General features: G+C 37.4%; 1 protein-coding gene and 1 long non-coding RNA gene across 2 annotated transcripts; both read right to left on the bottom strand.

Moving 5' to 3' along the window:
• Window positions 1-13,160: 13,160 nt before the first annotated feature.
• LOC148049623 (uncharacterized) lies at window positions 13,161-48,977 on the bottom strand. Its single transcript, XR_015697245.1, has 3 exons — window positions 48,905-48,977; window positions 47,527-47,665; window positions 13,161-13,219 (listed from the first exon to the last, which is right to left on the bottom strand). It is a non-coding gene; the product is annotated as an uncharacterized LOC148049623 (long non-coding RNA).
• A 12,181-nt stretch (window positions 48,978-61,158) lies between these two features.
• On the bottom strand, window positions 61,159-62,855 carry SMIM38 (small integral membrane protein 38). Its single transcript, XM_087721719.1, has one exon. The coding sequence runs from the start codon at window positions 62,258-62,260 to the stop codon at window positions 62,129-62,131; it is 132 nt and encodes a 43-aa protein (XP_087577845.1). The 5' UTR covers window positions 62,261-62,855; the 3' UTR covers window positions 61,159-62,128.
• Window positions 62,856-72,089: the final 9,234 nt, after the last annotated feature.

Raw genomic sequence — 72,089 nt, 5'->3', positions numbered from 1 at the left:
CAAGAGCGTTGTTAAGTGAGTTTCACCACATTTTACAAGTTGGCCACACCCACCCAGTCACATGACTGCCAAGCCACTCCCACTTGGTCACATGGCTGACAAGCCACTCCCACGCAGTCACATGGCCAGCAAGCCACTCCCACGCAGTCACATGGCCAGCAAGTCACTCCCACAAAGCAGGCCACACCTACAGAAGAGGTTCTAAAACATTTTGAAACCCACCACTGATCCAAATATATTATTAAAATTCCAGATTGCCTAACCCTTGTCTACAGCATTCACACATTATAGTAGCTCCACATAGACCTTTTACTCATCATAGCTAGAAGATATGCTATAGTGATAAGTGACTCACTGCTACTTTCCACTAACATGCACCTTAAGGACAATCCTAGCCCAAGGTGTGGAGAAGATCTTGATGACTGCATCTCTCAGAAAGACATCTTCCACTTCCAGGAGCATTTTGAAAAGTGATGAACACTCCAAAAGAGTTTGAAGAACTAAAAAGAATAACTACATATAAAAATGTACATCTGAGGGTAAAATATTTTAGAAGTAGATATTTTTAAAAAGGTAGACATGCATCTCTAGAAAGAATATATTATACATATACATTTTGAGGATGTCTGTGCACATTATACATCTTTCTAAAATAAACTCAGATATTTTTAGATTGGAACAAACTTCTGAATTAATTTGTTTCACAGAGTGAAACTGATCAAGAAGTTCTTCCCAGGTCCTCCAACAGCTTTAAATATTTCCATCAGGTTAAAGAGCTAATTTAAAAAATGAATTATCAAAAGAAATGCATTTTGAAACTGAAGGACTGAACCCTCTGATCTAGCTGTGCAAAGATCAGAAGGAGCTGTGAGGACAGCAAATATTTTAAAATCCACAAATAGAAGATATTAGGGTTCATCCTGAATGTTTTTCACTGATTTGTGGAGAATGTTCTAATTTGGACACAAGCCGAGACATGTGAGACAGCAAAAAGCTACATCATTTCCTAGCTACAAAAAAAAAAAAAAACCCAAGACGCTGGATGGTTGGAGTTATATAATGACAAAAAGTAGGTATAATTAGGTGAGGCTCTCCCTGAGGTTTCTTTCCCTCTGTTTAGATAGGCAATACCAACTTCCAGATTCCTTTGGGTTTTATTCTGGCGGCAATGAGGGAGGACCTTGGCTATGTTGTTTCAGTGTTAGCTTCTTAAGCCTGTTATGATATTCCGCTTGGTACAATATTTGCACAATTTGCCTATTAACACCAGTTCATCATTACACTATTTCCCAGTTATGCTGTTTCAAACAGCAGAAGTAGCTTTCTTCACATTTCACACAGTGCTGTTCAGCTCTTTAGACAGAGTACACAAAGCTAGCAGAGCACCGCACAGGAGGGATCCCACCCACGTTAGCCTGAAATGGCCAATACATGCTGTTCTGATCTGACCTTAGCTCCTCACACCTCCTAATCTGAGAGAGCAGGAGGCCAAGCATGGTAGGCAGACATCACCATAGCCCTGACGTTTTTTTCTACCTCAGGAAATGCATGATGCAAGATTTTATGGTGAATGGAAATAAGAGGCAAAATAAGGATAGGGTTGGCAAAACAAAGCAGCCTCAGATGAGGAATAGGGCTGGCAAAGTACTCTAGTTTGTTCACCTGCATACTAGAATGTTTTAAACCTTGGACATTTTCTAGCTACTTTATAATTTTTAATAATGGTAGGAAAGATTTCATTGTCTCCAAGCTTTGCCTGCTCAACTGTCACTCTTCCATTCACCTCTCATCTAGACGTATGGGCCTTTTTACTTAATTAACACTTTCTGCTATTTTCATTTGGTGCAAAAGTGGTTTCAGCTAGGCCCGTGGTGGCGAAACTATGGCATACGGAGCCCTCCCTGTAGGCACGCAAGCCATTGCCAGCCGCTCTTCGGGTTTCCAGCTGGTCTTCATGAGCGCTGGAGTGCTGGAAAACAGCATTAAAAAGGCCCCCAAACCATCCCCAAAATAGATTGTTTTGGGGCCATTTTCAGGCTGATTTTGCCCCCCAAAACAACCAGAAAATGGCCAGAAAAACAGCCCAAAACAGTCAAAAAGCAGGCATGCATGCAAAGGCCAGCTGGTCTTTGGTTTTCCTGTGCCTCAGCACAAGTGCATAATCGCAAATCAGTGGTAGGTTCCGGATCCCGTTCCAAATGGTACAGTTGGAACGGGCCTGGCAGTGCCACATGGATGCACGCAGTACACGCATGCATCTTAGCACCTCCACGATGCTCCATCTGCTCCGCGGAGTGGAGTGCAGGTGCTGTACACACCATGTGCATGCGCGTAAGCCTTAAAAGACAGATAAGGAGCTCAGGCAGGCGTGTGAGCCCTCCAGAGCACTGTACCAGAACGGTATCCAGTGCTCCGGGCAGGCTCCAATATGCCCCTACTGGGACGTACTACCTGCAACCCACCACTGACGCACATTCCGGTTCAGTGCCAGAAAGGTTCACCATCACTGAGCGAGGCAATGGGCTTGTAACTTTCCCACAGATAATAAATTCCCATTCAAAATGCACAAAGTCTCCAGAAGTACTAATAGCACACATCCAGACCCTGAAGGAACATGGAAGCCTGAATGCAGTGGGTTTTCATTTTTGTTTTATTTTTAATCCATGGCTCAGAGCCCTTCAGTTTTAGCACAGTATTCTTCAGAAGTATTTCAATCCTTATTCTTCATCACTACATCCTGAGAAGTCTAAATTTAAACATAAACTCAATTCTCAAGATGCCTTTTATATTTTCCATAGTATCATTGTTTTCATTCTGTGGCATTAAACGCAGGGCCCAAAATTAGCAAATTATCTTGCTGCAGAGCTAAGAGAAATGTGACTGTACAATAGGAAGGCTCTGAAACTTGCACGGGGTTATTTGTATTTGACCTTATTACTTGATTTAGCTATAGCTATGTGATTGTGTATACAAGAACAAGAGAACAACAGTTTGGCAAGGCCTGAACTTCAAGAAAATGCCACGCTCACTAAATCACACTGTAAAGGGCACTCAAGTGCTTCAATCTATCATTATAATTTTCATGGCTTTGTACTGTGAAAACTTATATTCATCTTGGACCTAATTAGTTTGGTTTTCCATGTTTCCTCCTAATAAGGTAAAGGTTAAGATTACCCTCACTAGTTGTTGCTGACTCTAGGGGACAGTGCTCATCTCCATTTCAAAGCCAAAGAGCCAGCGCTGTCTGCAGACGTATCTGTGGTCATGTGGCCGGCATGACTAAATGCTGAAGGTGCACGGAATGCTGTTACCTTCATACCAAAGGTGGTCCTTATTTTTCTACTTGCATTTTTTACATGCTTTCGAACTGCTACGCTGGCAGAAGCTGGGACAAGTAACGGGAGCTCACTCCCTTACACGGCACTAGGGATTCGAACTGCTGAACTGCCAACTTTTCTGATCAACAAGCTCAGCTTCTCACCTCTTAATGGGGAGTGTAAAAAATTCATAGATTATTTTTCACTTCTTTTATTTATTGCACAAATTTATATGGTCAACCAACTTACACACAGGTGATTCTGAGTGATTTACAACATTAAAAAATCCACAAAATAAAAAAAAACCTATAAAATCCTACCACTACTACCCATGGCAGCAGCAATACAATCAAATCAACCTCTTGAGCAGCTCCCTCATCATTCATGGTGCACAAACCCACATCTTCAAAGCCTTTCAGAAAAGCCACAAGGTGGGGGCCAGTCATACCAGTGGAGGAATGTTGTTCCATAAAGAAGAGGCCACCACCAAGAAAGCCTTTTTTTGTGGTCCCAACAAATGTAAATCCCTAATGGATGTGCCCTGCAACATACCCTGCCTTCCCATCCTGGTGAACCAAGCAGATGTAATGGAGGGCAAATAGCATGACACAGAATCATGTAGGGTCATACTGCTTGCCTTTCACTTTTAAGTATCCATTTGTTTACTGATTTATCCATATACTTCCATCCGATTTTTGTGGTTCTCAGGTTGTAATACAATGAAGTAAAGCTAGAGTCAATATCAAAGTACATCAAGATCAGACTGAAGGTAGGACAAGAAGCATTGGATCAGTGATGGGATTCAGCCAGTTCGCACCTATTCGGGAGAACCGATTCTTAGCTTTCTAAGAGGTTCAGAGAACCAGTTGTTGGAAGAAATCTTCTTTTGGTTTTTTTTCTGCTTTACAGGGCTAATCCTGTAAGGAAGGCAGGAAGGAAACATTCTGGTGTTGTTTCTAGCTTAATCTTTATTGCCTTGCTTACAGAAACTGCCTCTCTGGTTAACCCTTATTACATTGTAACAGCTAAGGCAAAGTGCCCATCGACCTGAGTAATGTTGAGTTGGCCATGCCCACACGGTCACATGACCACTAAGCCCTGCCTACCCACCTGGTCATTAGGACAGAGAACCGGTTGTTAAATTATTTGAATCCCACCACTGCATTGGATGGAAATTAATCAAAGAGATAACCAACCTAGAACTAAGAAGAAATTTCCTGACAGTTAGAACTATTAATCAGTGGAATGACTTGCCTCCAGAAGTTGTGGGTGCTCTGACCCTGGAGATTTTTTAAGAAGAGATTGGGCAACCCCTTCATCATTCAATGATACATCATTTAGCTCAAAAATATAAGGTGTCTGCTAACAACTGGAGGCTAACAGTATAGAGTTTTGATGGAAAAAAACAATGAGACAGTTTTCTATATAATATATGCTGTATTTGCTATTATACACAAGCCATCTTGGAAACAAATAAGCAACCAACTCCTAAGGAACAATTTGTACTAACTCTACTCCCAAAGAATTGCTGACTTTTGCCACATTTACATTTCAAACTGCATAATCTTCTTCTTTTTTTTCTGTCTCAATCTCTGCTTGCTGGGAGAATGCTATTTTCTCCAACCACCAAATAGGAGGCTCTGTTCATCTAAAGAGATATCTAAACGTTTGAGAAAGAGTTTCCAACCCTTTAATCTAACCAGTAAGCCATATATCTGTTTAGGAAGCAAGATAGTGAGCCTCTGCAAGAATATTAGTTTATGAAATGCTGTCACATTCTCATCCTTGCAAGAGTGCTCAAATCTTTAATCGGACAACATTCTAACAACATTGTTAGATCCATGCAATCCATGCAATCCAGCAGCAAATCATATTGAGTGAATCAGTGGAATATAATCTTTGATATCAATATGCAGAATTGTTAATGTGCTGGTGGTAATAAATTAGACACCATATTATGAACAAAGTCATACTAAGCTTTCACACATTAGTACACCATTGCTGGGCCCTAGGAAGGAGAAGAAAAACAGATATCATTCCCCTTCTGCTTATAAGCTTATACTAAGCTTTCACACATTAGTACACCATTGCTGGGACCTAGGAAGGAGAAGAAAAACAGATATCATTCCCCTTCTGCTTATAAGGATCCAAAGCCACCTAGTAGCTGCTACTGGAAAATAGATTTGATGAACTGATCAAACATGGCAATTCTCCTGGCTTTCATACCAAATTGTTCCTCCATTCACATATGCACTGCAAGTTCTGGCAATCTGTCTTCCTTAGCAGTTCCCATTTAAACACACAGAAATGCCCCTCGTCCTTCAAAGTTCTCAGACGTTCTTCAACCTTTGATGACTACAGAAGAAAGGAGTGCAGGGAAGCCTTCATCTGTTGGTATGAACTTTGGTTTATGTGCTTTGGAACAGTTCCCTAGTCATGAATCCCTAATCGCCCAGCTAACATTTATTTTCAAGCATCAAAAAGAATTTCAATCAACTGAGCAAATGTACATCAAGTTTGGTATTTGCCTATTGTGACTGCAATAAGATTTATTAATGCCCAGCATGTGTTCACATTCTCATCCAAAACTGAAAGAAAATCAAGTTACATATGTCTCACCCTGAAAAACAAAAGTGTGTATTTGGCAAATGTCTTCTGAAATCTGCTCCTTGCCAGAGTTTGTCTGTTTTGCTTCTGTCATTTCTTTTTTGTTTTCTTTGTTAGTCCTTTAACTGTCCCCAAATTTTCCCATCTGTTAACTTTACATTATCATATGATTTCCCATTTACTTTGCCAGAAGAAGAAAAAAATGTATACCATCAGGGATGTTTGCTCCCATTTCCTGGTAATTTATTAAAACAACATTTGCTACATTAAGAAAAAAGTCTCATGCTAATAAGTTGCTTCTGCTACATTTATTGCTAAGTGCGTAGAATGATAATTTTATATGGGAGGGACAAATGAATGGTGTTTATTAACTATGATCATTAAATGAGCAGCCAGAATGAATCTAGAGATTCTTAGCCTAGCTACATATTTTCCTATGAAACTTTCTTGCTGCTGAAAACTTTCTTAAAATTTGCAATAGAACACCTCTTTTTCGGCACTTCAGAAAATAAGATTATCAGCATCCCCTTTGATGCCTTTCAATATTCTTAAAAAATAAACATCATTTACAATTGCAGTCCAGTGCTTTCTTTGCAACTCTTTCCACCTGGCTGGAAAACTTCCAAAGTATGTTGACTGTCCCCTGGTAAATTGGTAGTTTGAGACTGCCTTGAGTAATTTTATCTCTTTCATTATGGCAGCCATTTTATGAGTGTGCCCATATCACACTCTCAAGATTCAAACTATGTCCACAGTACAAAAAAGCTAAGGCGTAATAGAAAATAATGTTTTTTAATCTTGATATTGGCATGGCAAGTGCCATCGTTGCACAGACACTCAAGGCCATCTCTGGGAAGACCACACTGGTGAACCAAATTTTCATCAATGTACCAAGTAGCTGCCATTTTTATCAAAAGTTGTTTCATTACCGAACTCCACTGTGATCAGATAACTGGAAGCTGCTTGGTCCTCATATCTCCCCATTTTGGTTATTTCTACCAGGAATAAAAGTTGGGTCTATTAAATGGTCTGTGCTGATTGGTTAATTATAGGATAGTTGACCCCATCCTTCATCTTCTTGTTTGTTTCTACAAGAGGTAAAGTGTTGATAAATAAATCATCTTGGTAGGACAGTGGACAGTAAAGCACAGTTGAGGTGGAACTGGAAGAAAGTGAAAGAAGACCTGTATTTAGTTTTTTGTAGAAGTAAATTTGAAGAGAGATAAAGACACAGAAAGTACCAGATTCTTATTCCAGCTAACAGTTTTGCTTTAAAAAGCAATGGGGAATCAAATGTTCTTCTTTCAGTGAAAATCTGTTTGTGTGTGGTTGTTCTTCTTAGGATGCCATATACTCAAATATCTCTAGTTCTTAGGACACAAAGTGGTATTCTCTGGGATAGAATTTGAAGGTTTCTTCCAAAAGAAAAAGAAAATCTAGCAGAATATAAAATAACAATGAGGGTTAAAAGTTTTGTTTGGAAACCTGAGGGTCCCATTCCTATACTTTACTGCTCAGTCCTACTTATAAATATTCAAATCTTCTGTGTGCTGGTGCTTATGTAGATAAAAGTCATTTGTGTAAGAAGAAAATATCAGCAGTCTTGAGGAAAACAATTTTTTTGCTAGCAACAAACAAAAACTTTAGAAGCAACAATTTTGGGGTAGGGCAAATGGACTAACAGAAAATGCTGTCTGTTAATGAATGGATGAATGGAAGGAAGGAAGGAAAAAAGGAAGAAAGGAAGGAAGAAATGAAATAATGATAGAGGTAGGTAGGTAGGTAGGTAGGTAGGTAGGTAGGTAGGTAGGTAGGTAGATAGATAGATAGATAGATAGATAGATAGATAGATAGATAGATAGATAGATAGATAGATAATAGAGAAAGAGAGAAAGAAAGGCAGAATAGAATCTTGTCCTTGTTCAGATAATAGTATAAATTGTAAATTTTAGCATTTCAATAGACCAGACAATTTCAAGTTGCAGCAAACTGACAATCTGTCCCTTCCCTGATTCTTATTGTAGAAGTTAAGGGTTAGATCATGCCAGCCTAATGAATAAATGATAATAAAGTAATGGGCAGCCATGAATGCAATGAGATCAGTGTGACAATCACCCACAGGGAAGTTAAGAGCTTCACATTAATGGTACCCAGAGAGTCATTAAGGCAGTTGAGTGGATTGATTACCTTTTGTTATTCTCTCATGGCTCTGGAACTCTTTTGTGTTGCAAAGATGGAGGAGGAGAAGACTACAGGGCCAAACAGGTGGCTGGGAATGAATAATCTTTGACTACAGAAAAAGTAAAAAGAAACTAAAAGCTGGAAAAAAGCTGTTGCATGTTAAACTGTGCATTTGGTAAGCAGCCACATATGGTTGCAGACTGAAGGGGAAAAAAGAGGCCAATCAATTCATATATTCTGGCTTTTGTGTAACCCCTCCCTAAATCCCAAATAGCATCATACACAGTTCAGACATACGAGAGTAGCTATGTAGAAAACCAAGCGAACTGTTTAATAGCATTTCCAGCTCAGTACCTCTGAGTGTGTTGGACTACAATTCCCATTCTCTTGATCACCATAAGAATACTGTGCAAGGAAGGATGAAGTTATATTCCATTTCTTTCAGAGTGCAGGTTTATTTAATTTTTAGATTATTTATTTTAAAACTAGTGATCCACCCAGAATAAGATACATAATTTACAACTTTCAGCCTCTAAAATTGACAACTAAAAATAAGAAATCAAATTATATCCCCCAACCATATTGAAAAATAATGACAAGCACAAATTAAATTCACATTTAAATTTATTTAAATATAAATAAATAAATAAATATTTAAATAAATAAATATTTAAATTTATTTAAATATAAATAAATGTATGTATTTTAATAAAGTGTATCTCTGCAAGAGAAACATTAACTTGAGCAAATATTTTTGTCCAGCTGCAACAAACTGTACACATTAACGGTGCTAATATGAACTAAAATTAAATATTTTTCGGAAGGAAGACAGGCAGGCAGGAAGGAAAGGAACAGCTCTGATTAGAGATTCAGTGATCATTTGTTACTGTGCCAGCTGCAGATGTTTCAAGACCTTGAGTAATATGTCTTCAATGGACCCTTTTCTGAGCAAGCTACTTCTTGTTCACTGCTGCTTTTGACCTCTTTGGAGATAATCCATACCATTAGTGCTGTAGCCTATAGAAAAGCACAACTTTCTACTTCTCAATGTCACATTAACCAGCCCTGATTTGTGAGCATCTCTGCTTCATAAAAGAACCAGCACATGAAATAGAAAACATATGCCAACATACATCCGGAAGTGTTATCCCAAGATTCATGGCACATGTTTTCCATATGTTTGAAGATACTGAAACATCACAATATTTCTTTCAAGCATGTGGGCAAATTCTACACCTTCCTTCCTTTCCTTCTTCCTTCTTTCCTTCCTTCTCTCTCTTTTATTTTTGAAATGCACATCTACAAATTTTTCAGATTGGGATTTTCAGATAATTTGTTTTTTGGTTTCTTGCAATATCCTCAGTGTTTTAGTACACTAACAGGATAATGACTCTTCCAAAGGAGAGGCCCAGTCATAACTATGGGCTAAAGCGAGCCCCCACTGACCATAATATAATCATTGAGTCCTTACTATTGTGATAAGTTTCAGTGTTTGCTGTCAGTGATTGATTCACTGCAGAAGCAGCAATAATTTGCTTTCTTTCATGTCAAAAAAGATTCTGTTTTATTGTTGGAAGGGATGGTTGGCTCATCCAAGCTCTTGGGGTTCCACTAAAACATTATAATGTCAGAGTTTCCTAAAACGATCTTAATAAGCTACTAGCAAAAATTTGGAATGTTACAAGGATACCAACATGCTAGCACTTTATTACTGTTTTTTTGTTTGTTTACCAGTGATGCAGTGATGTCTTTAGGCTTGAAACCGAGGGGTCAGGAAAATGCAATAATTTGTATGCACAGCTTGGTTTATAGTTCTACATGATTAACACTTAGCCAAGAGTAAGTATTGATTACTCATCTCTGTGAACTCCACAGCCTTGTAAATTCTGCTTTATGGTGTCTGCATATAGATAAAATAGCCCTGATCACTTTTAATGCGGAATAAGAATAGAATAGAGTAGAGTAGAGTAGAGTAGAGTAGAGTAGAGTAGAGTAGAGCAGAGCAACATAGAGTAGAGTAGAGTAGAATAGAATAGAATAGAATAGAATAGAATAGAATAGAATAGAATAGAATAGAATTCTTTATTGTCCAAGTGTGGTTGGACACACAAGGAATTTGTCTTTGGTGCTCTCAATGTACGTAAAGAAAAATAAAAAAACATTCATTAAGAATGTTTAAATCAGGATATGTTTTGAACAGTGGTGGGTTTCAAAAAATTTGGGAACCTCTTCTGTAGGTGTGGCCTGCTTTCCGGGTCCACTAGTAGAACCTCTTCTAACCAGTTCGGTAGTTTTGACAAACCGGTTCTACCGAATAGGTGCGAACTGGTAGGAACCCACCTCTGGTTTGGAAGTGCCAAATGAGCATGAAGAGTTTTATTTCTGAGCTGGCATTCCCAGGACTAGGTTGTAACTTTCTTGTTGAAATCAGTGGAACCTAAATATGCAATCTTGCTCTGAATTTTATCTAACCCACTAGTTTTATTAGAGCACTTTTCTGTTTCTCAATTGCAACTCCATTTTAAGAGTTTAAAAGCAATAGGATCCAGTGAAATATAGAATGAAGGGGGCAAAAAAGATTTTCCATTTATAATTGCAGCTTTCTTCTAAAATGCCTTTCCCCCCCCCCCATCACCCTGAAAAACAAAAACCATCAAAACAGGCAAACAGGAGGAGCCTCAAGTTTCAGCTCTTTCCTGCCTTGCTCAATTTGTCTGTCCTGAGCTCCTATTGTTGCACTGAAAAATAAAAGTCATTGTTCTCGATTATTTCAAAAAGTCAACAAGTATGCTCCAAGCAACATCTGTGTTTTCTGATTGTATTGGAGTGTTTGGTCTTACTTACTTACAGAAAGAACAAGAAGGAAAAAGGCAGAAAATACCAAACCCTTTCCCTTAGCATTCATGAGATCTCTCACCCTTTGTGTATATAACTCTCTGAAAGGAAAAAAAAACACTTTCTTTATAGATAGATATAAAAACAGATTGTGGGACAGATGATTGTATTGTTTAATCAAATTTCCATTTGAAAACTCTTTTCCTTTCTTTAGATTTGGCTCAGTCCCTTGGACACGGGCGCAGGAAGGCACGTGGGCACATAAAATAGAAATCTCTCCATATTATTAACTCTCTTAAGCTTAGCAATTGGTAAATGGAAAAGAAAACCAGGGAACAAAAGTACTGGATATAAATTAAGCCCCTGCTTGTTAAAAGTTCAAACTGAATTTTCTTTATTTTTCTACAGCTGTCAGATAAGCAGAGGGGAACCACCAATGCATGTTTAATGTGTTTTTTAAAAAAACACCTCACAATGTTCAGTAATACAACCTCCTTTGGAGATATTAGTTCAGGCCAGTGAACCCAGAGCAAGCCAAATGTGGAAATGTGGAATTGGGCCAGTGACCCCCACCAGTGCCTGTCATATCTGCTGAAAGCAAACTTGTCAAATATAGCTGGGGCAAAAAAAAAAATCCCCACCAAGAGTATCCTTAAAGTAGTGGGTTCCGAAGAGCAAAAATGATGCACAATGTATTCTTTTTTTTTTTTGCAAGTTAAGTGATGTTCCTTGTTCTCTTATGAACCAAGGCTGCACAGAGCAGATAATATGACAAACACATTCCAGATGTCACATTATAAAGATTAGGTTTACTAGCCTATGAGGTATTGTAAATTATTACATTATTTTACACTGGTTAGGGTTTTTAAATGTGCTATGGATCTTCAAGAGGTATTATGAGTAAAGGTAAAGGTTCCCCTTGCACCAGTGGTGGGTTTCAAAAATTGTTCGAACCTACTCTGTGGGTGTGGCATCCTTTGTGGGAGTGGCTTGCCACCCATATGACCGGATGGCATTGGCTTGCCGCCCATGTGACCGGATATGAAGATGCCGACGACACTTGTCAGAACCACCTTAAATTACTTCACACACAGCACTGGCATGCATAAGAATATGATGTAAAGTTGTTTTTTAAAAGGCATCTTTGGTTTGCGTTAAAACAACTTCAACACACGTAATGTTCTGATTGCACCACAAATGCAGTAGTCATCCTTACCTTTCACAGAGGCACTGAGTTTTATAAATATGAGCATGATAGTGTAGAATAATCATATCCAAGGACCAGTGGTGGGTTTCAAAAAATTTTGGAACCTCTTCTGTAGGTGTGGCCTGCTTTCTGGGTCCACTGGTGGAACCTCTTCTAACCGGTTCGGTAGATTTGACGAACTGGTTCTACCGAATAGGTGCGAACTGGTAGGAACCCACCTCTGCCTTGCACGTATGTGCTAGTCATTCCCGACTCTAGGGGACGGTGCTCATCTCTGTTTCAAAGCTGAAGAGCCAGCACTGTCCAAAGACATCTCCGTGGTCATGTGTCGGACATAACTAAATGCCGAAGGCACACGGAACACTGTTACCTTCCGACCGAGGTAGTTCCTATTTTTTCTACTTGCATTTTTACATGCTTTCGAATTGCTAGGTTGGCAGAAGCTGGGACAAGTAACAGGAGTTAACTCCGTTACATGGTGCTAGGGATTCGAACTGTTGAACTGTGACCTTTCTGATCGACAAGCTCAGCGTCTTAACCACTGAGCCACCGTGTCCCGATATTGCATGTATTATGCATAGTAGATCTTAATGGCATAGAATTCTAAGACTTTTCATATGTGCAATATAGTCATGCCAAAACTGGCTTTTCACTAGTTCTACCGTTTGGTTCCTCTGCTTTTGATTCTTGCCATAAAATTAATAACTGTGAAGTAAAAAACTTGCACAGTAGTGTAAAAAAAGTATTAGGATTCATTTGAAGGTATCAGTTCTTTTTAATATGCAGCCTTGAAATGATCAAGTATGTACTCATGATCCAATACATTCCGACACAGCTATATGAAAAGTTATTTGCATAGCCAAGGATCCTCATTGTTGAAATAATTTTTAATTCCACAATCCATAATTTGGTGGGGATGGTTCTCTTAGTTACTATCCATCTAAAGCACATGGAGATCCACTCATAAAATTATTTTACCATTATCTGTTCTGCACTTATATGACAGTGTTAGCCAAACCTACAACTACATATATAAAATAAGAAATTCTACGTTCTTTACATAGTGTGATATCTGTTGAGAAAGAGAGAGAGGGAGGGAGAGGGAGAGGGAGAGAGAGAGAGAAAGCGAGAGAGAGAGAACGAAAATTAATTCATTGGCCTTAAGATCATATCAAAATAATAAAAATATACAGGATACCTATCCTAAAACATTTTGGGGTAGATTGCAGGGACGACACCGAAATATAATTTTATCATGTTTTATCTATGTCTCAAATTATTGTATTCTATTCTGATTTCATTTTTTATTCCAATTTCATTTAAAATCATATTTTATTCCAATTTCATTTAAAATCATATTTTATTCCAATTTCATATTAAATTGCTTTTATCAAATTTTAGTAATAATTTCTGGAACTTTGCACTTTGATATGGCACAAGGGCTAATCAATAAAGACTCACATAAATAAAAATTACAGGATACCTATACTAAAACATCTGTCTATCTGTCTAGAGCAGGGCTGTCAAACTTGCAGCCCTTGGGCCAGATGCATCACAGGGTGGCCACGCCCATGCCCACACCCACACCCAGTTTAGTGAAGAAAAGAAAGTCCCGATACGTCATGTGATGCTGCCATGATGACGCAAGTTTGACATCCCAGATCTAGAAATAAGGGATTATATAATTATTTATGATTAGCCCTGACATATTTTAATTGATAAAGCAATACATTTGACTTATTGCTATTTAATAGATTTATATCTTGCTTTTCATGCTGCAACTCTAGGTAGTACATAATGACTCTCACCTCCAATTTTTCTCCACCACAAAAGCTATGTGAGCTAGTTTGGGCTGAGGAAGAGTAAGTAATCATGGCCAACTACAGGTAGTGCTCAACATATGACCACAATTGAGCCCAAAATTTCAGTTGCTAAGCAAGACAGTTATTACATGAGTCAAACTCCATTTTATGACCTTTTGCCATTGTTATTAAGTGAATCACTACAGTTGTTAACTGAATCATCTGGTCAATAAGTCAATCAGGCTTTCCCAATTGACTTTGCTTGTCAAAAACTTTCCTAGGAAAGTTGCAAATGACATTCCTAGGACTTCGGGTGCTGCAACCATCGTAAATACATGGTGGTTGGCAAGCACACAAAGCTGATTGAGAATGTTGCTATGGTCATAAGTCACTTTATTCAGTGCTTGCGTAACTTTGAACAGTCATGAAATGAATGGTTGTAAGTCAAAAACTACTTGTAGTTTTCATAGGTCGTAGTACAGTGATGGCTAACCTTTTTCCCATCACGTGCCAAAAGTGAGGGGAGCACAGTGGGGGTCATGCATGGTCATCCTCACACCCATAATACTATGTGAAGGCTCCAGAGGGCGAAAAACAGCCCTATGGGCAAACCAGAAGTCACTTTCCAAACTTCTGATTTGCCCATAGGGCCGTTTTTCGCCCTCCAGAGACTTCAGGATGCTTTTCTGAAGTCTCCAGAGGACAAAAATGGCCAAAAATGAAGGCTGAAGTCAGCTGGCCAGCACACGCATGCATGTTGGAGCTGACAGGGCAACACCTTGCGTACCCTAACAAATAGCTCCATGTGCCACCTGTGGCACACGTGCCATACATTTCCCATCACGATCATAGTATATAATCCGAATTTCCTTCAGGTTTCACTCACAAGCTATCAGGTGTTTGAACTTATTCCCTAGGTTTTGTGGCTATAACTTGCTACATGTTCTGTTGCTCTCTTGACCTCCATGTGTTTCATGCGGAAACTTGAAAATGGGCAGATGCAAAGGAAGGCATATCAAGGAGGCAGTTAGGCTGCTGAGAATGCTCCATACCAGGGACCTGTCCAAATTATAATATATTTATTTCACTACACCTCAGATTAAATTGGGTTGTCTTTTTCCAGAAATGCTACCTGGTGTTTTTTTAATCATGATGAGTCACTTGAGTGATATACTCTATTTATTTCAAATAGCTACATATGAAGGTAATCTTTGAAGCTTTTGGTAGCCACATTTTATTAAAGCTGAAAAGTTAAAATTAATATACACAGATATATAAAACATTTATTATTATTTTACAGGAAAACATGATAGTAACAAACGTAGCAGGAAAACAATGATAATGTAATTGTGTTCTGCTTCCCCAGTTTCCCGACTTTCATATCTCGTTGTTCCTATCAAATCAAACAGGTATCTTTCAAGTGCATAATCCTTAAATAAGCAATAGATTGTCAAAATTTAAAAAATATAATCAAACAAAATTGAGCAAATCTCAGGAAAAAAGAAGCAATTTTTCATGTTAAGGGAGTTTTTTTTTCCATACAGAAAGTTGCACTTTCGCAGTCTGCCTTTCTAGACTTTATTGGAAAAGATAGTGATTTAAATTGTATTCACTCAATGTACACAACAGTGTCGGGAACAATAAGGATGCTTTCAATCATCCAGTTTCTGTAAACTGCAATGTGCTGCTTGTAGCTGTGAACTGGGGTTTTTCTTCCCTTTCTCTTTTTACCCCTTGATCCATGTCAGCTTTTAGCCAAAATAAGCCAATTGAGATTATTTGACTCCTTTCCTTCCCCTGCTGTGAAGACAACCCTTCAAATTTTGTGTGTCATATTCTTGTGGCAGGGCAATGGTCGCAAATAGCTGTCTGAACAGAGACAAGGATTGTCAACATTTCACCCCACTGCATATAATAGAGGGTTAGGACTGATGCTTTACTTTTCAGTGAAAAAAAGTGCTTATCTGGGCCAAATGTCAATAAACCTCATTTCATACTCTTCCCTATTTTGATCCTTTCAGATCCTAGAGATTAATCAGAGCCTGACCACCCAACCAGGTGTTCACCATCTTATTGCTCTAATTAAGCAATCCAAGCAAATTTCCATGTGTATGGAATATAACTAGCCCTAGCCATGTACCTTCATTTTACCCTTTCGGGGAGGGGGCTTCACCATTGAATCATTGAATTTCCCTGTATTTTTCGTGTGACAGGTCCTAATTATGCAAGGATATATTATAATTAAAAGCATTACAAACATGGCTGTTTGCAAAAATCTAAACAAACTCTCAGTATGGTCTTTACAGTTCATTGGCCAGGGCTAATACAGTTACAGATGACACTGTTTTTAGCACTAATGTAACATCACTCTTCTACGCAATTATTGTAATTTGGAGGGGGGGAACTCCTGAACTGCATTTGTCAAATCCAGCTGCATTTGGAAGACTTTTTGAGTCATTAAATCATCAAACATTTTACCCAGTGCTCAGCCTTTCAATTGTTTTATTCTTATATGTTTCAAATATTTTGGTGGTATTTATTCCCTTCTTCTAAGGCCTAATCTTCAAAGTTGGAGTGTCAGGAATGTGGACCTGTACCAATAGTGCTACAGGAACAATTTATCTGTGCCAACCAAGACAAAGTCAACCAGCAGTGATTCCTGCCAATACACATGTAAGCTACTTTCCAGGCATTGTATCAGGGAAACTGGGAACCTAATTTCAGTTCTTTAACCTGCTTCTGCCATGCTTGAAGTAGCCTTCTGTGAAAGTTATATAAAGAGATACGCATCATACCACACTTCAAGGAAAAGCAACTCCTTGCTGATGGAAGAGGACCAATATTTCATGCTGCACTGGCTTCAGAGGCAGTTGTAGGATGCTTGGAATTATTGTTGCCAAAATTCTCAGGGAAAGTATTTGTTTTCCTCAACCTAGTAAAGGGTTTTATTGAGTCAAGCCACAATAGACTGAAATAAAGCTTGAATTAAACAAATGAAGCTTGATTTTAATATTAAATAAGTATATTTAGGGGTAGCCATATATTGTCCTTGGCTTACTGGCCACGTATCAGCCCACTGCTACTTAAACATGGTCACTGCCTCTTTATTTGCTAGTAAAATCAGCATGCTGTATGTTGCCATAAAATTTGAATAATTACCGTAACTACATCACCAGTTTTATAATAGTAACATGGTTTGAATCTTTAATCATTACTGTAGACATTCTCTCTATGGAACCAAAACATTCTGATTTAAAAGAACAACAATACTACAGCTTTCCACTAAGAGATTTTTGGTGTGGGTAGTTGTTTAGGGCTAAACCTAGTTGAAACCTGCAAATGTACCCTAAGATATAGACTACCTTGGACAAGATACAGTTTAATAATGATAGCATTTCAATACTTTTCATTTTTACCATTAAATGTTCATACATCCTTATTGGAAATGGCTAATCTCCACTCAGTTTAAATTGGCTTCTTATAATTTATTGGCCAAAAATATTTATAAAAGCAAATAGGTAGTCCTCTTCTTTCGACCACAATTGAGCCCAAACTTTATGTTGCTCAGTGAGAAAACTGTTAAGTGAGTTCTGCTCCATTTTACATACAATTTTTCTTGCCACATTTGTTAAGTGAAACACTGCAGTTGTTAAACTAGCAACATGGTTGTTAAGTGAGTCTGACTTCCCCATTGACTTTGCTTGTCAGAAGGTTGCAAAAGGTGATTATGTGACCACAAGACACTGCAACCGTCATAAATGTGAGGCGGTTGTCCAGCATCCAAATGTAAATCACATGACCATGGGGATGCTGAAACAGTCATAAGCATGAAAAATATCCGTAAGTCACTTTTTTCTGTGTCATTATAACTTTGAACGGTCATTAAATGAATTGTTGTATGTCGAGGACCACCTGTTCTCTTGATTTTGTTCAGAGGAAAGTAAGAAAACTTGAGCACAATGAGTAAAATACATGTTTATTGTGGCATGACCTTAAGAACTAAAACTGTATTAAAGCTAAAGCAATGCATACCTTTTGTCAAACTTGATTTCTAATTAAACAAAATCTTCAATATTATTCTGAAAATAAAGAGTTTTCTTTGATAACTAATTTATGATTAAATACTCTGTATATTCACAGATGTAAAAATTAAAAAAAACTGTAGATGCTGTATTCAAATAGCTTATTTGATCAGCACAAATTCTGCACATGGCAAAAAAGGGAGGGGAAATAAGGCTTATAAATAAATGTTCTATCAATAAGCTTTACTGGCTTTTCTGAATAATGCTTTAAAGTAGCAACATCAGAATCAGTGGAGTCCGTCAAACCTCTATTAGCAGAGTAAACATTATGTTATTATGTTTCCCTCAAAAGTTATCCTAGCTTGGGGCCATATGGCTTGGAAACTCAGTGAGATATCTCAGCAAGAAAGGGTTGTGTTACAGAAGGGGCTCTAGTGGGGCACCAGAAAAGATGGGTTGGACACTTGACCAATGTCACAATCACAGAATGTCATGCAAAAGAGCCTGAACAAAATGACATGAACTCATCTGTGAAAACTGTCTAAGACGGGGGTCTGTAAACAAAGGGAGCACCTGCCAGAGAGCTGTTGTATTCCTTAAAGCTACCAACAGCCCTCACTGTTCCATCATGTGTCTGGCACAAGGCCCCCATTGTTACAATCCACTCTCCCTCCAATAATTTCTCCTCTAAATGACACTGCCACACCACAGATCAATTCAATGGGAGTGGAAAAAAATGTATCCTTTGTTGTTGGTACTAAAGGAGAGAAGAAGAAAAGTGGGACTGTGGACAGGGGGAGAGGGAAAGCATTGGGTTTCTGGCAAATGGTAATGACAACATGTCTCTATTGTTTGTGCCTGAACAAACAATATGCTACATGAGAGTTTGTATTGTCTTACAGGCAATCTGCCACTAGTGCTTCTCTTAACTCATATGGTGTTAAGTGGAGGGGTAACAGGGAACACACCACAATGGTGATGGTTAAAAAGCACATTATTATTATTATTATGTGGTTAATCTTTGGTGAGATTCACAGTCTTTGGGGCTGGTTGGTAGCTCAACAGCTAAACAGAGTCCTAACCAAGGACCTAGGAACTGTTAAGGTAATGTCGGAGTATATAAGCTGTTCCAAGTAGGGTGGTTTTTTGTAGAATCAGAATGTTCAAGTCTGATAAATTTAAAATTTCCAAATAGCGAGGTAACCCTTTAGGTATTGCTCCAAGGGCTCCAATTACAATCGGGACAACACACAATTTCTTTTTCCACAATCGCTCAACCTCAATTTGCAAGTCCCGGTACTTTGTGGTTTTTTTTCTTCAATTCGTGCATCTCCAGGTATTGCAATGTCAATGAACCATACTTTTTTTCTTTTCAACTATTGTTATGTCAGGTGTGTTGTGGGCCAAGTGCTGTCAGTCTGAATTCTGAAGTCCCACAAGATCTTGACTTTCTCATTCTCTAAAACCTTCTGAACCTGATGTTCCCAGTGGTTTTTGCTGTACTCAAAATCCAAACTTTTGGCACAATTTCCAGTGAATGATCTTAGCAATGCGGTCATGGCATTGTAGGTAGTCAGTTTGTGAAACTTTGCTGCACCCACTGATCAAGTGGTCGACTGTCTCGTCTTTCTCATTACAGAGGCGACATTTGCTGTTGGTGGTAACATGTTGAATTTTTGCCTTCATGCAGTTTGTGGCTTGTTCTTGAGCTGCCAAAATAAAGCCTTCTGTTTCTTTTTTCAGTGCTCCTGATCTTAACCAGTTCCAAGTTAGTTTTTGTCAGCTTTGCCTTCAATATTTTTCAACTATTGGCTATGCATAGCTTTGTTTTTCCAATTTTCAGCTCGCTTTTCAATTACTTCTTTCTTATATTCAGCTTTTGACTTAGTTGTCTTTAAAAGGCCTCCTTTATTTACTTCCTTAATCATTGGTTCTTCACTTTTCTGGATGTAATCATTCAAGCTGTGTTTTTCTTCTTCCATAGTCTGTTTTACTTGTAGGAGTCTTCGACCACCCTCTGCTCTTGGTAGATACAATCGTTCAACATCACTTTTAGGGTGCAAAGCATGATTCATTGTCACAAGCTTCCTTGTTTTTCTGTCCAAATTGTCCAACTCCATCTGGATCCAGTCAATTATTCCTGCAGAGTATCAAATTACAGATATGGCCCAGGTATTTATGGCTTTTATGATGTTTTCTCCACTCAGTTTGGACTTTAATATCTTGCGAATTCGTCGAATGTACTTGGCTGAAGTTAATTCCTTATTATGCATTAAGTCAGAGGCCTCTAAAATCCCCAAGTATTTGTAGCCTTCTTCTGGTTTTACTGCCTTTATCATTTCTTCATTCTCAAGTTCTATTCCATCATCTTCTATGCCCTTGCCTGCTTTGGTTGCCATTGTTGCACATTTGTCAATTCCAAACTGCATACCAATGTCTTGGCTAAATTCTTTTGTGCTTTCAGTTAATAAATTCAGTTCAGCTTTTTTTTACCAAACAGTTTCAAATCATCCATGTACACCAAGTGTGAAATTTTTAGTCCTTTCTTTGCAAGTTCGTATCCACAGTTCATCTTCTTCAAAATGATTGTCAGTGGTAGCATTGAGAGTATAAAAAGTACAGGTGAAAGGGAATTGCCCTGGAAAATGCCTTGTTTAATTTCAACTTCACCCAGTACTTCTTCATTAGCCATAAGCTTCGTTTTCCAGAGGTTCATTGAAGTTTCCAAGAATTTTTGTATGTTGCTGCTGATGCCAAAGATTTTCAGACATTTCTTGATCCAACATTTTGGTTGCTAAGCAGGAGCGTTGTTAAGTGATACTAATATTATATAACACTTTTAATTAAGCGGGTACCTTGAATAAACATAACTTTGAGTTTCAAATAATACTGATTTCGTTGTTGTCTTAGGTGACATCTGTGAAAAAAATTCAGGTGCTCAGGCATGAAGCTATGCCATTCAAACACTATACTTTTCTGCTCACACTGAAAAAAAATTAGAGGGAACATTGGTTTGCACAGCCTCATTGACCTTTTTTAATACATTTCCCAGTTCTTTCCAGTTCACTTGGTTCAGCTTCAGCAAATGTGCTCTTTCAGGATCTTTCATTTGGTACTTTATTTTCTTAGCTAATTGAGCACTATCTGTTGGTGTTTGTTCTTCAGTGCTTTCTTGTTCTTTATCTTCATTCATTTCAGCAACCTCTTCCTCTCTTTCTTCTTCAGTTTGCTTTTGAGTCTGCAAATCATTCTTGACGTTACTCTTCTTTGTTGGTATGCTCAGACCATTAGTTTCTCTTCGATTCCTGTTAATTCTGTTGCAGTGAAAAATTTGTGGCTCAAAATTACATGTCGTTGCTCTATTATTATTATTATTATTATTATTATTATTATTATTTTATTTTTATACAATTGTATCACAGCGGCCAGTTGTTTCGCTGGATTTGGCATTGGTTACTAGTCGGGCCCCACCCAGGGGCCTAGGATGTCGTAACGTATTTTCGTAATATACGTGCAGATCCAAGCAGTGCAGCTTTTTGCATTTGACTGATGGTGATTTTGTCAATTTTTAACTGTTTTAAATGTAATTCCAGTGCTTTTGGAATAGCACCCAGTGTGCCAATTACCACTGGAATTACCACTGCTGGTTTGTGCCATAGTCGTTGAATTTCGATTTTTAAGTCCTGGTATCTTGCGATTTTTTCATGTTCCTTCTCGGCGACCCTGCTATCACCTGGTATTGCGATGTCTATGATTGTGACCTTATTTTTCTCAACCAGTGTGATGTCTGGTGTATTATGCGCCAGTATTTTGTCGGTTTGTATACGGAAATCCCACAAGATCTTGACCATCTGATTTTCTGTGACTTTTTCAGGCTGATGTTCCCACCAGTTTGTTGCTGTTTTAATATTATAATTTTTGCACAAATTCCAATGGATCATTTGTGCTACTGAATTGTGCCGCAATTTATAATCAGTCTGCGCGATTTTTTTACAGCAGCTGAGTATGTGATCAACAGTTTCGTCAGCTTCTTTGCAAAGTCTGCATTTGGCATCATCAGAGGATTTTTCGATTTTGGCCTTAATGGCATTTGTGCGGATAGCTTGTTCTTGCGCAGCCAGGATTAGTGACTCTGTTTCTTTCTTTAATGTACCTGTTTTTAACCATAACCAAGTTTGTTCCCTGTCCACTTTATCTTTTATTTTTTCCAGAAATTGACCATGCAGTGCTTTGTTCTGCCAACTCTCCATTCTTGATTTTATCACATCTTTTCTGTATTCTTGTTTTGTCTGTTGGGCCTTCAGTAGATTTTTGTTCTTTACTTCGATTAATAGATGTTCTTGACTTTCTTTTAAATAATCAGCCAGTGCATGTTTTTCTTCTTCAACTGTTTGCTTCACTTGTAATAATCCTCTGCCACCTGATTTTCGGGGCAGATATAGTCTATCAGTATCACCATGTGGATGTAAACTGTACTGCATTGTCATTAGTTTCCTGGTTTTTCAGTCCAAAAGGTCCAAATCAGCTTGTGTCCAGTTAACTATGCCAGCTGTGTATCTTATAACTGGTATTGTCCAGGTATTTATGGCCTTGATTGTATTTCCACCATTCAATTTAGATTTCAAAATTTTCCTAACTCTGTTGGTGTACTCTCGTCTGACAATAGTTTTTACTTCTCCATGCTTGATGTTATCCAACTGCAGAATGCCTAAGTATTTGTAGGCTTCATTTTCTTTGCATTTAATTAGTTGGCCATTGGGCATTTCAATTTCCTCAAATGCAGTGATTTTGCCTCTTTTTATGGATACAGTGGCGCATTTTTCCATGCCAAACTGCATTGAAATATCGGTGCTGAATACTCGGACTGTATTTGTCAATGATTGGATTTCTATTTCTGACTTTCCGTAGAGTTTCAAATCATCCATATATAGTAAATGCGAAATTTTTTCAGCTTTTTTGGCTGTTTGGTAGCCTAATTTCATTTTTTTTAAGATTACTGATAGTGGGATCATTGCGATGATGAAGAGAAGAGGTGAAAGTGAATCACCCTGGAAAATTCCTCGCTTGATATTAACCATTCCGTAGCTCTCATTCCCTACTGCCAACTCAGTTCTCCATTGTTTCATTGCCTTTTCAGTAAAGGATGTAATATTTTTGCTAATGCCAGTTGTTTCTAAGCATTTTATGATCCAACTATGTGGCAGTGAGTCAAATGCCTTTTTTCCAGACCATATTCAAGTTCGTTTTTCTGTTCTTACAATTTTCTAATATCATTTTATCAATTAGAAGCTGATCTTTTGTGCCCCTGCTCCTTCTTTTGTTGCCTTTTTGCTCTACTGGCAAGATGTTGTTTGTTTCCAAATAATCCATCATGTTATCTGCAATAATGCCTGTGATTAATTTGAAGGTTGTTGGCAAGCATGTTATTGGTCTGTAGTTTTCAGGTGTTGTTCCTTTAGTTGGATCTTTCTGAATCAAGTATGTTTTTCCAGTTGTCAACCATTCATCAATTTGGCCCTTTTGTAAAATTTCATTCAGTTGCCTGGCCAATATTGCATGTAAACTGGTCAGATATTTGAGCCAGAAACCATGTAACTGTTGGTGTTTGTTCTTCAGTGCTTTCTTGTTCTTTATCTTCATTCATTTCAGCAACCTCTTCCTCTCTTTCTTCTTCAGTTTGCTTTTGAGTCTGCAAATCATTCTTGACATTACTCTTCTTTGTTGGTATGCTCAGACCATTAGTTTCTCTTCGATTCCTGTTAATTCTGTTGCAGGGAAAAATTTGTGGCTCAAAATTACATGTCGTTGCTCTATTATTATTATTATTATTATTATTATTATTATTATTATTATTATTAAAGGGGAAAAGGTTGTCAAAAATATAAAGGTGAAGATCTTGTGGGACTTTCAAATACAGATGAATCATCATTTGGAACAACACACCAGACATCACAGTTGTCAAAAACCAAAGCGTACAATTTATTAATATTGCTGTACCAGGAGACACTAGAGTCGAAGAAAAAAAACCTGGAAAAAATCACAAAATGTTGCAACCTGGCCATCGAAGTGACATGATTATGGATGTGACAGTGATACACATTATCATCAGGGCACTTGGTACCATGTCTAAGAATTTTACAAAATATATCAAGAAATTGCAGCTCCTTGCTATAACACCAGCAGAACTGCAAAAGATTGAGATACTCAGAACAACATACATTTTTAAGAAGATACTTGGTTGATACCTAGGATGCTAGCAGAAACCTGTACCATTCATCAGAGCCAGTGAATGATATTTGTGATACATTTTTAAATGCTCAATTGACTGAGTTTCATGTTTAATAAATAATAATAATAATACCAAAAAGTAAAAAATAAAAAAAATCCTGTACGACACTTAGAAAATTTGCATCTTGACAAAATTTCCATCTGTCAATTACAAAAGGCCACACTGCTTGAGTCCACACATATATCATTCCAATATATTATACATTAGGTTCTTGGGAAGTACATGATACATATGAAGGTCAATACCAGCTATATTCAGTAAAGAACTGGCATTTGTGATTTCACATTATATAATAATAATAGCCAATATTCATTTTAAATAATGAACAGGGAGAAGAAGTCGAAGTTGCTAAACAACTGCAAGTCCTATTTGTTAATCAAGAACCAGCTTGGAAAGTTAAGGACAAAATTAAAGAAGTTGAAAGAATGTTTGCCAAAATTAAATCAAATTAACAAGAAAACCTTGACTAAAACAGTGAAGAATATCAGTGGAGTTGTTAAAATTATTCCAATTAAGTCATTGGTCCAAAGAAACCAGCTGATGTATGTTGCAACTTGCATAACCATGGAAGAATTAGAATATGAAGGAATAAAAATATTAAGAAATGAAAACCTAAATGGAATGTGCAACTGGAACTGAAAAAGAAAATTCACATAGATTTGAACAGTTTGGGGAATTTTGGGTAAGGAAGCTTGAAAAAGAGAAAATCAAAACTGATCTACAATCTGAAGTGCAATCTGAAGAATAAAGGAACTGCAGAGCCTGTAGAACAATTATAATAGTATCATGGCTATTGCAGAGAAGATCAAGTGATATGACAAAATAATAATTCAGCATCAATTCTATAAAACCCTGGAAAATGGAAATGGAAAGGACCAACCACAAATAATGAAAAGAGAAAAGTTCCTAAGCTTTGCAAAAATTTGTGAGAAAACAATAGGAATCACATCAGAAATGCAACAGGGATCAAGCAAGTTGAAAATTCAATACAGGTAGTCAGTATGAAAGATATTATAATATGTGAGGAGTTGATCCAAAAGCGATTAGAGAAGGTCAAAAACAAAATTGCACGTAGATGAGATAAGCTCCATGGATGGTGGTTGTTATTATTATATTATCATTGACAAATCTACAGTTGACATGTCCAACCAGATGGGTAGGATTTTGGAAGAACCAGAAAATGAAAAATGGCTAACTGGAAGGGCATTCCTAATTCAGAAGGAGAAAGAAATGCATCTGGAAACTACAGACTCATAACCTGCTTGCCAACAACACACAGGTTCTTACAGGCATAAATGCAGTTTTAATCTACAGTTTTTTTAAAAGAAATTATTTACACCCCCTGTAGAACTAAAAGCATACTACAAGATTCAAATGAAACAAAGCACCTCATATTTCAATTTTCAATTTAATAAAATTTGTATGCCGCCCACTCCCTTGGGACTCTGGGCGGCTTACAGGCAAGATAAAAAAGCATTTAAAATTTTAAGATAAAAGATACAATTATTAAAATTACACACCATCCATTCTGTCTAAGTGGGACCGGATATTGATCAACAGACCCAGGCCTGCTGGAACAGCCAGGTCTTAGTGGCTTTACGGAAGGCCGGGAGAGTGGTAAGGGTCCGGATCTCCACGGGTAGATCGTTCCACAGGGCCGGTGCAGCTACAGAGAAGGCCCTCCCCCGGGGAGCTGCCAGCCGGCATTGTCCAGTCGACGGCACCCGGAGGAGGCCCAACCTGTGCGATCTTATTGGTCGTTGGGAGGTAAGTGGCAAGAGGCGGTCTCTCAGGTAGCCAGGTCCTAAACCATGTAGGGCTTTAAAAGTAACGACTAGCACCTTGAAGCGCATCCGGAGACCAATGGGGAGCCAGTGCAGCTCGCGGAGGATGGATGTAACATGGGTGTATCTAGGTACACCCAATATCGCTCACACGGCTGCATTCTGGACCAACTGCAGTCTTCGAACACTCTTCAGGGGCAGCCCCATGTAGAGCGTGTTACAGTAATCCAGTCTTGAGGTGATGAGGGCATGAGTGACCATTCAAAGTGCCTCCCGGTCCAGGTAGGGCCGCAACTGGTGCACCAGGCGAACCTGGGCAAAGGCCCCCCTGGTCACAGCTGACAGGTGGTGTTCTAACATCAGCTGCGGGTCCAGGAGGACACCCAAATTGCGGGCCCTCTCTGAGGGGTGTATAATTTCACCCCCCAGGCTAAGAGGTGGAATGTCTGGACTATCCGTGGGAGACAGCATCAATAGCCACTCGGTCTTGTCTGGATTGAGTGCAAGCTTGTTCGCTCCCATCCAGACCCTGACAGCCTCCAGGCACTGGCACATCACTTCCACCACTTCGCTGAGTTGGCATGGGATGGACAGATACAATTGGTTATCGTCCGCATATTGATGGTATTTGATCCCGTGCCGGCATATGATCTCACCCAGCGGCTTCATATAGATATTAAATAAGAGGAGGGATAGGACCAAACTCTGCCGCACCCCATATTTGAGGAGCCTAGGGGTCGATCTCTGTCCTCCAACCAACACCGACTGCGACCTGTCCAAGAGGTAGGAAGAGAACCACCTTAAGATGGTGCCTCCCACTCCCACCTCCTGTAACCGTCGCAGAAGGATACCATGGTCAATGGTATCGAAGGCCGCTGAGAGGTCAAAAAGCACTAGGATAGAGGAATGTCCTCTATTCCTGGCCCACCAGAGATCATCAATCAGCGCGACCAAAGCAGTTTCGGTGCTGTAACCAGGCCTGAAACCTGACTGAAAGGGATCCAAATAATCTGCTTCATCCAAGGTCCGTCGGAGTTGAAAGGCCACCACCTTCTCGACAACCTTCCCTACGAACGGGAGGTTGGAGACTGGGCGATAGTTGTTTGAGATGGCTGGATCCAGGGAATGCTTCTTAAGGAGGGGTCTCACCACCGCATCCTTTAGAGGATTAGGAAAGGATCCCTCCCGAAGAGAGGTGTTAACAATCCTCTGGAGCCAGCTACATGTCACCTCCCTGCTAGTCGAGACCAGCCAGGAGGGACACGGGTCCAGTAAACAGGTGGAGGCACTCACCGCTCCCATGGCCTTGTCCACTTCCTCAGGAGCGACAAGTTGAAACTTGATCCACAAAATCTGATCAAGACCTTCCCCCGGCATCTCAGCTGGTACCGTCCAAGTGGAATCCAGGTCCGTCCGAATCTGAGCGATTTTATCTGACAGAAACTGAACAAATTCCTCAGCTCTACCCTGTAAGTGATCATCCGCATACCTCCCTTTCAAGAGGGAGCGGGCTATCCTAAACAGGGCGGCTGGGCGAGATTCTGCGGATGCAATAAGAGCGGAAAAATGAGCACATTTTGCCGCCCGTATCGCCACTAGATAAGTCCTAATAAAGGCTCTTAATTGTGTTCGGTCGGATTTGGAGTTACTAGCCCTCCAGCGTCGCTCTAGGTGTCTCTTTTGGCGCTTCATCTCCCGGAGTTCCTCGGTAAACCAAGGAGCCCTCCTGGATCCACTGCCGCGGAGGGGCCATAAAGGAGCAATCTGATTTAGAGCCTCCGCCGCCGTTGTATTCCAAGCAGTGACCAAGGACTCCGCCAGACTGTGGGCCAGAGAGTCAGGTATCTCACCAAGTGCCGTCTGAAATCCCATAGGGCCCATCAGGCGCCTGGGGCGGAACCACCTAATCGGTTCCCCCTCCCTAAAGTGACAAATTGGGTTTTAAAGAATTTTAAAAAGAACACATTCCTTTATAGTTTGGATAGCCTATTAAAAATGAATTTTGTTCTGTTTCACATAGCTGGATTCAGAAATGTCTTGAAATTTTTGGAATAAGCAGAAACTCAGCATTTTATGAATACTTTCCAAGAAGCTGATGGCTAACGGAGAAGAGTTAGGAGAAGTCAAAATCAAATGTGAAATTTTCCAGGGTGACTTATTATCATCAACCCAGCAAATGTCACCTTTGTAGTATAAAGGATAAAATGGTTGATCATTTGCTCAGTGACTGAAGCCAAATATCACACACTGTTCACAAGCAGCATTATGACTGAATTGCCAGAATTATTCATTGGAAAGTTTGCCATAGGTTTGGAACTGAATATAGTAAAAACTACTGAGCCCATCAAGAGGGTTTTGGGAAATGAATAGATTAAGATATTAGGGGACTTACCAGTATTTATTTATTTATTTATTTATTTATTTATTTATTTATTTGTCAAACATATACAAAGTAACAGGTGTAAGTATGAACATAAACATGAACAAAGGAAGTAGATGCAGATAAATAGGGACAGTAAGTCAAGGACAGTAGGTATGCTGGTGAGCTTATGCATGCCCCTTTTAAGGACTTCTTAGGAATGGGGTGAGGTCCACAGTAGACAGTTTAAGGTTGAAGCTGTAAGGTTTGAGGATGTAACAAGGGAGTTGGGTAGAGCATTCCAGGTGTTGACCACTCTGTTGCTGAAGTCGTATTTTCTGCAAGCAAGCTTGAAGCAGTTTCCCTTGAGTTTGTATCGATTGTTTGCCCATGTATTATTGTGGTTGAAACTGAAGTAGTCATTAACAGGTAGGATATTGTAGCAGAGAATTTTGTGTACTATGCTTAAGTCCAATCACAGACTGCGCAGTTCCAGATTGTCCAAGCCCAAAATTTTGAGCCTGGTGGCATAAGGGGTTTTATTGCGAGCAGACAAGTGGAGTACTCTTCTTGTGAAATATAAGTTTATGGTCCAAACAGACAGGCATCTTCTTCACAACATGCCTGATATAAAACTTATTGCAAAAGAAGAATGTCTAGTTCATTGATGTTGCTGTACTGGGCGATTCTAGGATTGATAGTAGGGGGAATGGGGGAGGGATATAAAATACTGGACTGGTAGATCAAAGTTCAATACTTATGAAAAAGAAACCCATTGTTCTATGATACAGCAATTGTTATAGCCCAGCAACAGCCTGTGCTGCGTTCTAATTGGTCGGGCGAAGCACAGTCTGTGATTGGAGGTTCTAATGACAGTTGGTGACCTGAGGGTATAAATACCGGACAGTTGTAACGGATTTCTGAATCGCTTGTCATCTTGTCATCTGGTACTAATAAACATCATTACTCTCATGATCCATGGCTCCTGCGTTCCTTTCACACTCAATCTTTAAAACTGGCGACGAGGGTGGGATGGCGATTCCCGCAGAGCCTGGAATAAGAATAAAACTAAGCAATAAGCCAGTCGCAACACAACCAAGCAAACACAAACAGAAAATTCTTTGAAGACATGTCAGAGCTGCAGCAGCAGTTGCCACCACCTCAGGTTTCGCCTCCGATCAAGCCAACCTGAGTAGATCCACAGGCACGGACTCCTTCAGTCAAAGGGACGGGCAACCTGTGCTTAACCTTGGCTGGAGCCGTTGCCTCTGCTCAGGGACGAACAAATCGCGTTGGCTCAACCGTGGCTGAAGCTGCCTGTGCCTGCCTCTCTGCCGAGAAGATCAACCAGACACAACTTTAGAGTCTATCTGGTCTACTGTTTGCTACTGTTACAAACGGTCTTGTTGCAATAAACAGATACTGTTTCTAAGACGTAGCGATCTAACACAGCCTTCCAAGAAGAAGCTTCTGACAAGCCAGCTGCACAGAAGCCATCTAGCCAATCAGAAGCCTGCCTGCTGCCTTCCAAACGATCTCGGCTCTCTAACAGAAGCCTCCACAGCCGTTTCAGAAGCCTACCATTCTCTGCAGCAAAAGTCAGCAGAAATCCTGTCAGCTAAATCCTTCCAGCAACAGGGAACCTGCCTGCATGCCGATCAAGGAAAGCCAATACACAAAGCGGATAATCTCTTCATACACAAATTTACAAGTTATACTGCCTCCCTGCCGCTGCTGGCCGCTGTTAAATTCAAGAGCGAGCCAAAAAGACTTGATTGAAGGTCCTGAACCAGTTTGAGGGCCGCAGAAACGACGCATGTGCAGAACTGGTGGGGGGGAGAATGCAAATGTGTATATGTAAATGGTGTATATGCAAATAGGAATATGAGAATGGAGTGTCTGGTTAACTGGGGGGAAGGAGAGAACACAAATTTGTAGGTGTTGAACATAAACACAAGAAAATGTGTATATGTAAATGGTGTATATGCAAATAGGAATATGAGAATGGAGTGTCTGGTTAACTGGGGGGAAGGAGAGAACACAAATTTGTAGGTGTTGAACATAAACACAAGAACACAAAAATGCAAATAAATTGTAAATGTTGAACATGAACACAAGAACAAAAAAAATGGAAATAAATTGTAAATGTTGAACATGACACAAAAAAATGCAATTAAATTGTAAATGCAATAAATAAATAGAAAAAAATGCAAACAAATAACACGCTAATTGACACGTATGTAAATAACTGGGGGGAAGGAGTGTTATAGCCCAGGCTGTTGCAATAAACGGTTAACTGGGGGGAAGGAGTGTTATAGCCCAGCAACAGCCTGTGCTGCGTTCTAATTGGTCGGGCGAAGCACAGTCTGTGATTGGAAGTTCTAATGACAGTTGGTGACCTGAGGGTATAAATACCGGACAGTTGTAATGGATTTCTGAATCGCTTGTCATCTTGTCATCTGGTACTAATAAACATCATTACTCTCATGATCCATGGCTCCTGCGTTCCTTTCACCCAATCTTTAAAACTGGCGACGAGGATGGGATTGATTTGCGATTCCCGCAGAGCCTAAGACAGAAGCGAGGGAACAACATCAGCCAACGTGAACGCAGAAAAAATTTCTGTTCTTTACTCCATTGAGAGCCGCCGCCTTGGCCAGCAAGCGTCAGCAGCAGTAACCACTGCCGTGGGATACCAGGACTGGTAGATCAAAGTTCAATGCTTATGAAAAAGAAACCCATTGTTCTATGATACAGCAATTTGTGATTGAAACCCTTCGAGTGATATCTAAATGACTTCCTCAATATCTGGCAATATTGAATGTATCAGACCTGAATATCCTAATTTTACAAGAAAAAAACCCACCTCCCTTCTTGGAACAGCCTACATGCTTAGAGTCTGACTTAATAATTGTTAGATTCTTTTTTATTATTTACTAATTTGTTTATTAAAATATTTACTAAGTTTCCATCAGACTATGAATCCAATTGTAGATAACCCACTGCCAGATCCAGTCTAAACATCTGACTGACTAAAATATAAACCATAAACGCAGCTTTAGTTGGAACAGCTCACATCCTGCAACAATACTTTTAATATTATTAAACAGCAACATCTTCCTATCCCAGATTCTATTGGAAGGATTTGCCACACCAAGTCTGAAAAAACGTACAATTATGTTTTAGCTTCTTTCTCTAAAATTACATCATGATGGTCTCTTTCTATAATCTATCTTATCTAAACATCAAAATCATAAATAACAAATTCATGGTTTTTCTTTTTTACACAAAATATTCATATGGAATTTCCAATCACCAATAAATGATATTATCATGTCTCCAATCAAATAAATCAGACATTTCATCTTTATCAACTATTCCTGCATTGTGAGTATTGCCGAATCTTTACATCTTTGTGCATAAATAATCTTCCTGCAGTTATCATATATAAAAAACAGCATTCCATGGCTCTTTCTTAAATGTTTAGTCATTAGTCCCAGGAAATAATTGGAAAGTTATAATTTCAGCTGAATATTAATCTTTAAAATCCTCCGAATCACTCAAAAATTTGAGCTCAATTTTTCTAGCTTTTTTACATCACTATAATTACTTAGCTAACAACATAATATCACAATAATACATTTTCATATAAGTTGTTTTAGATCGTTCACCATAAAAACTTCAGAAAGGTCTCCACTCCTCATGTATGAGGGTTGCCTGAGTGTCATTTCAAAGAAAAATAATTTTATATTCTATTGACTATCTAGAACTTTTGCAATTTGATCTGTGTTAAGATGTTAGGGTGCATCCTTGATGAGAATTTTTGACCTTACTTATATAGAAAAAACAGTGTCAGAGATAACAGGACCAAAAGTTATGAAACAATTGGGCCTGGGAACCAACTTGCAATCAATCAGTACAATTCCTGTAAAATTGTTGTTCTCTGCTGAATTTTTTGGTGCTTGTCAGCAAACAGGTACTGCATTCCACGCCAGCCAAAGATCCTGATGATCTTCAAAGGAAAATCCATTTAAAATAAATAATGATATTCTAACCAACAATAAGGGTATGAGGCACAATCTTTAGTACCTCTTAGTCCAGAACTGGTAGACGAGGGTAAACTAGTATTTTTGTTCTTTTCCACCAAACAGAATGTTGGGAAAAATATATCTATCCATCATCAGGACAACTCTCCAAAACAGAATAGAAGAAGATCAAATTTAGCATTCTGGGAGAAACCACCAGAAGAAAAACGGAGTTGAACAATGAGACAGATCCAGATATTTTTTTTTATGGAATTCCATAAAATTAGTTTCACAAGGTATCATGATGGGAGAGATGGCGAGGCAGCAACTCAGAAACTAAGTTCTCTCTTTCTTGAACATCAAAGCAGAGCATATTCAGCCTATCCTTTTCTTCCCAATTACCATACACACAAAAAGACATAGCTGGCACATGAAAGGAATGCAGAAACACACTTCCATATAGTCACACTTTATTCAATATCCACCCACATTTCCAATCTGCTATTTGCACCAGGAACCTGTTTCCAAACTTATTTCCAACCTCTATGCAGACATCTTGGGCAATTATATATTTAAAATATATCTTTTTGCAATTAATATACCAACTACCTTTGTCCTGAAGTATGCTTATAAAGCTTAAGGGGGGGAGGGTGAAGGATCTGCGGATGCTTCTGTATAGCCAGGTAATTGCAGTAGAAAATACTGCCCTTTTAGTCTACAAATGTTTATAAAATGTATTTATCCTGGATGGTAATCATTTAAAACAAGAAAGTAATCAGTAACATTTCCTTTTTAAGAATCTTATTCAGGATGTATGTATGTATGTATGTATGTATGTATGTGTGTATGTGTGTGTATGTGTGTGTGTGTGTGTGTATGTATGTATGTATGTATGTATGTATGTATGTATGTATGTATGTATGTATGTATGTGAGGTGGGTTCCTACCAGTTTGCACCTATTCGGTAGAACCGGTTCGTCAAATCTACCGAACCGGTTAGAAGAGATTCCACCAGTGGACCCGGAAAGCAGGCCACACCTACAGAAGAGGTTCCAAAAATTTTTGAAACTCACCATTACATGAACTAATGTTCATCATTTCTACCTGCCTCTTAACACTTCCAAAACATTCCAAAACCTTCTATGATCCCATTCATTCTTCTTACCCACTGTTTTCCTCGTCTACTTCTTTGCTAATGTTATTTTTTCTTAATCCATTACCCAGCAACCTTACATGCCCTGGAATATGTGGTTTCTGCTTTCTGCTCGGTGCTTAATGGCAACAGATCTAATTTCATCAAGGAGGATTAATAAATTCATTCTTCTTGCAATATTTTAACAACTATCACTAAATACATCTTTGCAAAGTGTTATTTGTTTAAGCTATACACATTTAGTTATGATAATACATAACATTTATAGGGGTCCAAAACTATAAGTGGTCAGGAGTGTTGCTGATATTATATTATTTCTAGCAGGAGAGTCCTGGAATATATCTTAATATATTTGCATTTATTTCCCTTTTCCTCAATTCAGAACACTGTTCTTAACCTTGAAGCTGTAAATAAAATATTAAGTTGCTCTCCCTGACAGTCTCTTTTTATATCAGCTAAGATATATAGTGGTAATTGTTGACAGCAGGAACTGCTCAACACCCATACGGTGAGGTTCCTGTCCAAACATTATGCATCCCTTTTTAGCAATTGATAACTATCAGTACCTGAACATTTTGAGATAATGCTTCAGGAAGAATTAGCTGAGCACAATTGGATTACTGCAATTTCCTTTTTTCAAACCCCAGATCTACAGCAGGGCGGTGGAGTAGGATGAGTAGCAGATAACAGCAGAGAAGTGCCATTCTTCTGTCTGATGACAATGATGTATGCCCCAGTACTTGTAACTGTATTAGCAGACACTCAACTGTGCTGGATGTGGTATTTCAAACTGTGCATGTAAAACATGACAGAGATTTAATCCCTCAATTAATTTTATAAGATTTAAAAAATGAATCTAGAATTTCAGAAAGTGAATTGGTAATGCCGTGTTTGGACAAATCTTATTTATTCAATTTCTTCTTTTAGAATTTAAACTTCTGAGTGTCTTCCAAGATTCATCTCGAGAATATCATCACTGAAAGAAATCGAGAAATGAATAACTATTAATTGTATGCCAGCATGCTTTAAATATTACATTTACTTGACAGAAGAGCAATTGTATGGCAAAAAATATCTGAACAGTATTAAGAGTTTGAATATTAAACCACTGGAGTTCTTCAAATCATTCAATTATAAATGAACTAGCATAGAAAGAAATATGATGTCTTCTGGATACAAAAAAAATATTGAAGACTCAAAGAATTGTTCCTATCACCCATCTCCTCCCACTTATGACTGCAGGACTGTAACTTTGTTGCTTGTATCCTTAAGATTTATACTGATATTGATTATTTTCTGATTGCTTGGTTGTACCCTATGACTTTTTATGTACATTGAGAGCATAGGCACCAAAGACAAATTCCTTGTGCGCCCAATCATACTTGGCCAATAAAGAATTCTATTATGTTCTGTTCTATAAGACATAGAAGACATAGCTTGGGAACTGTATATATAAAAAGAGCATATGTGCCTTAGAAGAGCAAAAATAGAATATGAACATCAGAGCAAAGCAACTACAAAAAACGAACCTAAATTTTCAATTGCATTAAGAGAATAGAAATTTAAAAAAGATGAGAAATAAAAGAAATTGAGTGAATACGAAAAACATCAAACAGGATTGCAGGTGAAATGTGGAGAATGGTTGAAAGAAGTGGATTTGTTTAATATAAAAAAGAGAATAATAAAGTGAAGGATGATTACATTCTTCAAATATTGATAAGAATGGGATGAAGAATATTTAAGTCAAATTATCAAAAATTATTTAGGAAAGGATGGATACACATCTGTCAGAATGCTGATGTGGTTGTGTCTCACTATAAATTTTATCCTGCATAGTGAATTAAACTAAAGTCTAGATCGCAGATGGAGAACTTGCAGCCATCCAGATTTTGTTAACCTTACTCTTGTTCTTCTTCTTCTTCTTCTTTATATTATTTGTATGCCACCCTTCTCCGGGAGGACTCAGGGCAGCGAACAATTCAAGGGGGGAAAAAAGGGGAACATAAAAAGACAAAATATAAATAATAAAAGTAGACAACAGTCGCACAACCATACATGTCGAGAGGGGAGGGAACTCATCACCCCCAGGCCTGCCGGCAAAGCCAGGTTTTGACGGCTTTTCAGAAGGCCTGGAGAGAGGTGAGAGGTGAATCCTTGTGGGGAGTTCATTCCAGAGGGCCGGAGCCGGAGCTGCCACAGAGAAGGCCCTCCCCAGGGTAATAACCAGGTGGCATTGGCTAGTAGATGGCACCCGGAGGAGGCCTAGGTAATTACGTTCCTAGTTAGCACTCATCATTGTCCAGGTTGATTTGGGCTGCTGAAAATTGTAGGTCGGCATTATTAGAGAGATTCCAAATTCCACTCCATTGTTAATCCAGAGCAAAAGTGGGTTTCTGCTTGTTCAACCCAGATCGGGTGAACCGGTAGTGGCAGCAGCGGGAGGCTCTGCCCAGCCACCCAGCTGCTTCTGCGCATGCGCAGAAGCGTCACGCAAGCATGCGAATGTGTATATGTACAAGAGCAAACCGGTAGTAAAATAAATTAAAACCCACCACAGATACAGAGTATCTCAAATGTACTTTCTCATGGATTTCATTATTGTAAATACAAAGGACAGACAGAATTGATAGTTGGCTGAGGGATAGTGCTTGATATCCATGTTACTTTTGACTCCTTGGAATATTGGTTTCTATAGTGAGATTAGGACAGCATTACAATTCCCATCATGCAAAGCATTACTATAATCTCATTCATTTGAGCTTACTATTCGACATTGTTTTCACACTGCAAAATAATGGAATATTATTATTATTTGAATAATATATCTGTTACAAATTGCCGCTAAGGTAAAGTGTTTGTACAAACTATGAACACAAAAGGCATGACATCAAGCTTGTGAAGGAGAAATCAGCCAATTAAATCAAAGAGGAAGGCAGAAAGGACAATCAAGAATTTAGGAACATATTAAAATATGGGTACATCTTATCAATTATATTAAGGCTCAGCTGAAACAACACATTCTTCATGCTACCTTCTTCTTCCTTGGTGGGCAGATAGTCCTGCCTCAGAAGGTTCTTCTTTAAAAAGCCTATCACGCATGATAAAAAAAAATGACTATCATCCATCAACCATCACAAACACATAGCGATCTTGCAATTCCTGCTGCTCTTATCTTTCCTTCTCTGATAAATTTCTCTGGGAAACCACTTTTGAACCAACTTTTATTTAAACATTTATATGTTTGGAAAGGATTGCTTCATCTTTCATTCTAACACAAATATATGTGGCCTGAAATCCCATGATACTAACTTCACATTTGGCCCCATGAAAATATTGTTCACCATTCAGCTTTTTCTCCTTGTGCTTATTTTATGCAGCTAATTTTGTACTGCTCCCTTGGGTCAGTCTCATCCCAAGAGAAATCCAACACAATGAAAATGTGTGTACTGTATATAAGTGGGAAAATGTGTATTAAAACGTAAAGAACTGGCACATGTAAGAAAAATATGCTATAATGCTTATGTTCCAAAATGACACAAAACAGTAAAGGGATTTCCTGTAATGCAAATATGCCCTTGGTATAACCCCATTGCATCAATACATATTATCTGAGAAAGAATGTCCACCAGAATAAATTTCTCCAAAAGACATGCTCACTTGGGAACATTCTACTGTGCTTGAATCTTTTCTTGAGGCTATCGTGCTTTATTAGAGCTAGTCAGACAAATTACCCTGGGAACAGAATACATTTTTTTTTAGAAATTTCCCACAGATGACAAGCAGGTGCTCCTTTTCTTGCTCATTCTCAGTCATTTTCTTGCCGCTGAAAGCTGATTTGTGAATCTTATAGCAACCATGCCCCTGCACCACGGGAAACACATGGATGAATTTCAGCAGTGTGTGTGATATTTTATCCCTGCAAAATAATAGTGCATTTCCCCATTCTAAGTTGTGGCTTTCCCACACAACTCATCACTGATTTGGAGCCATAAGCTTGCTTTCTCTCTCTTTTTTTAATATTATGAAGAAAGGAGAAAAACTGATGACCTCCGAATCTGGCAGATTTTAATTTTCAGATTCCTCGGCTTTGATCATAGTTTAGTATCCTTGAGCCAAGTTCGACTTTTAACAACCATACAGACAAAACCCCATCAAAACCCCAGTTTGTCCCTTCTCCTAACTCCAGCCTCTCTCATTTTTCCTATCATATCCATACGTATTATCCATTGTTTCCCCTTTCTATTTTTCTCAAATTTGCAAACTAGTCCATGATCCACTCCCATAATAAAGAAGCAGTCAGACTGTATTTAATCGGGATATAATAATTATTTCTAGTCCATGATCCACTCCCATTATAAAGGAATAGTCAATCTTATTTTAGGGGCAGAGCTAGTCAAATGGTTTCGTACAATCCATGGTTAGTATTATGATCTTTGTTGTCATCAATCTTGTCAAGATTTATACTCCCAGGAACCTTTCCTCTCACAGACTAATAAACTCTTTATTTCTCCAGCATAAATCCATCTTTACTGTATCTATTCTTAAACCCAAGAAAATAGAACTGCATCATCTTCATTTGTTTATTGGTCTTCTTAATATTCAACTTCTATATATATATATATATATATATATATATATATATATATATATATATATATATATATATATATATATATATATATATATATATATATATATATATATATTGCTTTCATAATGAGCCCTTATAAGTCTTTATTGTCTTTCCCCAAAGTGGTATCATTTGCATATTTCAAATCATTTCATGCTTTATTTTTAGAGTATCAAAACAAGCAACTATGCATGGGAGGGAGAAAGTCTGGAAATTGTACCTATGTCATAGCTGAGAAATCTGAGAAATCCCAAATTGGACATGCTGGCTAGAAATTAATGTAGTTGAAGCTCAACAAATCTGCTTGGCACCAAGTTTGGAAAGCCTGTGTTATATTATATACAATACTATAGCACATGAATTTTTCTCCCATTAAACAGTGAAGTAGGGGGAAATTATTCAGGAAACATATTTTTTCTGCATTGTCCCTTCAGTCAATCCTGTGCTACCTTATCTCATGACAATGCAGCCATAAAAAAAATTGTTAGTCATTGCTACTAGCAACCAAGTTTTCTCTCAGATTTCAACACTATGGAATAAGACAGCAAGCAAAGTATACACATCTTTGTTGAGATACTCAACCTATGGACATTATAGGAGGATAACTACAAAAAACTTAAGTCTTTTTATCAGATTCGTTAGTCTGAAAAGGGGCTACCAGACTTTTGATTTTTGACAACCTACGAAATTGCATGAAAATGTTCTGAAAACTATGCAATAGAAAAGAAACCTGGAAAGCCACAAACAGCAGTATACAAATCCGCTACGCTGCTAATAGAGAAACCACTTCAAGAAATGGGACTTCTATCTCCTCTTCTAAAAGCAGAGGCTGCCATATATCCTAAAATGGTTGTTCTCCAGATTCACCTTTCGTGAACACCATACACCTGGAGTGTATTTGGTTGATGAAGGTTTATCTAATGCATAGCATTAATTAAGCATTAATTATATAATGGGACAGAAACATGTATACTGACTGAATAGTAAGTCAGTCTTGATAATCGTATGGACAGATCCACACAGTTTTCCTGGCAAAGTGATTTGCCAGTACCTTCTCCTTAAAGCTAAGGGAAAGTGACTAGGCTATAATTATTACCTTCATATTAGCATATGTATAGATGGCACAAGATCTGAACTTGGATTCTTCCTGATAGAGCTAGCCAAATAGGTCGCACTAGGTATCTGAAAACCAGAGTGCAAGTAGTAACCAGATTTACCAATATTTTCACTTTCAGACTCATAATGGCAATTCTTTCATTATCACATGGAGCAGCTGTGTAAGAGCTACCTTTCATTGTGACATATCACACCATGTATCAGCGTAACAAAACATCATTCTTTTTTTCCTAATCATGGCATCGCTAATACCTCTTTCTGCCATAATGCATACGTCAATAAAGGAGAGATCCCAATCCAAGGTATCAGCACTGGTGGATCTCCAACAGTGGACTGTAATGATCATTGCCTCACTAGAAACAATAAGGCACAACCACCTTCCTGGAAGCTTCTTTCAAAATCAAATTAGCCATCATCACATATTCTTTGCAATGAAGTAAAGATGGCAGAACATTCAGATTATTATTATGTGGTTAATCTTTGGTGAGATTCACAGCCTTTGAGGCTGGTTGGTAGCCTAACAGCTCGAGTCCTAACCAAGGACCTAGGAACTGTTAAGGTAACGTCGGAGGATATAAGCTGTTCCAAGTAGGGTGGTTTTTTGTAGAGTCAGAATGTTCAAGTCTGATAAATTTAGAATGTTCAAATAGCGAGGTAGCCCTTTAGGCATTGCTCCAAGGGCTCCAATTACAATCAGGACAACACATGATTTCTTTTTCCACAGTTGCTCAACCTCAATTTGCAAGTCCCAGTATTTTGTGATTTTTTCTTGCTGTTTATCTTCAATTCGTCCATCTCCAGGTATTGCAATGTCAATGAACCATACTTTTTCTTTTTCAACTATTGTTATGTCAGGTGTGTTATGGGCCAAGTGCTGCCAGTCTGGATTCTGAAGTCCCACAAGATCTTGACTTTCTCATTCTCTAAAACCTTCTCAACCTGATGGTCCCAGTGGTTTTTGCTGTACTTAAATCCAAACTTTTGGCACAATTTCAAGTGAATAATCTTAGCAACACAGTCATGGCGTTGTAGGTGGTCAGTTTGTGAAATTTTCCTGCACCCGCTGATCAAGTGGTCAACTGTCTCATCTTTCTCATTACAGAGGTGACATTTGCTGTTGGTGGTAACATGTTGAATTTTTGCAGTTTGTGGCTAAGGCTTGTTCTTGAGCTGCCAAAATAAAGCCTTCTGTTTCTTTCTTCTGTACTCCTGATCTCAACCAGTTGCAAGTTAGTTTTTGGTCAGCTTTGCCTTCAATACTTTTCAAGTATTGGCCATGCATAGCTTTGCTTTTCCAATTTTCAGCTCGCTTTTCAATTACTTCTTTCTTATATTCAGCTTTTAACTTAGTTTTCTTCAAAAGGCCTCCTTTATTTACTTCCTTAATCATTGGTTCTTCACTTTTCTGGATGTAATCATTCAAGCTATGTCTTTCTTCTGCCACATTCTGCTTTACTTGTAGGAGTCCTCAACCACCTTCTGCTCTTGGTAGATATAATCGGTCAACATCACTTTTAGGGTGCAAAGCATGATTCATTGTCACAAGCTTCCTTTATTTTTCTGTCCAAATTGTCCAACTCCATCTGGGTCCAGTTAATTATTCCTGCAGAGTTTCGAATTACAGGTATAGCCCAGGTATCTATGGCTTTTATGATGTTTCCTCCACTCAGTTTGGACTTTAATATCTTGCGAATTCATTGAATGTACTTGGTTGAGGTTAATTCCTTGACTTTATTATGCATTAAGTCAGAGGCCTCTAAAATTCCCAAGTACTTGTAGCTTTCTTCTGGTTTTACTGCCTTTATCATTTCTTCATTCTCAAATTCTTCCAGAAATTCAGAGCTTTCTCTTTATCAGGATTTTCATTTGTTGTTACTCCATCTCCACTTTCTAAGCTCTTATAAAACTGGTGCTGATTTGCTCTGAACTGTGAGTTGTTGTTGTTGTTGTTGTTGTTAATATCTTTTATTCATTAAACATAAAACTCAGTCAACTGAACATTTAAAAATGTATCACAAATATCATTAACTAGCGCTAATTGTTGATATGGGTTGCTGCTAGTATCCTAGGTATCAACCAAATATCTTCTTAAAATTATTATCCTTTGGTTTATCTTTGTTGAGATTCACAATCTTTGGGGCTGGTTGGTAGCTCAACAGCTCGAGTCGTAACCAAGGACCTAGGAACTGTGAAGGTAATGTCGGAGGATATAAGTTGTTCCAAGTGGTGTGGTTTTTTGTAGAATCAGAATGTTCGTCTGATAAATTTAGAATTTCCAAATAGTGAAGTAGCCCTTTAGGTATTGCTCCAAGGGCTCCAATTACAATCAGGATTATATTATTGTTGTTGTTATTGTTGTTGTTGTTATATTCATTAAACATGAAACTCAGTCAACTGAAATTTAAAAATGTACTATTATTTTTAGATTATTATTAGCTTATTATTATTAGCTTATTATTATTACATTTATTCATCTTACAAAATATAGCCTCAAAAAAGAAAAAAAATAGCTTTCTAAAACTGGTCTGAGTCAGTTGCTGTTTCAAAGTCACAATGAATTCCATCAAACTTTTGACCTTCCCAAATGCTGAAATGTGTAAGTTGCCCTTGCAGTTCTACAGTCTTCAGTGCCTTCCATGATAGTCCTCACTTAGTCCAGAGAGGACATCACTTTGGCCCATTTTCCCCCTCTTTCTCTGATCCCTTTTGGATCATGAAAAGCTTTTCTTCTTGCTTTTATGACATGTCAAGTGGTGGGCTGTTGACCTGAACTCTGCTATCTGTCTGAGTGATCTGATTAACATATGGACACACTCTGCCTTGCCCCAACAGGAAATCAATTTGAAAGGCAAGACAAATATTATTTGCTCTCTTCCCATCTGCTGTGATATGTGAACATGTCTGCTTTCAGCAGCAGGAGAGGTATATTGATTGAGGGTATTTATAGTGCAGGCATCACTATCAGCAGAGTTATCAAAGGACTATAGGAAGCAGAGTTTGACCCTACGGGCTGTTTAAATCAGCAGCCGCTTCTAAAAATGTTGGATTTCCTTATCCAAGGTGACAGCAATACTATTTCATGTCATGCTTTAGAGATACTATTTCCTGTTTGTTGTCTACTTAGAGTTGATGGCAACTAAATTAAATGGAACTATTAGGAGTCCCCCCGCTCCTTAAGCAATGACCCTGCTCTATTTCCAGGCTCCTGTTGACCTTGTATGTCCACAGGCTTTTATCAATAACAGTGCCAGATCATGTGGGTCTGTACTGCATCTCACACTTCGGTTTGCTACAGGGACATACCATGTGCACTTGTTTTCTAAAGGGAAAGACTTCTGGGACACAAATTTGTGTGAGTGTCATGCCCTCTGCCCTGAAGGACTGCATCTCGGTTTTGTAAGGTCAGGACTGCCAACCTGGAAAAGGAACAACAGATCATTCCCATATTTCTTTAGATGCATCTATCTTGTTCTTTTGTGCATTTTAAAGCAATATCACCAATTCCTTTTCCTAATCATTATCTACCATCAGGCTTAAGTGTATTGTGTACACTTAAGTGTATTTCTTAATACTTAAGTGTATTTCTTTCCCAGAAATGGGGGGAGGGGGAGAGGAGGAGAAAAGAAAAAGAAAAAGAAAAGAAGAAGAAGAGGAAGAGGAAAGGAAGAGGAGGAAGAAGAAGAAGAAGAAGAAGAAGAAGAAGAAGAAGAAGAAGAAGAAGAAGAAGAAGAAGAAGAAGAAGAAGAAGAAGAAGAAGACTTCCTTATTTTTTTTCCAAAATTAGCTTTGATACATTTTTATCTCTCCATTATTCTAAAAAAATCAGTGGTATGCCTGGTTATAATTATAGAAGTCGTTAAATTTGGCTTCTCCTGCTATTTCAAGGTTTAATTCAGAGAATACTTTTTTAAGTCTCTTCCCCCCCAATCAAACTTGCGTTCTAATAATTCAATGGATATATCCCTGTAGTTTTATTAGCAGCAATATGAAAACGATATGTCATCTCCTTCTTTCAGAATTAATTTTTACAGACACAAACTCGCTCCATCTAACCTACAGACTTTGGATTTCCTGATAGTACATTTTCCATCCCCAAAACTAGCCAGATCCATCCTTTACCCGTTTTTTCTAGATCAACCAAATCAGCCAGTTGCTGCCACCTGCTGTGGATATTTTAGATTATTTTTTCCCAAATAAATTTCTCATTATAAATTTCTTTACTGAAATATTAAGTAATATTTAGGGGTGAAGAGTTCATTAATTTTAAACAGACCCTCCTTCTCTTATGAATAGGATACTTAGCTGCTTTACTAGTACAACTCTTGTGTCACGAACATCAAATTGATGCTCAGAAAGATACCATATCTTTCATTAAAATATAATCAAATGTACTACTTTCAGACCATATTGATGGCATCATAAGTTCAGTTCCAAAGAACATAGAAAAAAAATTGTAGAAGTCAACAGCTTTATCTGTCATTACATTTTGCCTGCTTTTTATATACTCAGAGCAGTTTGCAATTGTGAAGAAATTATGACTCCTTCCAGGTCCAAGACATTCAGGATGGCTCAACAATTGTCAAAGCTTTCAAAATATTTAGAATACTAAGGGAAGAAATAATTATTTTTTTTAAAAAAGCCAATGCTATGAAAAGCATCTTGTTCCCTTTGCTTTCCCCCTTCAATGTACAGAAAACAGAAATTAGGCAGTAATTGGAAGTCTTCACATCTGGAAAAGCATACATCTGGAAACCATCATTCTAGTTGAAATTCTTGCAAGTTGAATAAAGGTCCGTATCAGACTTCCGCTCTCAAAATTCCTTTCAACTACCTTTTTTATGAGTCCCTTCTTTACAAGTTACATCCACTTCTATTTTAGACCCCATACCATCGGACATTACTATACCGTATCAGTTACTTTTCACTAAGCAAGTACTATAGTTGCCTTTTGACATGTCTAGAATGATCCATTATGTTGCTATGCAACAGGGCTCATTATCAGTGATACCTAGGTGAGATTTAATTGTAAGATCTGAAGATAATAGGGAAACTTACATTTGTACTGAACATGACCATTGGCTCATCAAGCCAGTATTATTCATACTGACTGGCAGCAGATGTACTGTATTGCATCAGTAGATCTCCATTCGCTTGCTTGTTTGCTTGCTTGCTTGTTTGCTTGCTTGCTTGCTTGCTTGCTTGCTTGCTTGCTTGCTTGCTTGCTTGCTTGCTTGCTTGCTTAAATTTAGGGACTGCTGAACTCGAAACCAACTCCAGGCATCTCTCAATATAACAAACAATAAAAATGAAATAATCCAATCCAGAGATATGGTTGCTTGACACAAAAACATAGATAAAACCTGGGATAACAACCACAGCTTCAGGTCCTCCTTGGATGCCAACAGCGTGGATACCATATGGACATCTGAATGGATCTCATTCCAGTGGAAAACTGCCACAATATATAAGGCACATTTCCTGGGTTCTGGAGGAACCAAGAGCTACTAACTCTGTCATCGTGTACTAGCAGAGAGAAACATGGGAAGGTTTCCTTGGCCCTATCTATAGCAGGACTGGCATTTTTCCTCTGATTGGGTATTGAACTTTATTTTAAAATGCTTTTATTTTGAATCCCGCGAGTCATGGGAAGAATGGTGGTCATGTCAGCAAATAAATCAAAACCAATTTGTAAAATCTTTTTGAAAGACAACATTACCAGAGGTTTGCAAATTATATAAAACATATGAACGTACGATAGGGAAGAAAATGACTTTTTTTCATCATGAGAAAGAGTCTATATATTGCTTTCATTGAATTCTGTAGTCGCCTATTACATCAAATTATAAGTTGTATGCAGGAAACAATATTCCCATCCTTAGACCATGTAGAATGCCTTTGTGTACCTGATGCTATACAGTAATTTTTGTTGGAGATTTCCTAGGCAGTTGGGAGCCATCAAATCATAGTATAGTGACATAGTATATATAGGTGACATAGTATATATATGTATTGTGTCACAACCCCTGGTATGGCCAAACATGGGAGGGAGTATACTGCTTCCCTTTTATGTCTTTCGGATCACCCTAGGAGCCATCCAGGCAGAAAGCCATTTTTTATGTTGCCTTTGTTACATTTGTGTTGCATTCATTCATTCATTCATTCATTCATTCATTCATTCATTCATTCATTCATTCATTCATTCATTCATATATATATATATATATATATATATATATATATATATATATATATATATATATATATATATATATATATATATATATATATATATATATATATATGAATGAATGAATGAATGAATGAATGAATGAATGAATGAATGAATGAATGAATGAATGAATGAATCAATACTAAGAATCCACCCATGGCTTCATATACTTAGCCTTAATGAAAATTTCAGCTATGTCTAATTAATTTTATCTATGCAATTAAAATTATAATTTTTCTATGAATTATTTATTACTATTGGATTTCACATATAAGATGTTGATCACAACAAAATTGGCACCCTATCTTGATTCAGCTCATGCCTTGGCAAAGAAAAATGCTATATGCTAAAATCTGTACAATCAAATGTTGATTTACATATGTATTCTACATAACCAAAATCAGAAAGAAATCTATGCAAACAAAGTGCTTGATATGGTGTCCAATGATGCTGTGCAATTAGTCAATGTTTCTACCATTTGAAAAAATCCTGTCAGCAGCCTGGCATATGTGTCAGGTCCAAAACGCTGACTGCCAAAGTTGCTGTTGTTACTATTTATTAAATTTGTTTGCCACTCATCTCACCACAAGGTAACTGTAGATTTGTTAGATGCTTCAAACTGGCTTCTGTTTACTATTCTGCTACTATCTGCATAACTATTAGTATAATATCTCTGCCCATTGCCCCCTTCTTCATTGGAAATAATCCAACAGATGAATATACTTTACATTGATATCTGCATGGTAAGGTTAATTGTGATTAGTTTTGTCCATGGAAGCCTAATTTTGCATATGCACCAAAATCAATTCAATAGGGCCTTTCAGTCAAAAGTTCCAACTTCAGAACAAGCATGTATATTGTATAGAAAACAAGTATATTTTGATCATTTTTAACTGAACAGTCCCTGATTATGTAGCTGTTCAATGAACATTATTTTCATATTTTATATACATCTGTATGGATTCCTAGTGCTGATATCATAAAACAGAAAATAGAATTTATAAACATAGATTACTATCACACTTTATATCACTTTTCAAATCTTTTTTAAATCACATTTCCCAGCATGTGTCTTTCCAGACTAGCTATTTGTTTTTTCTTGTAGTTCCTCAAAGTATTTCCTTAAAAGATGGGTGTCGGATATCCTGATGATCTGTGCAACTTCAGAGCACAGGAGGGGAAAATATGGGGAGAGGGGAGAGAACTGATTCCCCCCCCCTCCTTTTAGGACACCTTAATCCACTGCTGCCAAAAGGATGGTAATAATGATCACAGTGTAATTATAGAACGTTGATTGGCACAATCGTGCCTGGACTTGTGACTCTGTAATCCCATGTAATTCTCACCACAAATTACCTTTTTGAACATCGGGACATTGAAGGTTCAAGAAATACCAGACATGCTTTCCCAAGCTCGATGTGTGTTCCTTGTTCAGACAGAGGGCATTTCACAGGAGTCAGTGGAATAGAAATATAAACAAACCTCTGTGCCCTGAGCAGGCCTCTGGAATGCCAAACACCTCCTCCTGCTTTCTGTCACCAATACCTGCACCTCTGTGGGACACCACTGGTGGCTACATTTTCTAAATTGTGTGTTGGGTCTCCAGTGATTTATCTCCCCCCCCCTAATCACTGTCCTACTGAGGATTCCCAGTGAACAACCTTGTCTAACTCCTGCAGTGTCTCCCTGGGAGGAAGGCTGGGAGAGAGAGAAGAGGTAGGTGGAAGGGATTTCATCCATGTAGAAAGCCAAAAAAAGGGAATTACTGTAATGCTGTTTAAGAAAAATATCTACTATTGACAGACTTTTTCAGCAAATAATTAGAGGGATCATAAACAACTGGCAGGATTATTAAAGGTTGGAACGTTCAAATATTTGAAGACTGGTCTAATATTCAAAACAGTGGGCCCTTTTAACTATCATTTTCTTCCCACATTTTTTTTCAAACATACAGAGAGATTCAGTATTACCTATCTTAAAGCACATCCCAGGAAGAAGCCATTTTGAAGGAAGAGTTGAGTTACTTCTGGGCAATGCAAAGAATTTTCTTTCCAGCTACTGGAGGCGAACTTTTTCTTTTGGCTCCCAACTTGGTTTCCATGAACTACCCTGAAAGACACTTTTGACAGGGATTTCTGTGGGGTCACCTTTTAAGACCTGATGAAACAGACTTGGAAATATACACATTTCTTCACCTTCACATTATTTGGTGGCAAGAATTCATGATGTCTCTAACTGAAGATATGTCTAGTTTAATGAAAAGAAAGACTAGGGGAGACATAATAGCAGTGTTCCAATATTTCAGGGGTTGCCACAAAGAAGAGGGAGTCAACCTATTTTCCAAAGCATCTGAGGACAGGACAAGAAGCAATGGGTGGAAAGTAATTAAGGAGAAAAACAACCTAGAGCTAAGGAGAAATTTCCTGACAGTTAGAACAATTAATTGGTGGAACAAGTTGCCTCCAAAAGTTGTAAATGCTCCAACACTGGAAGCTTTTAAGAAGATGTTGGATATCCATTTGTCTGAAATGGTGTAGGGTTTCCTGCCTAAGCAGGGGTTAGGACTAGAAGACCTCCAAGGTCCCTTTCAACTCTGTTATTCTGTTCTGTTCTAACTTGTCAAACAAAAACCAATGCAGAGGCAGCTCTGAGAGGGAGCAATTTGTTTTTGGCTTCCTCACTAGCAAAAAAAGAATGCAAGGTGTACATTGCAATCAGAGTAAGAAAATGAACATCACAATTGTTCAACACAAGACATTTTGACACTGTTTCCAAAATTGGAAATACATGACTTAATTTGCAAACGTGTTTGTATTCTTCACCATCCACTAAAAAAAAACACCACAATAAGCCTACTCTGGAATATAAACTACAGCATGCTAAAAGTCGTGGTGGCACAGTGGTTAGAATGCAGTATTGCTGGTTAATTTTGCCATCTGCCAGGAGTTTGGTTCCTTGCATTCAAATCAAAGCAAGTCTAGCTGGTGTATGCTATATACAATTGACTATGACAGTGGTTCTCAGCCTGTGGTCCCCAGATTTCTGGGGGGTACACAATTTCATCACAGGTGTTCCCACCAAGAAGAAATGTTATGATTTAAATCTTGAGTTAAGTCTTAGGGGGTTTATGGTCATAGTCCATGGCCACAAAAGGTATTTAAAGATAGGCTGTGATGAAGAAAAGGTTGGGAATCACTGATATAATATATTTGCTTCTTCTTGGTAGCTAAGAGGTTTATTGGTTTTTTTTTTAATCTGCTTTTCTCTTCCCACTATCTCAGAGCTAATCTGCATAATAGCAGCAAAAATAGACCAAAAATAAGGGACAATAACTGGGGGTAGGCTTACCATTTTCAGTTCCTAGTTTTGAGGCGTTCAACAATTCTTGGTAGATCTTATTTTGGGCAGTAAGTTTCATACAACTTGGTATGACTTAAAATAATCAGGGAATGTTTTTAAGGCAACGGAAGTAAACTCAAATACTAAACCAAAAATAACTTTGCCTCACATGATTTCAGAGTGGAGTGATAATTTAGGATAAGAGAATAAGAGGTTAGGATAACAGCAGAGCAGGAGGAGACCAGCAGGACAGGAACTCTATTGAAGGTCCTGTTGTGTGTAAATACAATTGCTGCTGAATAAGCTCACAATGAAGTAAATCCCATATTGTCCTTGTGTTCAATATATTAACATAAGCCACACACCAAAAACTAAGTATCATAATTATAGGAAAAGTAAGAGGGGCTTGAAGCCTTTTTTTTTCTACTTCAAACACATTAATGGATTTTTTTTCCAAGAAAAAAAAAGATTTTGGAATTTGATGATTAGTACATTATATGGAGTATTGAGATAAAATAAACAAATAGTAACTTTAGAATAAGAGTTAGGTATAAGAGTTTCCTTCTTGCATCTAAATCTATCAAAGGAAGTTGTGATTGATTCTTTTCTTATTTACTTTTTTCTTCTTTTTTCTTTTCATTTCTGCCCTTCCACTTTTATTCCTTTCCAAGTGTTTTTCCTTTTCTAATTTTCTATTTTGGTTTCTTTACCTTTTAACGCTGTATCTTTTTAGAAAACCTATAACTCTAAAAAAGAGAGAAAAGCCTGTATTTTGTATGAACTGTAGTATTGCAGCCGTGATTCCCAGTTGCTATCCATCTCTGAGTTCTTTATAATCTCATGTAACATCTGTGATTATACACAAAGATTTAAAATTAAATAACCATAGGCAGTTTGTGCATATTCAGCCTCCACTCCTCTGCTCTTCAGTTCCTTTGCAGTTGAAGTGCCTTAACAACTATCAACACAACCAGAATTTATCTTTTCCTCTTCCCTAATTCTCCTCCCCCTAGAAAAGTATGCAAGCAGTCTTTTGCTGTTCCCAGCAGCAAAAGATTGCTTGCATTGTTGTAGTCATTTGTTTTAGTTTTCCTTTAATCCCTTTTATCAATGGAATGAAGATATTGTTTTCCCCAACAACATCTATCTGCCCATACATGCAAGGAATACCATTCATATCAGGAAAGGAAATACTGTTTAGTTTGAAACACATTTGGGACAGCAACATACAAACATGTAATCAACTCTCCACCCCAAGAACAAATGAAAGGTCAGTAGACTCAATGTATATGGAAGGAACTATTTGCAGAGAGATTGATCGGTCATATAACAAAATCAAAACGCAAGATTTCTGATTTCTCAGCCTTACATTCAGCTTTAAAACTGCATGCATAGTATACCCTCAATCAGCAAACCTCAGCACTTAGCTATCATGGTTTAGATATACATATATCATCACTGATTGTCAGGTTTTAAGGCCTTGCACAGCAACAGGTGCCGAATGCATTCTGACTTCACATAAGGATGTATCGAGACATTGAAAAAGCAAATGGGCATATTCTTTGCAGATTTATTGCTCTCCCTAGGATGAAATGGAAGTGCTAAAAGCTTAAACTGATACACAGGAGGCTTGTTTATTGCATTGTACAGACCAGAGAGGAATTTCCTGCGCATGATGCCAAAGACAGAGTGCACAAAAATGCCTCTGAAGTCTGTGGATAGCACTGAACAGGCTCCCTTCTGTATTAGCTTTACTGCTCATATATCTGGGTTTCAGATATTAACACAGCTGGATGGGAGGGGAAGCCAAGACGCCAATCTATAGCCTAGCCAATTAGAAGTCAGAATTTGAAAAAGACAAAACTTGATTGGAGGACAATATTGATGGTGGGGGATCAGTTCTATTGTGGGTCTGTTAATGACATCATCTTTTGTGCTGTCTCCATCACAATTTTCTAGAACAGGATTAAAGTGATGACAGATTCCATTCCAAAACTCCCAGGCAGCTCTTTACATAGCTGTTAGCAGAACAAAAGCATTACATGAGATTTCCTTCTCTCTCCAACAGCATTTGATGCTTTCTAATCCACACCTTGGGAAAAGGCCTCAGAGAGCCAAATGCACTTGTTGACATCACACAGGATGTCTCGTGTCTATGCCAAAATGAAGGACTTGGGGGTGCAGAAAAGAGAGTCTCTGTTGCTTCAAATATCCACACTCAAACAAAGTAAATTCTGTTTACCCAACTACCAAAAGACAATTATAGGGATAACTAACTATTTATACAAGCTATGAACAAATGTTTACAGGATTTTACATATCATATTATTTTCTGATTGCAAGCCTGCCAGATTTTTTGACTACTTTCTCTCTCTTTTTTTTTGTCTCCTATAAATCATACTTTTGAAAGACACAAAATCTATAGAATGCTTGGAGCTTCCTATTTAGGAGTGTTCCAGGTGGTCATTCAAATATTCCATTTCAGTGCTATTTTATTACTTTTTCACTATACCAAGAACATGATGGAACCCAAGATTTTAGCTAACACAGATTTATCATGCACTGAGACCACCATGATTTATTTTCAAACTATCATGCATAATGCTATGGTGTTAGTCTTACTTTTGTCTAGGACAAGAATGCTGAAATTTATGGTCAGGACTACAAGATACTACTGTAGAGCTTTGATATAACACCAAAAGATTTCCAAAAATTGTTCATAAGACAGAAAGGCAAATTATTACATAAATACTGAAAGTCCCATCCACTTAAATATCAATAAAATGAAACCAAATTCAGAGTAATGTCCCCACATTGCAACTGTTGTTGTTGTTGTTGTTGTTGTTGTTGTTGTTGTTGTTGATGATGATGATGATGATGATGATGATGATGATGATGATGATGATGATGATTGCACAGTAAGCCAGATATTCAGACTGGATTTGGCATTTTTATCTACCCATCAAGTCCTTATCAAGGACTTGGGATAGGCAGATCTGGATGTTTGATGGTGTTAAAGATATTGTCACAGGATGGAAGCTGTCCCCGGTAAAGCCACCTTTTGCAATTGACTGATGGTGAATTTGTCAATGCCAATGGTGTTCCATTTGTTTGGATTGCATCTAAGGTACCTATTACTATTGATACTACCCTTGCTTGCCTTTGCCACAGTTATTCTATTTCTATTATTATTGTTGATGATCATCATCATCATCACCTGGGCACTTGATACCACACACATACATCAATCAATCATTGCATATCTGAGTTACATCTCATACCTTACAAAAATGAAGAGGGAATCTTTTCATGAGGGAAGTTGAGAGGAAAGTTAAAAGAGGCTTTATATTTTTCCTTTATTATTATTCTATTTATTATCAAAATAGTAAATAAATTGTAATACTTTCAACCTTAGCACAGATCATTTCAAACATTATTTGAAAACCCACGTTTCAATCTATCATTTATGAATGTTCAAAAGTTTTGTGGATACACCCTAAAATGGGTCAGGATAGGCATTATATCAACCAATTAGCCTACAGTTTGATTCAGCTACAGAAAAGTATTGGGATAAAAGCAGCAAAGAAATTGAGGAGTAAAAGAAAACATCAAATGAATGTTGTTCTGTCTTTGAAAAGCGATCTCTGTGACCAAGATTTAGAGCTGCTGCACAACTAATGAGCAATACAAATTGATTGATTGTTTGCTATTTTGATGGTCAACAACAGCTTTTTATGTTGTACTCTTAGTGGAATGCATCCCAAGCAATTATACAAGGACCTCAAGAAGAAAAAGAGACCATGATATTTACCCATTTTAAAATATCATTTTCTACTCATAGTCATGTTGCAGTTAATGGTGCCTTATTCTCCAACTATTTCATTTTAGATCTGCCATATTTTTAAGTTGTGTAATTTCAAACTTTCTATTATTTTTAATCCTCATTTATTGATACCGAAGGCTTGGAGATCTTATGATGTTTAATGTGAACACAGAACATTACAATGTACAGGAAAAGGAGAATGTTATGACTCATTATATGAGAAAAACAGGAAATCCAATTAGCTCACTAAAACAATATTTCCTAAAATAATTGGTGGTTTTAACTCAGTTGCATTATTACATAAAAGCATAGGAAGAAACATTGCTTTTGGGTAGATTGATATTAAATTGCTAGTTCTGGTAAATGAGGTTCTAATGTTATTATGTATCCCTTTTAATAATTACATTCCTGTAATGGTAAGATTCAAGTTACATAGTCGGGTATGAAAAGAAATTCCATTTTTAAATGTCCATGTGATGCCTTTACTTAAAGGCAAAAATAAACAGGGACTGCCCTGTTCTTGTATAGTGGCTGTTTATTAACAAATACAATAAATGTTTGAATTGCTTCACAATGTGACAAGTTTCATCACGTCCCTTCAATAACTTACTTCATCCATTACTAGCCAGATAAGAAACAAAAAAACTTATGTTTAGAATATACATTTCTGCATTTCTAACTAATCAATTGGATGAACTTGTTTCATGGCAAACTTAAGGAAAAAACCAAGTTGTTTTCAACTGCTTTCATGTTTCTTTAAATATTTTTTAATTGGTTACATGTTATAGTTTTCCGGTTTATGTTTTATGTGTTGCTTACTGGTGGCTTCAGTAAGAATTCCAGTATGAAATGTAAACACCATAATAAATAAAACAATAAATTTCTCAACAGTAAACAAAAATCAACAAAAAGATAATATTCATATTGTCTGTTTTTATATGTCTCTAATCTAATATCTCATTAGATTCACTGGAGAAGAGCCTAATGCTAGGAATGATTGAGAGCAAAAGAAGAAGGGAATAACAGAGAATGAGGTGGCTGGATGGAGTCACCGAAGCATTAGGCATGAGCTTAAATGGACTCCGGGTGATGGTAGAGGACAGGAAGGCCTGGAGAAACATTGTCCATGGGGTCGCGATGGGTCGGATACGACTTCACGTCTAACAACAACAAAATCTGATATGCTGTTCCTTAATACTGTATATGGATATAAATCTCATTTCTCCGAATTCCCTGGTTCATGACTTGTTGAATAAGTACAACATAATTTATTTATGTCTATTATGTATATCTATTTAGGCCAGCCTGTCGGGATTTGTTTCCCTTCTGATATTGTAAGAGTATAGCCATCAACTTGCCACCAGAATACCCCTTTGATAAGATGCCTAAAAAGTCCTGGAGGAAGATCACCATAGCAAATGAACAGTTTGGGTTACCTGGCTTTGGAAAATATGTATCTCTTTAAAACTGAATTAAAGTGAGCCAAAAAGTAGAACACAAATTATTTGTTTATTTTTGGAGATTGTCATGTGAGCAGTGCAGTGGCCTATAGGTTCAAATGTTCACCTCATGCAGCAGCTGTTTCTCTATTAGGGTGCAATGAGAAAATCTCTGCTATGAACTCTGCAAAGGCATCAGGGAGGCCATCCGGCCAATAAATGCTCAACTCCATTCAGTCATCCCAACTCCATGCTGATACAAGGGATTACAGTGTCATAAAAAGAAAAAAATGATGATTTTTATGCAAGGTAGCAAATGATATCATCTGCTGCAAAGTGTTACCAGTACATAATTGATGTGATTTTTATGATGATGTAACAATGCATATGACATCATCAGCTATTTGAAGCAGGACAACTGTTTTGAATCTGGCATGGATTTCAGTGTCTTCTAAATAAACCTCCTTAACTCCTCCATAACTCAAATATGTATTTTCCTGGAACTAGGCAACTACAGGAAGTGCAATATAGCACTACATAATCTGGATGCTGTTATTGATAAGAGTCTATGGTCCAGCGGTGGGTTGCCAAAATTTTTTACTACTGATTGAGCATGGTCCCACTGTGCATGTGCAGAAGCGTCCAGGCAGGTGAGCGGAGCCTCTCACCACCACTACCACTGGTTCACCTGATCCTGGCCGAATCAGCAGCAACCCACCTCTGCTGTGGTCACACCAGGTCAAACTAGTATCTTTTGGAAGTAGGCAGAAGAGAACTCTTAATAGTTCCATTTAATTTAGCTGAAATCAGTTCCTAAGTGGACAACAAATAGGAAATAGTATCTCTGAAGCACAACATGAAATAGTATTGCCGTCAGCTTGGTTAAGAAAATGGAGAAAAAGGTGCAGCTTTAAGGAGCTGCTGACAAAGTGAATATAGCATAGCCATGCCAGATTTAAAAAGTATAGCATAGCCATGCCAGATTTGGTTCTACTTTGGAACCAAATAGCTACATATCATAATAAAACCCAAAATAATTGTGAAGCACTCTAGAAAGATTTCTTTAATCTGCATTAATAGTCAACCAAATGGCAGATGCAGTTTAATTTAAGAAAGCTTTTTTATTAAAAAAAATAATAATCTAACCACATATACATTGACAGCATTTAAGTTGTAACTAACTAGGAAAAAGATCTTCAGGTTGCAATGGATAACTCAGTGAAATGTTGATTCTGTGCAGCAGCTGTGAACAAGGCAAATTTCATGCAAGGGCTCATTAGCAAAGGACTGGAAATAAAAATGCCCATAATGTCCCATTACCTTTGTAAAATGTAAGATACACCTGTAGAATTCAGATTTGTGAAATGCTTTATACCCGTGATGGCATGCCAGAGGTGGCACCCAGAGCCTTCTCTGTGAGCACGTGTGCAGGCGCCAGCTGTTCTTCAGGTTTCCTTTTTTTTGTATATTTTTTTTATTTTTAGACAGACAAACAACATACAACATAAAACCATCATCAATTACATATACATATAGCATGTCATTTGGTTACAAGGATTTGTGCATCACCGCTTTCAATTATATATAAAGTCTCAGATTGTTCATCAGGTATACATAGGTTCATTGTTCTCATTGTAGATCATATGTTCAGCTACAATTGTTATTCCTTCATTTTAAACAAATATTCTAGAGATTAGATTCATATATATATATATATATAATCAACATTCCATTGCATAATTATTAATCTATTTAATAATAATATGTATTTAAGGTATCACCTATCTCATTCTATTGTTCTTACAATATGAAAGAATACTTATGCATCACCACTTTCAGTTGTATATAAAATTACGGATTGTCCATCAAATGTACATAGATACGTTGTTATCATTGTACATCATATGTTCAACTACAATTGTTATTCCTTCATTTTAAACAAAATATTCTAGATATTTGATTCATATATGTACCAATATACCATTGCATCATTATAAATCTATTTAATAATAATAATATGTCTTTATGATATCACCTATCTCGTTCTATTATTCTTACAATGTGAAAGACTCTCCAAAATTTTTCATTTCCATGTTTTTTTTATCTAACCACTGATAGAACAAATCCCATACCTTATAAAATTGTTCATCTTCTTGTTCTCTAATTTTGAATGTCAATTTACTCATTTCAGCACATTCCATTATTTTTTGAATAACTTCCTCCTGCATTGGTATTTTCTCATTTTTCCAATTTTTTGCAAATACAATTCTAGCTGCCTTTAAAACATTTACAATCAAATATTTCAGATCTTTATTATATGTTTCTGGTATGATTCCCAATTAAAAAAATCTCTGGTTTAAAGACTATGTCTTTTTGTATCATTTTCTCCAACCACATGTGGATTTTAGTCCAGTATCTTTTAGCTTCTATGCAAGTCCACCACATATGGTGGTGTCTGATGACATTTCCAACACTTTCCTGACTTGTTCTTGAACATTCTTGCTATTCTTGTTGGGGGTAGGTGCCACCTGTAAAACATCTTATACAAATTTTCCTTGTATGCTGTTGACATTGTCATTTTATAATTTTGAGACCACAATTTCTGCAATTTCTCTAGTTCAATCCCATGTCCAAATTTTTTCCCCAAAGCTATCATAGTTCCTTTAACTTGTTCTTCCTTTAACTTAACCTCTAGTCAGTGTCCATATAATAATATAAGCTCTTCTGGTTTCTGATGCTGGTGTTCGCGGGCACTGGAGTGCCGGAAAACTGCCTGAAAATGGCCCGAAAAATGCCCCAAAACAGTCTGGTTTTTGGGCCATTTTCCAGGCCATTTTGGGGGTATTTTTTGGACCAAAAATGACCTGAAATAGGCCTGAAAATGGCCTGAAATGGCATGGAAAATGGCCAAAAATTCCCAAAAAACAGGCATGTGTGCAATGGCCAGCCAGTCTTTGGGTTTCCAGTGCTCTGGCACACACACATACACTCATATTCCAGTTTGGGCACTCAGTGCCAAAAAGGTTCACCATCACTGCTTTACAGTTCAGGCTATTGTATTTGAAAAGCTGATCTTCTGAAATACTTCTAGGAAAAGTGCAGATAATGACAATTAATATGATCACAGAGCTTGAACACTTTCCATACAAGGGGGGGGAAAAACCCTTTCAAGCTCTTTAACTTGGAAAAAGCTAAACATGCCAAGCTCTTTGACTTTGAAAAATGGTATAGAAGGAGAACATGATTAAAGTGTATTAAACCATCCATGCCATGGAGAGAATGGTCATGTGCAACATTTTCTTCCCATCTCAAAACACGAAAACCAGGGATCATCTGATGTAGCTGATCGGAAGGAGATTTAGAACAGATAAAAGAAAGCCCTTCATACAGAACATGGAAACCATCACTGTATGTCATGGCTTTTATTTTGGACAGCTTTAAAATGTTACTGGATAAATTCAGGGAGAATTAGTGTATCAATGGTCATTAGTGTTAAGAAGTGAATTTCATAGCTGGCCTGAGGGAAAATATCTCCAAAATCAGATGCAAGGGAACACATCAGTGGTAGGTTTCACTTATTTTTACCATCGGTTTGCCCCACACGTGTGTACCTTCCATGCATGCGCCCGGCCACCCACACATGTGCTTTGCTCATGTGCACGCCTTCCACACATGCGCCCCACCTGAAAAACATGGCTAAATAATATGGCATAGAGTTAGGGCAGGTGGGCAGGACCACCCTTACTCTCCGCTATCAAACTGGTCCAAACTGGCTGAATACCATCTCTGGAACACATGCAGGAAAAGTGTATCTTTTCATCTCCCGGTGATAAGCCATCCAAAAATATCTAGTTAGCCATTGTGAGATGGATTTGGCCTCTTACCACAGAACTATTATGTTGAAGATAAACTAGGAAACCAGAACAAACTGTTAAATATGGTCATCCAGAGATCATCTTGTCAAGGCTTCCTTAATTTTGACAACGCCTTTGACAGGTCCTGCCAGACAAACTGGAATGTGGTACTGAAAAGCAAAGCTTGAAGCTAAGATGAAGAAGTAAATAGGGACTCGGGAAAACAGTCGGTAGCTCAAGTAAAGCTCAGCTGCAACAGAGAAATCCACTGAAGGGCCTTCTCTAAAATATTTTCATTTAAAACTACTTCAGTTTAGTAGTTTAATGCACATAAACCCCATGAGTTCTTGAAACAGCTATATACATTGATTAGGACTTTGGTTTGGCCCACCTAAGCCTCTTAAGATTTAAGAAGTTAAATACCTAAGCAAATGACACACAGGGAGTCTAATGTTTATGACTTTAAATGCAGGCACAAGAACGTAAACATTGGCAGTGTTCTGATTCCTTTAAATCTTATTTCATACTTTTCCTCAGTCACTGCTAGCATAGATAATGATTGCTGCTCAACCCATCTTGATTAATTGTACAGTCAGATCTTTGCTACTTTAAACATTCTGTCAAATTTTATTCAGAAATTATTATGGTAAGATGATAGATACATTAAATGCAGAAGCTAAAGTCATTTTGATCATTGTAGAAGAGATTAATGTAACTGATAGCAGGCAGAGAAGAAATTCATGAAGAATTAAAGTTCAATGATGGGAAGTTCTGATAATGTTCGACGTGAAAATAAATCACATTTTTTTTCTACACAATGTTTTTATCTTATAAATAAAAATGTATGAGCCTATATTGTTTGTTCTAGCTGAGTTTGGATAATTTTAAACTCCAAACCTTGCAGGATCCAATCTGGGTGGGACACCAGGACCACAGGTTTTGTCTTCTGAGCTTTCGGCCTCACGTTGGAGGAGCCCATCCTCAGGAAACTTTTCTCTGGCTCAGTGTATGCTGTTCTGTGTGTGGTATTTATAGTGCTTGTGGTAAATGGCTTTTTATAATGTTGATTGGGGTGTGTTGATGGCTGGCCGGAACTTATTGCATTCTATATTAATGTTGGAAGTACTATTGTGGTTGATTCACTTTTAAAAAGGCAGCAACATGTCCCCCTCTCCCTGTGTTTGTATATCAGAATCAGTCCCTAACATCCACATTTTCTAATCAGTTGTTGATTTTCCAAGTTTTTTAATATGTTTTGAATTAATACATTTTTACACACACATCCCTGTTGCTACTTTTAAAAAAACACACACACTAACAGCTGGAATATAATGCAAAATCATAAGTCTCTCTTTTTAAAAAAAGGAATGAAATGTGCTTCACACAAATTAATGTGTCTAACTATTTTATCCCATCAGGGAATAATAACTCATGCTTTGGGAGCACATGGATCTAGACATGCTTCATTGACATCCTCTATTTCTCCAAAATACACAAGGCTTTTATATCCGTTTGCAGAATAACGCTAACAAAAAAAGGTGCTGTTGTTGTTTTAAATGAAATGTAGAGAAAGAAGAAATCTTGCATCTAATACCATGCTCTTCCATTAGGTAAGTCACTAATAGCATCTAATTGTCCATTACAGGGTTTTAGACACGCCCAAATTACAGCCTCTTTTTTCTTCTCTTTCCCCTTTATTTTATTTTTATTTTATTATTTTATTTGTGTATAGGACAGCACTGTTTGTCAGTTATAGCATTATCCCTCATTTGGGATGGGGCTGTTTATTGCGTAGAGTTGGGTACAAAACAATCCTGACCTTGTTCTTTAAATTTCTTCTGAGTCAATTTAATTGTAACACTCCCACCCTCAATATTCCTAATTCTTTACCATTATATGGAAAATAAATGATCCATATACCACATTGCCAAATTTGTTTATTGAAGCCCAGTAGGAATACATGTCTTGATAGTAATTGTACAAGCAGATGCGTTCCAAATGAGATAGAAAATTATAATTATATTTTAACAGTAACAATAATTACGTATTTATTTGTTTGTGTACAAGCTAAGCTGCAGCTAGTTCTCCTTTACTTCAGCATAGAACTGATACCAATTCTGTTTTTTATATTTGTATAGGAGTAATATTGAAAAATCAATCACTTTTTATATGGATTCTTCCAGTTTTTTTAGAGTTTGGGAGTATAAGTAAAAATGCAAATGTATAATAATAAGTAAGTGTGCACAAAAAGTCTGCACAAAAAGTTTTTGTTTGTTACTATTTACATTTCAAAAATAGGAAGACTAGAAAAGCTACATTCCAAGGGATTTATGGCATATCAGATTTTTTATCTGTGTGTCGCCACTGTGGAAATTTTCCACTCAAGATGAATCCTCTATGTCTTGCTACCCTGTCATGTAACATCATGGTTTGTGATTGGAAATTTCATGGAGATGTAATGTTTATTTCCTATCCCAATGGTATGTTTAATGCAAGCAGATAAGCTGCTGTGCCAGAAAAAAGAAGACAATAATAATAGCTATAAATCAAACAGAGTAACCTCTCTGCTGTTTAACCATGTTTTTCCAATGATGTGAAATAGCACAACTGTAATAGGGGCACTGCAATGTGCTATCACTACTAAAACATGCTAATATGACATTGCATTCTTGAACATAAGTGAAAATAATTAATTCCCATTACAATCAATGTAACCATTTGAGGTAGCATAAAACTTTGCCCTTCTACAAGATTTTCTGCAGATCTGATAAGTCCCAACTTCCAGGACAGTCTCTCTAACTCGATAATTCCAAAGAACATTTGAACTACAATTCTTGGGTATTCTAGAAATTGCTGTTCTATTTCACCCAAGGAAAAGGCTGCTTTAGGATAAATCTAGAAACAAATCTGGCCAGAAGGAACTGAGGCATTAATATTAGACAACTCTAAACCTTGAAAATACATTAAAAATGCATACCTTGGCCTCTGTAGTGGGGCAATGAGACAGATAATCTAGAACAACTTTCTTCAAGAATTCAGTCAGGATTCTGAGACTTATTGTCAAACACAACTGAAAAGTTCCAGCTTAGAGAAGTCTGGAAGATGATTTGATACTCAATTATTGCTTTGACACTCAATTACAATTCATTCATTGCTTTTATATTCTACTTTTTCTTTGAAAGCTTAAGGCAGATTATTGACTTGTATCACTTAATAACTCTGTGTTTCCATTATTAAATTGTGTTGGCTTTTTAAAAAATCCCATTCTCCAAAAAAAAGGCAAAGCTAAATTCTGTGGAGGGTTGATTTATTTAATCTTAATGGCTACAAAATGGCAGCAACTAGGTGTTCTCTGTTTTCATTTCTGAAATAAATCGTTAAAGGTTCTTAGCGAAGTACTGTAGGACAAGAATATGGTACACATACTACAGCAATTAGCATTCTTGGGCTTGATAGATCTTTGATTAAATTCAAAGGAAGATTACCTAATTTGTATTCTTATTTAAGAGCTATTATTCTTTTCCTAAAACTAAGAAACTAAAGTAAAAAAACATACCAGACAAAGTCTCTAGACACAAATACTAAAATTTGTTTTAATAAAAACACTTCTGAAGAATCACTTTAAAGACCAAGTTGTTGGAAACTATGCGCCCTAGTTTCTTCAAATGGATGCCAGTATTCGTGATATGGGCTGATGTAGACATTACTGAAGGCGAAAGCAGCAGGTCAACAGCTTGGCCAGCAACAAGGAAGTGATCTCATATAACTTGTCAACATTGTGGAATTCTCTGATTGGCTGCCCAGACTTTCAACAACAAAGTCACATTTGGCTAGACTAAACCAATTAAGAAGCAAGTGGTTGCAGTTTTGTTCCAGCAAGAAGTTCATGAACTATTTTACAAGGAATATCATTTAATTTGACTAATTTCCACTTTGTGTCTCATTAGAGGCTAGAACTCTTTAAAAATGCTACATGCACATTTGAACATTCAGTTGATCCTACCAAAACAAAAATAGAGACTGTCAAATCAGCCATTGTAAAAATAAAAATTCATCTTCTTCTAGGACATCGTCCCAAAAGGTGTCGCTGGGTTATTGAAAATGCATATAATCCCTTTCAAGAGTCCTTCCTTTTTTCAGGAAATCTTTGGGCCTGTTTGTAATCCAAATAAACATTGAAGCAGGACCATAAAATAAATCGTATTAATATTATCAAAATCAACACAGTCATCAAAAGGCCTGATTCCATATTGAAGCTAGAATGAAGAAGCCACTGGGTTCGGGGATGGTGGAATATACCTTTTTTTTTAAACTATTTCTGGTGATCTAATTATATAATGTCCTATTTGGTGATGTATGACAAATGGAGCTGTTCCTATAACGTTCCTTTCCAAGTGATCTCACTAGCATGTGAGAGAAGAGTGCAGCTGACAGATTTGGAACATGTAATACACTATTTAATCAAGAGGCCCCATGCACTATTCATACAGAATTAAGAACTCTTATATTGACAATAACAGTATTGTCAGAAGATCTTTGGAAGGGGAAAATGGGGGGGCTCCATAAACACTCACTCGCGCTCTCTCTGAAGTTGGAATTTTTTTTCAGTTCTTTTTTCCTCCAGTGCTGATGTAATCTCCAAACATCTCCAACAGCAGCTGCTTAGCGAAACCAGGCACCTTCTCCCTCTTCCTTTTCAAAAGCGCATGCGGCACTTTCCAGCCCCTTCCAGACAATCAGAGCCTTTCTTTAGCCAATTAGCTATGAGTCCCCCTACACACACACTGTCCAATGGACTCATAAGAATAGTTTTTGCAGGAAACAACACTGGAAGCCTTTTTTTCCCCCTTTCCTAGACAAATTGAAAAGGAAGGGTGGGAGGGAGAAGAAAGGGAAAGAAAATCAGAGCACAGATACTTCCCAAAATGCATTGGTCAACAATTAGCACCCTGTCCCATGCAGGAATACATATAGATGCACAGACATAAATGCACACACATGCATACACTCATGGCAGCCTAAAATCTTGGAAAGAAAATTGTTCACTTTCTCTTGAGAAAATCTTTCAGGGACACTAAGTGAAAGCAAATTTGAAGGGAAAGTTTTATTTAAGTGTTTAAAAGAAGGCATTCCTAAGAGGGTTGCTTTTGCCCATTTTTGATTGGCATAAAGACTACTACAAACCTGCATAAATTTGAAAGGAAATGTAAAGACAACTAAACACATTATTTGGAGGTAAATAAAATATTGAAACAAAGTTGTATTAGAATGGCTCAAATATGTTATGGAGGTAGATGTCACGGCTATTTCACCAATTCTTTCTGAACTTCCTTGTTTTTCTTTGAAGATGTTCGCTTCTCATCCAAGAAGCTTCTTCAACTGTGACTGGATCATGGGGAATGGAAGCATTTCTATTCCTTGCAGACAGCTAGTCATTTGCATTCTTTTAGAGAATTATTGAGGCTACTTGGAGGTTTATCTCAGGGTCATCCAAGTAGTGCAAATGAGTGTGGCGCCTTCTTGGAACTACTAAAAGGACTGTTGTAGACTGGAGGTAGATGATCAGTGATGGGATTCAATTTTTTTTAACTACTGGTTCTGTGGGTGTGGCTTGGTGGGCATGGCAGGGGAAAGATACTATAAAATCTCCGTTCCCTCCTCACTCCAGGGGAAGGTTATTGCAAAATCCCCATTTCCTCCTGATCAGCTGGGACCCGGGAGGCAGAGAATTGATGGAGGTGGGGCCAGTCAGAGGTGGTATTTACCGATTCTCCAAACTACTCAAAATTTCCACTACTGGTTCTCCAGAACTGGTCAGAACCTGCTGAATACCATCTCTGTAGATTATGTCATAGCCCTACCCCTCAGTTGAGAGAAGGCTGTTCAATTTGACATAGATAGCCACTTTGGCCCTTCTTTCAAACCAGGGGTCCTCTCTGTCCAAAATGTGGACTTTGCTGTCTTAAAAGAGTGGCCTGTCTTTTAAATGCACATGAACTGCTGAATCTTGCCCTGGTGGGTTTGTTCTCTGATGTATGTTTTGTTGCCTATTATTCATTTTAATCACACTGAGTTGCTCTAGCAAGTGGGAGGTTATACAAATTGATATCTTTGTTATATGATTTACCATGGTACCTCCAACTCCCAATGCTTGTTGTCCTTGAATTGTAGGAATAAATGTTTATGTACATATTAACACACTTGTTTTCTAGTTTGGCAGTGGATTGAGTCACAGACAAATAAACACAGTGTGGTCTGTGTCACATCAAGTAATATTATGGGTGTCAGGGAATTGCAGGACTACCAAGAAAGAGCTGACAGACCTGTGTAAAATTAAAATGGGTAGTTGGAGTATTTTACCCAAAGAAAAACTGTTACTTCAGCAAACACTCTGCAAAAGTTAAGGCCATGGGATGATGGTATCACTGGTGTTTCTGTGACTTTAATCTATGCGGGACAAAGGCAATAGCTCTTTTTGAAGTTGATTTCCAGTCCATGTTTCTCGCATACTAACTATATAGAGCTTTATCATTGTAGGATGAGAATGTTAGCTCCATTTTTAATTTAAGCTGTATGTAAATTGATATATGTCCATTGTAACATGAGCAGCAGCTCTATGTTTTACATCATTATTCTGATCCATCAAAGTAGTTCTGGACATATTGTTACTCTTGATGCACTTTTTCATCTGGATAAAAACTCTGAATACTCAAGTCCAAATGACATAGTTACTTATACCTTTTTAATGAAAATGGATTTGTATAATTTGCCCCACCCGAGTGTTGAATGTTGAATGCAAGTTGTGTTTTTATTATTTTATTTTGCTCACATATTGTTTATTTTGAATTTCACCCCCTCCCTAATGATTGTAAGCCGCCCTGAGTCCCCTCAGGGAAAAGGGCGGCCTATAAATCCTAATAAAATACTAAAAAAATACTAAAAAAATATATTTCTCCATTATAGACCATCAGTAATGTTGCAGCTACTGTGACCTTAACAGTAATCTCTGCATAATATTAATTTCATCATACATCATGGGGCATCTTCTCTGCTATTGTTTTTTTTTTTTTTTTTTTTGCTTTGTTAGATTTCTATCCTGCCATTTTTCCCCGAGAGAAAAGTAGCATGATTAGTACTCCATGTGAGTTAGCTACCCAGTAAGTTTCAATGATGTACAGTATGTTTGAGATGAACCTGGGTTTCTCTGGTCCAAGTTCAATTATTTAATCACATTGTTCATCTCTTTTAGATTTTAAAAAACTGCAATGACATATTTGGTAATTTTCAACTTGTTAAAAAAACAGTGGAAGGAGAAAAATACTTTTATTTGGTATCATCTGCAAAATCTTCCATTCTAGAACACATGGTGCCCTATACAAGAAAAATGTATACCATTCCTTAGGCATAATCTACTACTCTTATTCACTATTCATAAAACACTTTCACCATTTTCAAAATATATACATAAAATCTAGTAAACAGTAAAGCACATAGCATTTTTTTTCTAAACTTAGTAGAAATAAGTAGCCAGATAAATACTAAACTAAATAAAATATATTTGCATTAAAATATTGAAAAAATAAGAACATTCGACATTTAACTTACTTTTTGGCTCACATATTCAGGGAAAAGAGAGCAACAGAGAGCAAGCAAGTTTCTTTGCTCTAATATAGGAGCTAAAGTTTTATTAGATTCTTAAAGACTAGCAGCAATATTTATCCTGTAGCATGGCCATATATCAGGATAGAAAGGTAAAGGCATTTCATTTCAGAATATTTACATAAAGTCCCACAATTCCCCACACAATCAAGTGAAAACAAGATACTCTTTTAAATGTCTCCTGTTAAAAGCCAAATTAAGAATTTTTATCTGCAAAGAACAAATTGTGAAATGTTGACAAAGTCAACAATTGTTGTAAGCGTTGGTGATTATACATCTGCTAAGTTCTTTCAATGTTACATTGAGCTGGAAGGACATAGACCACATGCTTGCTATTTACTGTGCAATGAATAACGTACAAAGTTACAAATATAGAGGAGGAACAATCATGTGTTGACAAAAATAAAAAGAAAGACTATCCAAGTTGTTTTTCCAAACTGAGAAAAAATATGAAAACATTTTACTTTTTATCCAATTCTATACTACATCATATGATTGTCAGGGTTCCAGATAACACCCCCAACAAAAGAAGGCTCCAACGCTCGAGTTTCCTCAAAGTTCACTTTTATTACAGATGTCATATTGGCACATCTGGGGAAACCCAAATTTGAAAGTTTCCAGGTTTTCCCCACCGAAATGAAAATTCAGAAATAGAATACATACCCCACACTGACATGTCCATTACATGATCCAATCAGACATCATCCAAAACTGGAGATGACTCCCAGTCACACGATCTCAGCTGCAGGGTAAGATGTCCTTGATTCTCTGAGAAAGGAGTGTTATTTTGACTATATATCACCCGTACTCCATATAATCTCCCCTCCCATTTTCCCACAGTAGAAATTGTGGCAGGCCTGAAGGCCCAAAGTAAAAGATGGCTTCCAGGTCTGACAATGATACTACCAGGAATGAAAAACACTTTGTTATTATGGCAACAAAGTCAATGACAAATAACTGGCTAAGTTTTGGCGCGGATGCACAAGGTTCCTCACAATTGCATGAGGAACACAAAATTATGATGAAAGTCCTCACTGGTCTTGTTCACTTGACAACACTTAGGGTAATGATATGTGGGAATGACCATGAGAGATAGAAGGGAGAGCCATAAATTGGACCACTGGTGTGTAAAAGATATCTCAGCTTGCAGAGGGCGGGAGGATGTGGGAAATATTTCAGAAGAAATCTTCTCTAGTTTTCCAGATAATAAATAGAAAGGAGGGTAGAAATACTGTCACTCTTGCAAGATGAATTGTTATTGTATTACAATTGTTATTACATTAACAACTGTTAATGTAACCTTACAAGGAAGTTTGAGCTAGTATGCTGGTTGGATGTCTTGTGTGGACTATCTCACAGAGCTAACGTTTAATGGTAAGTGTGTTGTACAAGCAAATGAACCAGGCAGTCAGAATGAAATTAACTCTGTCCAAAACAGTCCAAGGATTATTTGAAAGTAAACTAATTCCACAAGTCACTAACCACATAGGAAAAGCAATGGGTAGAGTTTAAGAACTTCATTGACTGTTGAGAAATTCTGAATATAATCATAATCTGTAACATATTATTACTTCTTTTTCCTTTACTCACTGGACATTGCTGGTCCCCAAATAATTGTGTCATCTCAAACTATGTTGCAGCATCTGCAATGATCTCAAAACTAGTCTCTCTCTCTTTCACTGGGACATTGGTGACCATGGACTGCTGACACATGGCAATAAATGTTTAACCTGGAAAGGGAGGAAGTAGTTGATTCAGTCAACCATGTTGTGTGAATATAGCCAGTATGTCTGGAATTAAAACTCCCAGAAGGAAGGAGTCACAAGAGGTCAAAGATGTAAGAAAGTTAACATATAGGCATTTTAAGAAGAAAAAATCTCAAAATAGCATTATTTGCTTGAAAGAAAGGGAAGACCAAAGATAAAAAGGACCAAAACAAAAGAAAGATTCTAAAAAAAACATAATTATTTCATATAGATGCATTCTATATGCTATTCTTTCCCAATATTTTTCGTTATGGTTTACATATCTGTTGCCACTAAAATTGCACTTAAAAGATCTGTTTGTTTGAATTTACTAACCATTTATCCACCTTTCAAATTCTTCAAAATGGACCAACAAATGCTAATACAATGACCTGGTATTTTATAAGAATGATCTACAGCAGAAGCACATATTAATCATAGCAGGCTTGTAGGTTAGGTTTATTTGTGCATACATAAATGTGGGGCATACATTTAATAAACTTAAAATGTAGCTTTCACTAAAAAGTCTTCAATAGAAAAACCTCAGCATCTGTTTTTATTATCAGAGATGCTTTGAACCTTAGCTCAAGGAGGTAAATGGGAAATGCTTCCACTGCTAAGGAAACGCATTGGCATTGGCACACAGAGCTGAAGAAGCTTTTTGGATGAGAAGCAAAACATCTTAAAGGAAAAACAAGGAAGTCCAGTTGCCTCTTGAAAAAGCACTTTTGGGACAACCATGGCCAGGATGACTGAGAATCTCCATAGACATTCTTCATCCTCCCTTCTTCAGAAGGTGAATATCTCACCTTGATGGGCAGACAGTGCTGTATCGGAAAGTTCTTCTTTAAAAAGACTATCACCAGTTATTATTTTTTACAAAATGACTATGATTTAAGTGTCTGATATAGTTATTGATCATCACTTTGTGTGATATTGTTGCATGAGCTCTGTATATAATATACTGTTCTTTTGCTTTGATGCAAAATCTGAATCATTTGATATGTTTATGGCCTGGATTGCATTAGTTCAAATAACTTGCTCTTGAGCAGCCAAAATCAAGCCTTCAGTTTCTTCTTTTAATCTTACAGTTGTAAGCATTTGCTTGGTTTTTATCCACTTTCCCCTTGGTTTTTTTTGTTGTTTTTTTTTTTGTAGAAATTGACTATGTAATGCTTTTCCTTGCCAGCATTCTATTCATCAGATATTTGAGCCAACAATCATGCAGTTTGTCATTTCCAGGTTGTGTCCAGTTTTTAATCCTTTTCACTTGATTTCTACCTATTTCTGATTTTAGTGTTAGTTCTTCCATTTGCTGGTCTACATTAAGAGATGGAAAATAATGCAGATAAGGTTGTCACTATCAAGCAACAAGAAGCCCCGGTCTCTTGATTTGGGATGAAACAGTATGTCTGAATGATTTTTCTCCATTCTCTTTGAAAACATTCACTATCGCTCACATAGATAACATTTAATTACAACATATCACTTTACATGCAAAATCAACTTTCTTTTTGTATATAATTAAAATGTTTTATCATCTAAAAACAATATTTTTGTTTGATTTGTTTTTCCTGTAATGAGCCGAGTTCATACTCACTAATTTTATGATGAACTTCAGGCTTGTGAACAGTTTATGAATGAGGCCTCTTTAACTGATTGCGGAGTCGGAAGTGGTTAGTTTACTGAAAGATTACATTTTTAGATTGTAAAGAAGCAAAGCAAGTCTTTGAAAATTATTTTACTATTACAAGTGTTCTACTTAGAAGAGAACTGCAAGGGAAATTCTATGCATTTAGGCACAGATGAGTTTGGAAAAAAAACTATTTAGCGCAAATACCAACTTGCTAAACACATACCAAGCAATAATTATTTGGAGAAAATAACAATAGAGGAAAGACACTGATTAAAGAAATACCCAGGAGGAAAATTCAATTGCCAACTCTGTGTGCTTCCTCCTTCCTATTTCTTAACCAAGTTGGGTGAGGCAAGGCTTAGAAGGAAGAGTGATCACACGCATTCATTCATAAATTCCCTTAAGTTACAAGTCCATAATTAATGAGCTTAGCCCTTAGACTTAGCCAAGCATTTGTGAATAAACAAAGGAAAGTATGCTAAACTCCCACACAACCTTAGGAAATCTGGAGGATATGAAGGGCTCGTCTTGAACAATACATAAAACGTGGAAGCATAGAAGACAAAGTAATCTGAGATTTGAGGATACAGCGTGATCTGGAAAGGGTTGTATTTCCTCTGAAGGATCATATTGAAAAATTGGAAGACACAGTATTTCTGAAGTCATGATTCCTCTTGGAGGATCAGGAGGATACTATGGTCAAGAGTGCCTCTGCCTTTGCCAACCTTAGGGCTGGTTATATCCTTTTCCAGAGAAAGTAGATGATGAAGAACAAATCGAATGAATATCTTATCTCCCATCCTAAGATACAGGCATCTGTCTACCTCAAGTTTAAAAATGACTCACCAAATCTGGGCTTGCCACATAAAGACAATTCCTCAAAAGGAAAGAAAGCAATGAAGTTTTAAACTCTAAACTGATTCTTTTCTGAAAAAGAGGGATCAATGTAAAATTAAGAGGTGGAAACTGGGTAAAATCAGTATTGCATGGTTTTATCAAGATGGTATATTAGAATTTCCAGAGTGTTCTAATGCTGATTTATATTGTAGATAAGGACCTCAAACAATTTTGCTTTCTATTTATTTCATTCATTCTGGAACCAAAGCAGATTGTTGGATTTGTAACTTGTTGAGCTACCTTACTCAAACATGTTTCTGCCTTAACCTTCATAGGATCCTTCATCGGCTTAGTTCTATTCAACAACTTTATACATGAGTAGACAATGGAATAGAAGTTATGTTTATCAAAATGTTCTAATAATACCATACTGCAAAGGGCTAGCTTAGAGACAAAAATCACTGTTTAATATTACCTTGTTGTTATTAGTTGCAAAATCATGTCCTGACCCCATGGACAATGTTCCTCCAGGCCTTCCTGTTCTCTACCATCCTCTGGAGTCCATTTAAGCCTACTGTTTCGGTGACTCCACCCAACCACCTCATTCTCTGTTATCCTGTTCTTCTTTTGCCCTCAATCTTTCCCAGCATTAGGCTCTTTTCCAGTGAGTTCTTCCTTCTGATTAGGTGGCCAAAGCATTTGAGTTTCATCTTCAGGATCTGGCCTTCTAAAGAGCAGTCAGGATTGATCTCCTCTAGGACTGGCCTGTTTGAAGACAGGAGTCTTCTCCAGCACCATAGTTCAAAGGCCTTATTAGTAATCATGAATATTGAGCTACATTCAACAAGAGGATGTTCAACAGTAACAAATATGGTATAAGATCCTAAATTGAAAAACTGCCGTGACTTGGCTTAATGGCTATATGGTTCTAGGGCTTCTTGTAGATTTCCAAATAACATAATAACATAAACAAGCAGTGTGACTAAGATGATAAAAACTCTTTTTTTAAAAACTCATATGTATTTATGTTTATACTGAAACAATCAGAACATATCTAGCTGCATATGTACCCAGGTTCAACTTCTGAAATGTATCAGGAAAAAACTGGTCATTTTGAGAAAAAACATTTTCTTCTCATTTTACAGTTATTTATAGACTAGACAAACATTTCCCTAGCTGTGATAGAATTATAAGCTCTGAATTTTGGCCATTGATGTACCAATGGCCAGGATGGCTGAGGATGTAATAAATTAACTCAAATTTCAAATTCAACCAATTAAAAGTGAATTTAAAATCAATAGTGAAATACAAATCAAGAACCCTTAGTCAATTTCAGTTAATTGGGCAATTCAGTGGGCAATTGTAACTTTTGGTTCCCAGGTCATAAAGTTTCAGGAGACGTTTACGTAAATAGTCAGGTATAAGCTTCTCACTGAATCCTCCTCATTGGATCATAGGGACACTGTTGAAAAGAAAACAAGTTCTCTGTCCTAATGGCCACAAGCTATATTGATTCTAAATAGAGAAATGTTCTTGTACCCCTTTCCCATTCATCTCAATAAATCTTACTAATGCAACTCTAAGGAGCATGCTTGAAAAAAGAATCACTTTCAGTTTTAGGCAGCTGACAAAAAGCATGAAGAGGAGGAAGAGGATGTGGTGGTGGTGGAGGAGGAGGAGGAGGAGAAGGAGGAGAAGGAGGACTTCCTGCAGTGCAGTAATTACTAAAGCAGTGGGCAATAAATCAAACATAAGGCAGTTGTAAAATATAAAATCAACCAAAGAAACTGTCACAAGATTTAAAATCAATGATACTGGTACAAAAAACATTGTAATATATTTTCCAAAAACCTTTAGGAAAAAAAAAGCATTGCAACTTTGGACTATAAGCCCCACAACCAAAAGCCTGACTTAATAGCAGCTTAGGGGATACACAAGTGCCTATTCTTTAATTCCATGGATACTGCTATTTATTTAATTAATAAATAATAAAAAGAAAAGAGGGTAGTTTACCGACAATATAGTGTTAGTCTTCTGGTTACTGCATTCCTAAATTGCTCACAAAATATCAATTGTGAGTTTTAGAAGCTGGCAACAATGCAGATAGCTTTGACCAAATAACAATCCTTCCAAATAAAGCTGAAGAAGCTTCTTGGATGAGAAGCAAAACATCTTCAAAGAAAAAGCAGGAGGTTCAGTCA

This window comes from Thamnophis sirtalis, unplaced genomic scaffold (genome assembly GCF_051295495.1).
Source record: "Thamnophis sirtalis isolate CommonGarterSnake01/CBP01778 unplaced genomic scaffold, rThaSir2_p1.2 scaffold_1, whole genome shotgun sequence".
Taxonomy (NCBI): domain Eukaryota; kingdom Metazoa; phylum Chordata; class Lepidosauria; order Squamata; family Natricidae; genus Thamnophis; species Thamnophis sirtalis.
The sequence above is the reverse complement of the archived record's forward strand: the minus strand, read 5'-3'. Positions and strand labels throughout refer to the sequence as shown.

What these genes read in the sequence shown, in the direction of transcription:
- SMIM38 (XM_087721719.1), bottom strand. Translation starts at nt 62,260, where the DNA reads ATGGAATCAGGCCTTTTGATGACTGTGTTGATTTTGATAATATTAATA.